Source organism: Mesoplodon mirus (assembly GCF_964341445.2).
Source record: "Mesoplodon mirus genome assembly, chromosome: 18".
Lineage (NCBI taxonomy): Eukaryota > Metazoa > Chordata > Mammalia > Artiodactyla > Ziphiidae > Mesoplodon > Mesoplodon mirus.
The window spans coordinates 22306318-22378406 of NC_138994.1; positions in this window are offsets into that span (position 1 = coordinate 22306318).

The following is a 72089-nucleotide window of genomic DNA, read 5'->3' on the forward strand; positions in this document are numbered from 1 at the left end:
GTAACGTCTTTGTCTAGTTGTGATATCAAGGTAATTTTGCCCTCATTCAATGAGTTGGAAAGTACTTCTTCATCTTCTATTTTCTGAAAGAGGTTGTAAAGAATTGTGCTAACTCTTCTTTAATTGTTTGAGAGATCTCTAAATATGGGACTGACCTGGATCTGGGTCACAGAGCCTTGATTCCTTTCTACCTACATTCTGCTCTTAGGAAATTTAATTTTTGTTCCTTTTAAAATACCTTTCACCTGCCAAAAAATCCCAAATTTATATCTCCGACTCAAGATTGCGCTACTGAGCTCCAAACTTATATACAATTGCCCTTCAGTATTGGTGGAGGATTGGCTCCAGAAGCCTCCACAGATACCAATATCCATGATGCTCAAGTTCATTATGTAAAATGGAGTAGTATTTACATATAATTTATGCACCTCTTCCCGTATACTTTTTTTTTTTTTTTTTTTGTGGTACACAGGCCTCTCACTGTTGTGGCCTCTCCCATAGTGGAGCACAGGCTCCGGACGCGCAGGCTCAGCGGCCATGGCTCACGGGCCCAGCCACTCCGCAGCTATGTGGGATCTTCCCGGACCGGGGCACAAACCCGTGTCCCCTGCATCGGCAGGTGGACTCTCAACCACTGCGCCACCAGGGAAGCCCTTCCCATATACTTTAAATCGTGTCTAGATAACTTAGAATACCTAATGCCATATAAAAGCTATATAAATGGTTGCTGGCATGTGGCAAATTCAAGTTTTGCTTTTTGGAATATTCTGGAATTTTTTTGCTCTGCAGTTGGTTGAATGTACAGGTGCAGTACCCGTGGATAACAGAGGGCCCACTGTATACAACTTTCCCCTTTGATATCTCTACTCCAACTAGAATAGAACTCTTAATCCCCGTCTACTCCATTCTGATAGCCTATTCCTCCCCAGATGAGAAAATAACCATCTCAGTGAAACCACCCTATTCTCATTTGACTAAGCCAAAATTGTCTGAGGGTTTCTTTCATACCACTGCACACTGTATTCAGTATACTACATAATTCTGTTGACTCTACCTTCAGAATACATCTTGAAATCTGTCCCTTTCATAACCTCTACCGTGACCAGCCTAGTCTAAGCTGCTAACATTTGTTGCCAGCCGGTCTCTCTCTTGCTACGCTCCCCAAACCAAATGATTGGTTATTCATATCGCAGCCAGAGTGACATCTTTAAAGTATAAATTAGACCACATCGACTCTCCTTTTGAATAACATTCCATTACACGTAGAATAAATCAAAACTTCTGAACCACAGGGCAACATATTTTCATAAACAGGACACTGGGCTCATTTTCAACTAGTCCCTAGGTTAGGTTCCTGTATTCATCTGCTAGAGCTCCCCTAACAAAATACCATGGACTGGGTGGCTTAAAACAACAGAAATTAATTTTCTCACAGTTTTGGAGGCTAGAAGTCGAAGATCAAAGTGTCAGCAGGTTGGTTTTCTTCCTGCCGTGCAGACTGCTACGTTCTCACTGTGTCCTCATGGAATCTTTTCTGTGTCCACATGGAGAGAGAGAGATCTCTGGTGTCATTTCTCTTCTTAGAAGGACAGTCCTATCAGATTAGGGACCCACCCTCATGACCTCAGTTAACTTTAATTTCCTCTTGAAAAGTACTGTCTCCAAATACAGTCACATTGAGGGTTAGGGCTTCAACGTATGACATTTTTTTTTAGTTGGGGAGTGGGACGGAAGTACGTAACTCCGTCCATAGCGGTACCTAATCTCACTCTCTAGAATCTAGATATACAGGCTCTCTTCTACACGTAAAGGACACCAAGCTCATGTCTGTCTTAAGGCCGTTACTGCAATTCCCTTCGTCTGGAATGGTCTTCCCCTAAGTCCAAATGTTTGGATGATTCTTATCTTTTATGTCTCAACTCAAATGTGACCTCCTCAGAGAGTCATGTCTTGATAACCCAATCTAAAATCTCCTCTACACCCTGGCCATCACTTTCCATCCCATTTCTCTTTAATTTTCTTTATAGAACTTATCACTATCTAAATCATCTTTTTCTATTTACTGGTTTATCTTCTCACAGCCTCTCTCCCCTTACCTGACACTAGAATAGAAGCTCCATGAGGGCAGAGAACTGTTTCTATGGTTTGCTGCTATATTTTTGGTTCTCAGGACACTTCCCAGTACATAGCAAATGACTAAAAATATTTGTTGGCTGTTTTCTTAAATTAAATTTTATTGGAGTATAGTTGCTTTACAATGTTGTGTTAGTTTCAGGTGTACAGAAAAGTGAATCACTTACACATATACATATATCCACTCTTTTTTAGATTCTATTCCCATATAGGTCATTACAGAGTATTGAATAGAGTTCCCTGTGCTATAGAGTAGGTTCTTGTTAGTTATCTGTTTTATATACAGTAGTGTGTATATGTCAATCCCAATCTCCCAGTTTATCCCTCCCCCCACCTTTCCCCCTTTGGTAACCATAAGTTTGTTTTCTACATCTGTGACTCTATTTTCCTCCTTTACAAATAGGTCCAATTGTACCATTTTTAAAAATTCCACATACAAGCAATATCATATTTGTTTACTGTTGAGGGAATCAATTTGGTTTAGCCAGTGCTGGCAGATTGCATGGGACCTATTCAATGGTGGAGTCCTAGTGTGCCTGGTGGTTTTTTAAAGTTTCAAGAGATAAACCGTAGGTAAGAAGCTCTGTCTTTTTCTCATATTTTCAAAAGAACTGGCCACAATCACCTCATAATTTGATGATGATGAAGGAGACACTTAAGGACTTGGATTCTTATGCCCTACAATCCAGGGTAAAAAGACAGCAATACTAACCACCAAAGTCCCCTCTAGTCTCTCAGATCAGCTATGAGTGTAAATGAGACAAAGGTTTGTTTCTTTGTTTCTAACTTATCACCCAGGAAGTGGCCAATGGATGTTGGTGTCCATGTATACAATCTATATGGTACCAGTGAAAGAAGAAAAGAAGGGAAATATAAGCATGCACCCTAGATTTTCAAAAAGAAATAGCATTTCTTACCTACACACAGTTTCTCCTACTGTGAATTTTATGGTTAGTAACCACACATTTCAACATACTTGGCCTTGTTAGTGCTCTTCTAACATTTGTCTTCCCTTTGCAGACAGTATAGTTATTAACGAATGAAATTAGCTCCAAGTTACAGTGATGGGTGTTCAATTTTGTTCAATTAGAGGTTCATACGGAATTTACACGTGCACATTTCAAAGTTATCAAATATTCAGGGGCTTGTAAAGAGCACAGAATTCCGTTTAGGTTGACGTCAAGAAATAGTCTTAGGTCTATGACAGAGTTATTTTTCTCACTTGCCATGATGGAGCCTAGCTTTTAAGAGACCACCTGGGGCTTCCCTGGTGGCGCAGTGGTTGAGAGTCCGCCTGCCAATGCAGGGGATGCGGGTTCGTGCCCCGGTCCAGGAAGATCTCACATGCCGTGGAGCGGCTGGGCCTGTGAGCCATGGCCACTGAGTCTGCATATCCGGAGCCTGTGCTCCGTAACAGGAGAGGCCACAGCAGTGAGAGGCCCGCGTACCGCAAAAAAAAAAAAAAAAAAGAGAGACCACCTACATAAGCACTTTGGTACAAATTTCAATGCTTTCTTGAAAATATGTGATCAGAGACATGGAGGTTAGGTGTAATAACTTTATTGGATGGTTATTTTCAGGTTATCAGACTCCTGAATCATGCAAGTCTAAAAGGAATTTCAATTTGTGGAGATTTCAGTGAAGAGATAACATTCAGAAACATCTGCTTCAGTAAGTCAATTCTCCCGAATTTAGAAAACCCAAATAATTAATCTGAGGGCTGAATTCTATCTTCACGTATTTTTTATTGCAAATGTAAATTAAATATACCACTTGAGAGATTACAAAGAAGGCAACTTGGCCCAAAGAAAGGTGCTGCGTTAAGTCAACATTCTTTCTCAGATTGAAACTTGGTCCGTGTTCCTGAGTAAAACGCCGAGGACAACACACGTCATTGTGAGATTTCCTAAAATCAGGAGACTTTTGCATGATACCTTCCCCCAAAGGGAATAATGGTTGGCCTCAGAGCCAGATTTTTCGAGGACGACTTTTTCCCACACATCATAAAAATGCAACCCCATCTTCTTACTTACCTTGACTACCTTTCTGGTCGGATTCACAGCTTTGTTTTCAATACACTGCTTTCTTGACTACTTCTTTGAGCGAGCTACACCGTATACCATGGTACAATATACCACGCTATTGATATATTGATCAGAATCAATATACCGATAGCACGGAAGGGAAGAAGAAATGTTGGGAGAGCAAAGATGGAAAACCTAGTCCAAGGGGGCACTTGTCGGGTAGCTCTTGGGGACAGCTGCACATAAGACTGTACCACCAGCAAGTATCTTTGAAAGCAGCGATGTGACCACTCATGAAGCTATAGCCCAGGAGCATGCTCTTCCCATGTAAGATCTGAGAGTGATGGGCAGGAGACAACCCATACATTAAAATCACTTTCCAAAACACACATGTCCTGCATATTGCAAGAGTTTTAAGACACAGAAGAATATCATTTTTAAGCTTATCCTGTTTCTTTTAAAAGATCAAAGGGTGTAGAAAACTGTACATAAAGACAAAACTTTTTGTTATATAGATAGATGTATAAGGCTAAATATATATGTGTTTATACTCATTATATAGATATGCATATACATAAGACTAAAGTAATAGAGTGTGTACTCTGTATATATACAGTATACATTTATCTACAGTTATCTTTATCTTTCAATCTATCTATCAATCTATCTATCTAATATCCTAGATAACATCTTAAGTCCTGGAAGTATTAAAGTTGTTTTATTTTTATTTTTTAAGATTTACAGCAGTGGTTCTCAACCAAGGGCAATTTGGCAATGTCTGGAAACATTTTTGGTTGCTATAATTAGCAGGGAGGGGGCTACTGGTATCTAGTGGGTAGAGGCCAAAGATGCTACTAAACACCCCACAATGTATAGGACACTCCCTCTCCCAGGAAAGAATTATCTGACCCCAAATATCAACAGAGCCAAGGTTCAGAAAACCTGGTAGAACCTATAAATTGGGCAGGCATACCAATGAACTCTTAAGATGTCTTAGGTGACTGAGTTTATTTGGAGGAAAATATCAGATACCAGCAGCTTAAAAAAGGACATTCTTCCCACCTCACTTTTCTAAGGAATCAGTCAATATACTCCAGTGTTTTCATTGCCACATAAAAGATATGCTTGTATATTTCATTTCCTGGATGAGTGAAAACGAGCAAGTTGCCATCTGCCTCAATAATTTCCAGAGGATCTCAGTAACTAGGACATTATACCCTGAGTCTGAGGAAAAATCGGCAAACGTTTCAGGAAATTTCCCTTTTTTGGCAAAACTGAAAGGCCACAAACAAATTCACTTTCAAATGGATATTTAAGGGCATTTTATGAGTCTTTTCAATGTCTCTCCAAGTCTTGCTGGAGTTGCTGTGTTGAAAAGCTGTAAATTGTAGTTGCAATAAAATAGACATTACTTTTAATTGTTTCCTCTCAGCATTATCACATATATGTAGACTTTTTTTTTTAAAAAAAGCAGCTTGGAAAATCAGCATTTACAGTTCCAAACAGGATTCATACTGTCATCAGTCTATATTCTAAGGTGTTTCTGCATTGAAAGAAGATACATTAGTGGAGAAATATGAGGAAAGAAAAACTAAAAACTACCAGATGTTCTTGAAACCTTGGAACAGATCATTTGTATCCTTTGTAGCTTCACTGCTTCCAGGTATGATTATCCATGTGGAAGATCACACCAGAAGAGCCAGTCTCCAGCACTGAAGGTCAGCGTTAACCTCACCACCTCCAGGATAACTGAACACTGAGGCGCCGTAAAGAACAGTTCTAGGAACTCATGCAATTTGATTTGCTTCTCCAAAATTAAAATTTGGATAATTAAAAAATATATAAACAGAATGTACCAATCCCTATAAATTAGCATTAAAAAATTGAAAACTGGGGCTACTTGACTCTACCTGGGGACGTTGAACTTTTCATCATAAGCCAAATACGGTTGCGTATGATGCTTTGTAAATGGATAGCCCTCTGGCTGGGCTGATTCTTTCTGACAGTTCTCTTGGTTCCTTTTGGTACTCTACCCATCCGTGGTACATGTGAATTTGTACTTGATGCTAATGATCTCACTGCACTTTTTATTTGATTGGCTCTGTACCAACAGAAACAGTATGAATGCTCCATCATCAGCCACTACAGTCACAAGAGCAGTGTTGAAATAAGAATTCAATTATAAATATGAGACAAGAAATTTCGTTGCCAAAAGGGGCTGGAAACTGGAGGAATGCAAGGATCCAAAACTAGGAGACCTGGTATCATGTCTTCTCTGCTTCATTAAACAAGCAAACAAACTGCTGGAAGGAAATGTCATGAAATAAACAAACATCATACACAAATAATTGCTTATTTCTTTGGCATCCTCACTTCTTTCTTTAGCTATGTTTTTTGTTTGTTTGTTTGTTTTGTGGTACGCGGGCCTCTCACTGTTGTGGCCTCTCCCGTCACGGAGCACAGGCTCCAGACGCGCAGGCTCAGCGGCCATGGCTCACAGACCCAGCCGCTCCGCGGCATGTGGGATCTTCCCGGACTGGGGCACGAACCCGTGTCCCCTGCATCGGCAGGCGGACTCTCAACCACTGCCCCACCAGGGAAGCCCTTTACCTATGTTTTATGATTAAAAGGGATACTTTGTTTCTTATTTTGATCCTAAGCAATGTAGGTACAGATAATACAGTACTTTAAAATATGTGAAAAGTGCTTTACAATGAATGGTTTCCTTTTATGCAGATTTCAAAACAGGGCACCAAACCAGATCCTTTCGAGATTCAGGGCAAAGCCAGATTTACCATTAAAGGATAATAAAAAATTTTTCATTACAGAAACATGAAGGAATATGAAAGTGAGTCTTCATGTTGGAATTTTCAAAACAGAAAGATAATATTCACAGTTGTTAATTGATTTCTATGGGACCTTTCCTATACAATTTGTATCTTTGTTACTAGTTTAAAACCAACTGAAAAATAACTAATAGAATAAATTTTGCAAACCACCCATTAAGAACCCTTTATATCAGAGGCAAACAATCTAATAATGACTTTCTAACATGAACTCCACTCAAAGATATGTCTACTTGACCACTTATTCCACATGTGACCTAAAACATCTGCCTCAAAAAGTGTGTCTTTGGTTTCAAAGTACCAGATTCAATGTACGTGAATGGTTTATCCAAAACGCGTTTTCACTCATGGAAATGCAATCAAAATCACATATCATGAGCTATTTGGGGACCTGCCATTATTTCTGTATAAGCAAAATTGCATATTAATCTGACTTTGAAACATAGGACACTAATAAAGTCCTTTTCTGCAGGAACATGCTAAATAGAGGACAACAGATCAGGACTTAAACGTAGCAAACTGGAAAGAAAAATAAAACTTGTTGGGACCCAACTGATTGTAGCAAAGACACTGGACAGAAGAATCCACCCACTTACTGGGTTGTAAGCAGATAATCAGTGAAGCTACTTACAACAAGCCAGACTGAGAAAAAATAATTAACGCAATATCAATATATATTAGGCAAGTGAAAATGAAAACAGAGGGAAGAACACAGGTGTGCCAAAGGCTGAGGTGTCTGTGCTCACGCTACTCTAAAAAGTGTATCAGGAGGGCAAGCGGCCTTCATGTTCATTCAGCGATCATCCATTTTATTATATTTTCCATAATGGACTTCTATTAAGCATCTACTTTGTTTTAGACACTTTTGAATAATTTGCCTCACTAAACTGTCATATCCTCCCTGCCAAGTAGTCAACTGTTTCATCACACAAGCGAGGAAGCTAAGGACCAGGTAAAGGTAACAAGTTAAGTCTGGGGTGAGAAGTGCATGATTTTCTTCCTTCCACTGTTCCACAGCTACTCTCAAACAGGTTAACGTGTACCCTGACAAGTCCTTTGTATGACTCCTGGAGGATAACAGTAGTTATTGAACGTATGAGCGCATGGAGAAAACTGTGACCCACAAATGAGTACCTCCTGGTGACTGACATTAACAAGTTAACTATAAACCCAACCCACACAGATACCAAATGTCAAGTGCAAGACGACCCTGGGGACCCCACCAGATACTTTGGTTCCCAACATCTCTTTTATTTCTGTTAAAAATGTATTAATAGAAATTTTTCAGAAATTAAGAAATGAGAAAACAGATGTTAGGAGAGATTCAGAAATCTCTGGAAGATGAAGCTGTTAATGATTTGTACCCAGGTTTGCTTTATTCCAAAGTCTTTTCTCTTCTTTCTACATCACAACCTCTGCCTCGTAAAACTGTAAGGGGAACACACTAACTCCTGGATGCACTGTTCTGGCAAAGGCACCCGCTTGCATTCACAGAGCATCCAATTATTTGGCCGTCTCCTTGGATTTTAGAAGCCTGCTCTTCCTTTGTCCACTCCACAGTATTTGTGTCTGCACCATTAAAATATTACAAAATGTTCTCCCTTTTGTGGAAATTTTGAGCATTTCAACACCTAAACTTTATCTAATTGTAGATGGGTTGACAGCATAGGATTGCAAAATATTAAGAAGAAAATGAATTTCTTTGGGTTTACTCATTATTTTTCTGTAGAATTGCTCTGTTAGGAAAAGAAATCTAGTTAAAAAAAAAAAACCTGGTCATTCTTTGAGAGCTCCCCATTATACATTTGGTGCTTGTTCTTTACCAAGAAATATCCATTAGGGCAATATAAATGGGACTAAATGTCCTCTATGAAAAGATTCTGGAGACAATATCACTGCTTCCTCAGGTTCATATCTTTAAAGACAATAACTTATGCCATTTGAAGCAAAACTGTCGTGAAAATTTTTCATTTTGTTGTCTTCCAAATGCTCAAGAGGTAAAGATGATCATCAAAAACAAAGTTTAGCCCATCAATGCATACAGCTATGGCTTAAAATTCTAACAAAAACAAATTATATCACATTGGATAAGCTAGTATTAATCTCATAAATATTCTTGATCGAAATCTAAATAAAAATAAAAAGGCTTCTAGAAAAAAATCCACCCAGCATTAATAGCTCTTCTAAAACATTGTTAATTTTTTCCATCTGGTCACTTCCAAGAAAAACTATTCAGTACTTCCAAGTAATGAAGAATCAAACTAGGTAAGTCCCACTCACATAATTTCAGAAAGACTACCAGAGGGAATAAAAAATGCTCTTAAATTTCAAAGACACAAGTTTTTCTCCACCAGCTCTGGCACATTTCATGACCTTATTCTGAGGTCATACAAGTAGATGGTCCACCAGAAAGCATAAGCACAATGGCTATGCAATGTCTCTAGCTTTTCATGACAAAATTGGCCAAAGTCAGCCTAACGTCAGTAAAAGACTAGTATTTTTGTATGGTTATTTGTCAATCATATCTACACTCTGTCACCTCGACAAGAACCAATGCCCAAGCAGTAAATTATTTCCCTTCTCATCCATATGTTTTAGAGAATTAAAGGCATTGATTTTACAAGGAGAAAAAAATGCTTCTCGTTGATTCTCTATGGGGAATAAACAAGCAAGAAGAAATGCTCTTCTGAATGCATAATGGAATTTCCTATCTCTGAAACTGTCTCTCACTCCCCTCCACCCATACATGCAACCGATGTCACATCTAGCAGGGTATCCGGTGGAGGTGAAGCCAAAGGACTCTTTCCTCTACAGCCAGGGGAATCACCATAATTTCCAGTCTAGTACAGTTTCCAGTTTAGCTACAATTACTAAGGGTGAAGATTACTCCTGGGGTTTCATAGGAAGGTAGATAACTGTGGGGTTCAAGGCAGTCATCCCAGGGGTTACTAAGCTCACCCCTTTCTCTGACTCTTTTCTAACGCCTTGTTTTTAGTAACTTTCATCAGGTCAAATTCATAGGCTGTACTTTGGCCTTCCAGGGAACATAGGCCATCTGAAAACATAGCTAAAGGATTGTAATCCCCTTACTTGGGTATGTTCCCAGAGTAAAGTAAAATATTAGACTTACCTTTGTCGATCCATATCGCATGCTATGGTCCCACATTCCCAGGTCTCCACATTGTCCTTTTCTTCGTGCAGACGCATCACTCTCCCACATCTTGGTTGGGAGAAGAAGTAGAAATCTGACAATCCCTAGGAGAAATTCACAGTGCAGGAAGGAATAAAACAGGTAGTCAAATGTCCCAAATGGCTGATTCCCATTGCTCTTCAAAGGCATCGATAAAGGAACAAATTTGTCACAGAAACACCCGTGACCCCGAACAATCTGTTTCTGAGGCATGAAGGGGCCAACTGACCAACTGAATCCAACCTAGGGAAGCTACTGAAATGGTGCTAGGCTATTATAAACTAATTTAAAAGGGTCCCAGGAACTGACGCATGCATACCTGGTACCCAAACCCAAAGATTCAATCTAGGATCAGAGGATCTGGAATGAAAAAAATCCGGTGTGGGCTTCGGATTTGTCACCCTGTGTACCCTCTTACTTCTGTCCCTCTGATTATTAAACTTGTCCTTGGTGGACTCTTCCAAGAGTCACCTAAATTTGGTCAGGAACAGAGCCACAGGGATAACAGTCAAAACTAAATGCTCAGTATATACTGACTTCAGTGTGACTATTTTGGCTAAAAGATTTTCTCCCAAGTGGTATTTTTAAAAAAGATAATAGACTTTATTTTTTACAGTAGTTCTAGATTCTCAGTAAAATTGAGAGGAAAGTGCAGAAAGTTCCCACACCCCCTCTCCTCACACAGAGGCACAGCTGCCCTACTATGACTATCCCCCGCCAGAGCAGAATATTTGTTACAGTTAATGAACCTATGTTGACACATCATTATCACTTGAAGTCTATAATTTACATTAGGGTTCACTCTTAGTGTTGTACATTTTATTAGTTTTGACAAATGTGTAGTGACATGTATCCACCATTGTAGTATCATACAGAGTACATTCCATGTCCTACTATCTTGGTTAAATTTTTATTGATTCATTCAGTTAGTCATTTTTATTCGAGTCTCCTTCCTCTATGCATTAAATCCTGTGCTAGACCCTGGGAATCTTCAAAACAATCATTAAAACAAATGAACAGCCTTTTCTTTAGCCTATCTCTCCCTTCTTGCATCTTACTGAAAGCAGAAAGAAGAAACCAAGTGGCACTCTCAAAACCCGGGCTAGAAACATTCTTGGCTAGATCATCCAGAAACTGAGATCATGAGTGTTTGTTTTTTTAGGATGCTAAGTTTTGTAGTAATTTATCATGGAGCAATATATAACTAACACATATATTAATATCAAGAGTGGAACATTGCCAAAATATGAACCCAAAATTTGGGGGTGGCTTTGGAACTAGGCAGTAGGCTTTGAGAAAAGTGTTAGGAACAGCCTGAGTGCCTGGAAGAAATTGTCGATAGAAGCCTGTGGTCATTCATCAAGCTCCAGGTGAAGGCTGGCAGGCAAATGAGGTAAACGTCATTGGAAGCTGGAAGAAGAGGGATCTTTGTTATGTTGTGGCAGAAAGTTGAGTTAACATCACTGAGTGCAAAGTAGAAAGCATATGTATCAATGAACTGGGTGATCCATAAAGATGTATATATTATACACACCCCTATTCCTTTAAGTAAAAAGTAGACATATTAATTGTCATTGTTGTTACATTGTGGAAGGAATCTTTAAGTCTAATAGGAAGACAAAAGGACAGCTTCTGTGGTGTATCTTCTTATTCTTCAAAATACTTACTAGCCGACATTCAGGTGTCTGTCTTGGAAGAACAGGTTTTCATCTTCATCCTACTGTACTCTGACGTGGATATGTGGCTTGCTTTAGCCAATAAAATGAGTGGAAGCGGCATGGATCACTCCCAAGCAGAAGTTTTAAGAGCTAGTGCATGCTACATTTTTATTTATCCTATGGTGAAATGTCTTTTTTTTTTTTTTTTTTTTTTTTGCAGTACACGGGCCTCTCACTGTTGTGGCCTCTCCCGTTGTGGAGCACAGGCTCCGGACGCACAGGCTCAGCGGCCATGGCTCACGGGCCCAGCCGCTCCGCGGCATGTGGGATCCTCCCAGACCGGGGCACGAACCCGCGTCCCCCGCATCGGCAGGCGGACTCTCAACCACTGCGCCACCAGGGAGGTCCAAAATGTCTCATTTTATAAGAGCTACTCTATCAGACTGAATTCTGGAAGGAAGTGATCCAAAGCCAGCCAGCAATGAACATATATTTGAACAAGAAAAGCAAGCTTTGTGGTTAGAAGCCACTGCCATTTGTTACTGCTCTATACATTATCCTTGCCTGACTGGTACAGCTTCAGACAAGTGCTGGAGTTGAAGGATGACAAGGATTCTGACCCATGGACCAGGGGAAGAGGGTAGATGCTAGGGCAGGTGCAGGGGCCTGGAGTGTGCGAGAGATCGTAGGAAGAGGATGCATGTCTAAAACGTAATATGGAAATTGGTTCAGGAAAGGGATGAGGAGAAAGGAACAAATGAGATGGACAGGGTCATTTATTCTACATTAAGAAAGCCTGCCCCCTGTCAGGATAGAGAGTTCATTGAATTATAAGGGGAGGAATAATATGTCCAAATTTTATGTTAAAAAGTTAACAATGACAGTCTTGTAGAAGGTACAGGTAAGGTGCCTGAAACACAGGGAGGGAATCCCCTGTAACAGTTTAAGGAAAGTATGCTTAACACACATAACCAAGCAATGGAGAACACTGGAAAGGTATGAGAAGCGCTAAAGAGAAAAAAAGTGAGAGAATTTAGCAATGAGGTTGATGTGTTTATGGCATCGTTATAGGAACATGAAGCACAATATATGTATTGCTTGTGTTAGATTAGATTGTTAGGCAGGGACAGTCCGTCTCTTCTTCCCCACTTTCTGTGGGAGGAGTATGTTTCTCCAACACATGAACTTGTAACTTACAATGACGGGGGGCATGGAAAGGATAGTGTGCAAGTTCCAAGTCTGGGCCTTGAGAAGTATCGTTTGCTTTTCTTCATCCTCTTTGGGATCATCCCTCCCCCTTCATGAGCACATTCCCCATCTAGTCTCCTGGTTCCTGGTCCCTGAGGACAAACCTGCAACAAGCCTGATCTGAATCAGCCCAAGTGCAGCTGATCCCAGCCAAGACCAGAGAAGTCCTGCCCCCCTTCTGCCAGGCAGACACATAAGTGAGACGTAAATGCTTGCAGTTGTGTGCCACTGAGTTCTTATTGTCGTTTTCTAGCCAAAGTTGATTGATACACCACTGGACTCAAATTTCAGTGAGCTACTATCCTCAACTCCACATTCCTTTTATGACTTTTAAAAAACTTTTCGCTGCACTGGGTCTTTGTTGCCGTGCACGGGGTTTTCTCTAGTTGCAGCGAGGGGGGGCTACTCTTGGTTGTGGTGCACTGGCTTCTCATTGCGGTGGCTTCTCTTGTTACGAAGCATGGGCTCTGGGTGCGTGGGCTTCGGTAGTTGTGACTCGCGGGCTCTAGAGCACAGGCTCAGTAGTTGTGGTACACGGGCTTAGTTGCTCTGCAGCATGTGGGACCTTCCTGGACCAGGGCTCGAACCCGTGTCCCCTGCATTGGCAGGTGGATTCTTAACCACTGCGCCACCAGGGAAGTCCCCCAGTTCCTTTTAAAAATAATTGATTACAAGGTTCCAGCCAAACTTTACCATCTTTTCTTAAATAATAAAAGATAAATGGAAAATAATTCTTTTTTTTTCTTTTTTTTCTTTTTTTTTGCAGTACGCGGGCCTCTCACTGTTGTGGCCTCTCCTGTTGCGGAGCACAGGCTCTGGACGCGCAGGCTCGGCAGCCATGGCTCACGGGCCCAGCCACTCCGCGGCATGTGGGATCTTCCTGGACCAGGGCACGAACCCGTGTCTCCTGCATCCGCAGGCGGACTCTCAACCATTGCGCCACCACGGAAGCCCAAAGGAATATAATTCTTAAATGTTCTGTTGGATATGTTTTTATTGGGGGATTTATTTTTAATCATTTATCCCGGTATAACCATGAAGTGGGACATGTAGTTGTAATTATTTAAATTTCCCCTCAAGTATGAGAATATAGATTTTTTATTACTGATTGCACAAGTTGACTAGTTCTCACTAGAAGCAACAGCATAAAGCCAAGTAAAAAGTAAATATGCAAAAGTTAATTTTACTTAGACTTGAGAGATTAGTTTAGGTTAATCAGATGTTTCTGGGAAACGGTCAGGGTCCTAGTCGGAAATCCACTCAACAAAGACCTTTAAAATTTTCAACCTTTTCATCCTTTTTAAATGCTATGGTTGGCTCTCTTCTTAGTCTGAAATAATGCATGTAATGTTTTTACAAGTGCAAATAGCAGTAAATGAAAGAGTGATAATGCATTAGGAAGGGGGTTTATTTGCAAACCTTCAAAAGTGGTTTACTTTAATACCCAAGGTATATGCATATTATAGTTCTGATAATGAGGGCATACAGTAAACTGTAATAAAAGTCATTGAAAGGTTTGCCAAGATGTATTCTCTTGTTTGAATTAAACCTACTCTAGGAGACTGTAATTTTCCCTCTTTCATCAAAAAATATTAGCCTTGGTTTATTTCTGAAATATTTTATTTGGGTTGTATCATGTGACATCAGTGGACTGGGAAGAAGCAAGGTGAGCCACTGTAGCATATATCTGAAGTCTAAGGGAGTGATACCCAGGGGATGCAAAGATGGCTAGAGAACACCAATAACTGGGATGTGTTTTTTTAGACTGTTTCACACAATCTGTTGGGAAACAGATTTGTCCATGAAATGTGAGGAAGCCTCAGTCTGGTGCAGCCCCCCGTTTAGGAGCCGTCCTCCGACTCTGTGGGCTGTGGCGTCACCAGGATAGTGGCCTCCTGATGCTCGGTTTCTTTGAGTCTGTTTTTAATTATGGAAGTAATATAACATTGTTAAAGGAAGATTATAAATAAGGTAAAAGAAATATTATTATTTTAACCTCATTCCTATTTTTCATTTTTGTATGTCTTTCCCAAGCTTTTTGAGTAATTACTAAGTTCCCAGTAAGACTTTCTCTGCCTCAGCTCACGTAAGTCTCATGACAACAATAGCGAGTATGATCCTTCTTTTAGAGAGAAGAGCTGGAGGTTTTAAATAACTTCCCCAAGGCTATCAAACTACCAAGTCACAGAGGAGTGAGGAGGAAACTAACTGTTTGACTTCCTAGCCCAAGCTTCTTAATAAGTGTCTTACATAGTTGTAAACGTAGTGTGAAGACAGTTTTGTATCTTGCTTTTCCCACTTAATGTTGAACTGTATTTTCTCACATGAGAGCACAGTCTGTTACCATTATTTTAGTAGCATGGTCTCCCTTAATAGAGATATGTCCTAACTTCCTTAGCCATTCTCCTATCATAGGACTCTGGATTACTTCCAAATTACCATTTTGGAATTTTACAGTTTTATAATTAATACTACAATAACTATCTTAATGCATAATATGCTCTTACATAATTCATGGGGTCCCCACCCCCATAGTCTACAACGTTTAGAAAATTTTGAAGATTTTTTTTATATGTGTAAAGTCTAAATGGGATTTTTTCCATTGTTTCAATTTTGGCTGGGATTTCAAAGCTGAAAAGTTATGTGACAAATGCCCCTGCCTCCTAGAGAGAGATGCCTGGTCGTTTATATGTGACCCACAAAGGAGGCTGTCAAAACCAGGCTCAGCTCCTCTTAGCCTAACACCTACCTTCTATTATATAACAAAAGCTAAGAATGCATTAGGAAGACAGATAAATAATGTTTTGGAACAACTGTCAGTAAATCCCACACTTTTCTTCCCCTCCACTACGCTTTGTTAACCAACCTCAGGTCCAGTGAGAAAACTTTGATCTTGACATGTGAGGAATTTGGAAAACAAAGAGGCTGGCTCTCGCCTGAAAAACTTTGAAGGCAAGAGGTTGGATGGAAGGAATCCGGATGGCTGAACACAGAAAAAAAAACTGGATCAGGGTGGACCCTACAGAGGGCAGGGAGGCAGGCGCCACCTGGAGAGGATCTCATCATGTGGTTTGCCTACAAGGGCTGAGAGCCCGCAAGAGTAAAAAGTTATGCGAACATCACCACCAGAAGCAGAAGTTCAGATGGATGTCATGCACAGGCACGCAGCTGGGTCACTGCTCAGGTCAGTGAACAGCATCAGGGGTAAGTCTTTGAAGAATCCAGAGATACCCTGAGGCAGACAGACAGCATTTAAGTACCTGTCTCCATCATCGGACTCTGGACCCAGATTACACATTGCACCAACTGATAGATAATTTTTGAGCCCTGATTTCTCCTCTTGGACTCCTTATCACAAAGGGGGAGCCAAGAAGCAACAGAGTAAGGGAGGAGGAATGGAAGAACAAGGTGGAAAAACGGTGGAGTATACACCTTCCCACTATAGGGTTACCAGTTCCAAGCTAGGAGTCCAGAGAAGAAGCCTGAAACTGCATTATACAATGAAGGATTGGTGTTGTGTTTTGTTTCTTAGTCTCAAACTGGACTTTTGTATACCTGAGAATGAGTTTACCAGAGGATTTTGTCCAAAGGCAAAGAAGGAAGATCCAACACAAAATTTGGACAGGCTACTGTGGAAGAAAAAATAGAAATATTTCACAATTTCACACCTCTGAACCCAGCTCATTCAATCAACAAGTATGTGAAATTTCAAGTTGCATTCCAAACATTTTTACCAGTTTACAAACATCGTCAGGGATGAAGGAAAATCAGTTCCATGATGTTTTGCTCCCTTTAAAAATTCTGTTTTGGGGCTTCCCTGGTGGCACAGTGGTTGAGAGTCCGCCTGCCGATGCAGGGGACACGGGTTCGTGCCCCGGTCCGGGAAGATCCCACATGCCATGGAGCAGCTGGGCCCGTGAGCCATGGCCGCTGAGCCTGCGCGTCTGGAGCCTGTGCTCCGCAATGGGAAAGGCCACAACAGTGAGAGGCCCGCGTACCGCAAAAAAAAAAAAAAAAAAAAAAAAAAAATCTGCTTTGATGTTTATTATAATTTAATAGGTGAAATATAATCTCAATTTAATGATAATTTTTAAACTAGCATAGGTAAACATTTTTATTTGCATATCTATTATTTATATTTGCTCACTTATAAATTAGCTATAACACTGGACAGTATATCTATTAGTTAATTATTTTGTTATCAATTTGCATGTGGCATTAAGGAGAGAGACGAGCTCTTTCCCCTGTTCTGTACTCTGCAGTTTGCCTTTCAATATAAAATATTTTTTTTAAGTACGAAATTTTAAAAATGTAGTGAAACTCCAACTGTCAACGTTTTCCTTTCAATTTCTCCTCTTTGGAAATTTGGGGAAAAAAACATCTATCTTTTCTTTATTCTTTGTTGCGGGATTTCTAATGTTTAAATGTTTGACTGTTTCTCCCATCTGGAGCTCATTTGTATACGGCTCAGAATCTGATAAGCGTGAGTTAAGTATAACAAGTTGGCTGGGAAAAACATGTTGTTTGTATGGATATATCACTTTCAGCAATATTCGTATTCCAGTTTAAAGCACAACAAATGTTCTCACTCTCCAGTAAAGGCTGAAGAGACTTTTATCATAAATTTTCCTTACAAAAAGAATCCAGAGTCTCCCCCTTTATAAACAGCAAGCTGCCTGAGCTCAGCTCTCTTTTTTCTCTGCCACAGCTCCCTCCCTATCAGAATTTACACACCATCCTCTGTCAAGGATGCAAACTGTTCTACAGTTTGTTAATATCCAAGAAAGGCCATCACCTCTGAATCATTTTTTCCCCAAACACAAATCCTTGGGCCAACAAAGAAAAGTGGTATTTTTCCATCTCCATAATTCCTGTTATTTTAAGTCTATCCTTTAACCAAAGTGGCTTTGTATTTCTTTTTCCTTGATAACTCATAGGTTCAAATGTAAAAAATTATTATTACAAGGAACAATTATGAGGTTCAAAGCATACCGTGTGCATTCCATGCTTCTAGTTTCTGGTACTGATATACGGAACGGAATACTTGTGGTTGTCTATTCGCATGAAGTGGATGGGTTCCAACCACTGGTGGTGAGAGGCTTAATGAAAGTCTGCCTTCATCAGACCCAACAGGGACCTACCATCATGGGAGGTGGCCCAAGTGCCCTACTGGAGGCATCTCAACAACAAACTTTCGACCATTAACTTATTCAGTCCAAATGGCAGCCACGAAAGGTGGGGAGGGGCGGGAATGGCTTTGCTGATTTTCTTAGTTTGAACATTATTCTAGATTTTAAGATTTCAATATCTCTTTCCTAAACACTGAACCAGAAAAACCACTGACCTTTTAAAATACTTTTCATTTTTACTTTTTCAGTTTGGCGTGTTTGGTATTTTGATAACCCCCTCCTCACAATCTTTCTTATTTAATGAGACAGTACACTTACACAGCAAAGCCAAAAACAAAAACAGGACATCATCAATTACTGTTGACTTTTTTCTCACCGTCCCTATCTACTTCTCTATAAGACCAGGATGTAATAGTTCCTTTTTTTGTGCTTCTATAGCACATACATAGTTTTTTTAAACCATTTTTTATTGAAGTATATAGTTAATTTACAATGTTGTGCTGGTTTCAGGTGTACAGCAAAGTGATCCAGCTATAGAGAGACAGATAGACTCTTTTTTAGATTCTTCTCCATTACAGGTTTTTACAAGATATTGAATATAGTGCCCTGAGCTATATAGTAGGTCCTTGTTGTTTATCCATTTTATATATACTAGTGTGTATACATTAACCCCAAACATATATAGTTTTATTATAGAAAAAAACGAGTTGTATTTTAGTCAGTTGTGTACATGTTTGCCTCCTCTGGAATACTGAGAGCTTTTTGAGGACAAGAATGTATCCTCTTGATCTCCATTAGTCTAGCACTTAACACGATGTCTGATTACCAGATATCGTTGAAAATGTATCAATAATACATATAATAACATAATAATATATTTGTGTAAATAAATGACTTCTGATCTACAATGCTTTGAACACCTCAAGATTTCAAAATGACTTGCAGATGAATATTATTCTATCAACAGCGCTTTTGCCACTAAATATTCAATAACTATCAACGATAGTTCATAGGACCCTGACTAACACGGTATAACAAAGTGCAGCTGGCTTTTGGTGCACAGTATACTCAATTCTGCATCCTCTGGTGTGACAGAGACTGCACATATGCACCAAATTCCATTACCTTTTCCCACTGGAAACACACAGTGACAATACGCATCCTATCATCACCCTTTGCAACTAGATGTAGCCATATGACTTAATTCTGGACAACAGAATGTGGGCAAAAGTGATGTCCACTTCTGACTCAGTTTGTAACAAAATTGTACAAGTGATCCTTGCTCTATCTGTTCCTGAAAGGAGAAGGATCTGTGAACCTATAATAAGACAGAACTACAAATATGGAAGGAACTTGAGTCCTTGAATGACCACATATAAAGCTGCTTGATCAGAATTAGCCTCTATGGACCATGATATGAGCTAGAAATAAATCATCAGAATGCTAAAGCTCTGAGATTACAGGGCTTGTCTCTTATAATACCTTAACTTATTTAGAAATTGGTATTTGGAAGCTGGGTGCTAACACATCACAAACTTAAAATTTGTGGCACTGGCTTATTAGTCAGCAAGTAGTAGAAAAACTGACATAGGAGGCTAGAAAGATGAAGGTCTAGTCCATGGTTTTCCACATCAAAATATATAACAGAACTGTTGAGTACGGTAAATAGGAAGCCAGCCTAGACCTCATGTAACAATTAAGCCTGTAGCTCTTACACAAGATGTTGATAAGAATGAGATTAATAGTGTCTATTTGCTACTGCTGGCTACTCTTAGCCATATATATAACAAGAGATGAACACAGATAAAACCCAGCTTGTTTTGAAGCAGAAATCAAGGTGTATATAGCATCCAGAGATCAGTAACTTTTAGGCTTCGAAAATCTCCTTTGGAACCCCAGGTAATAGAGATGAATTGAAAAAGGCTCTGAATGGCAAAATATAGTAAGATTCTTAGCAAAACTCAAAGCAAAACAAAAGCACACAACCATAAGATAAAGATCAGATGAAAGGTCTGGTCTTCAAACATATAGTTTCTGAGGGCTTTGAGGAGGATGAGATTGGCCTGAAGGAAGCAAATTAAACAATCAGACTTGAGAAATATTGCTATGAAAAAAACTTCAAACGCAGTTAGTGGCACATGGAACTACCTAGGAATACAAAGATTATAAAGCATATGCTAATTTTGGAGACAGTTATATCATTAAGGATACAATGAGCTTGGTCTGAAAAGACTGACTTGATAAGCTTTACGGTCACTGCTGGGTCCCCTGACTTCACCAGGGCCAAGTACAGTCCCCAGCACCCACTTTATTAAGGCCATGGTGAGCAGTGGACAAAGAAGGACCTCCCAGAGGCCTGAGGCCAGAGCCACGGAGAACACTAGAGAGGGAGGTCCTAGAGAGCGTCCTTCAAGATGAAATGAAAAACTCTCCCTACCCAAAGAGTAGGGTCCTCCGTAACATCTGTCTAGAAGAATTTCAAAATTGTGGTGAAGCAGTAACAGCTGTGTGTCTTTCATTCTTTCCTTTTCCAAACAAGAGTTTAAAAGCATATTTTCCTATCTATATATCACCATTGGACACCGTGTGTGCATGTGTGTGTGTACATAGGGTTCGCAGGTTCAAGGAACCTTCTTCAGTCCTGATTTAGAGGTCTGAACAGCACTCAAAGATCTGGGATTTGAACTTGAGGCAATGACTGGGGGGTTGACCTTGGGTTTTCTACCTTCTGGAAGGACAGATGTGTTCCAGGTGTAGTAGGAGGATGAAACAGATGTTTGGGGGCTAGGAACAGACCGGGCAGAGGCTGACTAGCTCTTCATCGAGTGCATTTCCTTCCTTTCCCAAGCACACGGATAGGCTCCATTTCCCGACTTCCACTGTTCTTAGGTGTGGCTACTACCAACCGGGGTTCTTGGCCTCCTTAATCAATAGAAATTGATCAGAGGACAGTCCAGAAATTCAGGCAAGGCTTTATGGGGGCCCCTGCTGCAGCAGTGGGGAGAGAAAACAAGTAACAGGTCCCCCTGCTCGCTCCCCAAAGTGGGGGCAAGGGTTCCTTGCATGGGGTGAGGGTAGGCGCGGGTCCAGGGTTCGGGTGGGAGTGGTGGCTGAAGTGGGCTGCCCACCCCTTGGGTGGTGTTGAGTGCAGGGGGCCTGTGCAGGACCCTGCTGTTGCCCTGCTGCTGCTCCCGACACCCTGCTTTTGCTCTGAGCTCTTCAGAAGTGGCAGTTGGGTTTTTGGTCTTTTTGTATCTTATTGTTCATAATTTGCCCCAATTGTGCATGTGTGCAGCTATTTTTAGTCCCTCATAGTTTCTTTGTATTTTATTGCGCAAAGAGACGTTTGTCCAGGTGCAAGCACTGTGGCAAAGGGTCCCAGGTCCCAGGTCCCAGGCTGTCTCATAGCCACATAATTGAGTGCTGCCCAGGGAAAATGGGAGGAAATAACCTTCACTATTTCCAGGCCTGATCCATAAAATGACACATACAAGAGCCTTCCCCTCTTTCTGCACATGGTAACTGAATGGAGAAAACTGTGAAGCCCTGTTGGAAGGCGGACCCAGAAGCTGGAAGGAGCGTCCCAGGAAGGCTGTCCCAGCAAAGACACCCGATGAGGGTCAGGAATAAACTTTTATTTAGGTAAGCCTTTGAGATTAGCTTTGTTTTATTTTGTTTGTTATAGCCTTGGTAGGCAGAATGATGATGCTTTCCAAAGATACCCGCCCCCTAACTCTCTGGAACCTGTGAATAGCTTAGAGTATGTGGCGGAGGGAAATCAAGGTTGCAGATGGAATTGAGGTTGCTTGTCAGCCGACCTTAAATAAGGAGATGGTCCTGGATTACATGGGTGGGCCCTTAAGTCAGGGTGATCCAATGCTAGGACTTGACTCACTATTGCTGGCTTTGAAGATGGAGGAAGAGGATACAAACCAAGGTGTGCAGACAGTCCCTGGAATCTGGAAAAGACAAGAAAGTGGATTCTCCCCGAGAACCTCTAGAAGGGGATGCAGCCCAGCTGACATCTTGATTTTAGCCCAGTGAAACCCACTCCAGACTTCTAGCCTACAGACTACAAGATAATAAACTTGTATTATTTAATACACCATGTTTGTGGCAGTTGGCTACAGTGGCAGTGGTAAACTAATACACACTCATAACATCACATCACATTTACCTTAAATGGCATTTAAGAAATTCCTCATTACTCCGCCTCCTCTCACTCTATCCAAACCTCCCGCAGACTCTTCATTCATTCTGTGTATCAGAGCCTAAACAGTGTAAAATGGATAGCTCCCAGAAAGACTTGAACTTTAGAGGTGAACAAATACTACAGTTACTGTACAAACCTCTCCCAGATGGAACTTCAGTCTGATCTAGACAGTAGGAGAAATATTCTGGCCAGCAGAACGACAAGATATAGTTATTTCAGCTTCCCTTCCAATGTTCCAGAACCTTCCTTGTTCTGATTTCAGACAACCATTTGTCAAAGACCAAGGAAGCTACCAAAATGGAGAATTGAGCTCTAGGATATCTGAGCTACCCCAGAGACTAGTTATCTGACTCAAAAAAATTACTCCACTGCTCTAGCTTGGTTTTTTTCCTCCAAAATGAGAGAAACTAGCTTTAGACTAATTAATCCTTCCTATCCCTCTTTGTTCTAAGCTGCTATAAATCAAATATGTCTATATTTTTCTAATGGTTTTCATGCAACTTAGTTCATTAGTAAATATAGTTTTTTGCACGCTTGAATTTTCCCCGTTGTAGCTGTTCCTATGATTAATTAGCAACTAAGAAGAAATGTGAAAAAAAGTGGGTTATGTCAGAATAACAACTTGGGTATTAAAAGGCTTTCTTCACTTAATTCTTACGTGGTTAGAAGTGGGATAACTTCCTCTTGTGACTCAGGAAGAAATGGACTAGAGGACCTTAAATATTCGAAGTTTCAGCAACAGACATCAGATTTAGTTGGAATCACATGTATGGTGGCAATCGTCAAAGGGGATGCAGAAAGGGTAAGGGTTCTAAAAAGGAAGTAGAACACAAGAATCTCCACCACCAGAGAGAGGGGAAGAGACTCTCTGCTTTTAGTCGACTGTTACAACATTCTGAATAGGAATTCTGTTTCACAGGTGTTGAAAGAGAATTGACATACAACTGTGACCAACCACTGAGAAGCAGCTGTTCGTTCTCCATGTCAATTATACAGGAGGAATTGGCTTGGCAGTACCGCAAAAGGGGCTTAATTGAAAGAAAAAATGCCAGAGCAGGGAAGCAATAGATGGTGGAAAGGAAACTAAGAGATCACAGAATCTACTTTCCTGAGAGCTGAAAATTGGTTAAGATTCTCTCTGCCTGGTGTACCATCTGAAGGCAGGAAAGGGTCCCAGTTCATCTCTTACAGACTCTTGTGGGGAATATTCTGATGCCAGCTTCATTTTTTTGTGTTTCTTCTCCCAGTAGATCCACAAATGTATTGTGTGCATAACTGAGACTTTTTTTTTAAACCTCCCTTTAGAAGTAACTTTCCCATTCTGCTGACAGAAAACTAGAGGGAAACCAGAGGGAAGTCAGGGTGGGTCCTAAAAGTTCTGCCCAAGGTGAGATCTCTCCATGAAAGGCAAAAACCCAAAACAGGCAACTTTTCCAAGTTTACAAAGGCTTCTCTTTTATCATAATTCCTGGTTAAAACCCACTGACCAAGAATACTGTTAGACGGTTCTGTAGCACTCGACAGTATATCTGAACTCTAGGCTACTACATGGAAGGGAATTTCCACCAACGGCCGTGAGCAAACATGTCTCCTAGGAAGAGCTGGTTACTCGGAAGAGCCGAGTGGTCATGGGGAATTTGTTGCCTGTGCTCAGCTAGCAGCTGCTTCAGCTTCGTAGGACCTGCTTGCTTGCTTTTACCAAAGGAGAGTATTTTGATTCTGTCCCAATTCAGAAACCAAACCCCAAAATTCACAGGTTAAAGAAAACAGCCCTGTAAACCGATGGGACAGACACATGAATACCCTGGAGACATGTTACTTAAATTCAGACTCGTTAAACAGGATGCCCTTTTGTCACTGACCAAATTGTTAAACTGGTGTCTTGGCAGGAGCCTTTTATACTTCTCTGAAGATTCCCTGGATCCAAACCTCTGTGGTATTAAAACAAACAGAGTAAATATTTTCCTTGCAGTTTACATCCCGGATCTAAATATTTCCAAGCATGTCAAACTCACTTTTCTCAACCACTCCCTGCAAGGTCCGTGTAGACTTCGGCTGCCAAAGAACCCAGCTGAACTTGCCTTGGGAGGGCCCCATCCCCGAGGACAGGCAAAGCTCGGGGCAGCCGGCCAGAAGCAGGGTGTCCTGCAGCTGTGCCGCTGGGCTGCACAGAGGCGGCCGTGCAGTAGCAGGTGTGCGATCTGCTGATCCCTCTCGACAGGGAGGGGGGGACTCCCTGAGCCTGAAGATCTGCCATTTCCCTGTTACCTGTTCGCAGAGAAGCACCAAGCACTCGCCGTGGAGACCTGCATTTCCTTCCACTAGCTCTTCCCATCCAAGTCATTCTGTTTGCTTCCTAACTTTAGCCAGTTGCATCTGCAGAAGGTGTTTCCTCTGAAGAAGCCAGCAAACAGTACCAGCAGCCTGTTTCTCTCCATCTCCCGTGGTTTTTTTTTCCTTTTTTTAAACTTTTTATTTTATGTTGGGGTATAGTTGGTTAACAATGTTGTGTTAGTTTCAGGTGTACAACAAAGTGATTCAGTTATACATATACATGTATCTATTCCTTTTCAAATTCTTTTCACATTTAGGTTGTTACATAATATTGAGCAGAGTTCCCTGTGCTATATAGTAGGTCCTTGTTGGTTATCCATTTTAAATATAGCAGTATGTACATGTACATGTCAATCCCAAACTTGTGTTTTCAGTCCAGAATGTAGTTGTATTTCTCTTAAAAAGAGGAAACAAAGAATCGCAATTGTGCATAAGTGCCATTTCAGTCAGTATTTCTTTTTTTTTTTTTTTTTTCTTTTGCTGTACGCAGGCCTCTCACTGTTGCGACCTCTCCCATTGCGGAGCACAGGCTCCGGATGCACAGGCTCAGCGGCCATGGCTCACGGACCCAGCCGCTCCGTGGCATGTGGGATCCTCCCGGACCGGGGCACGAACCCGTGTCCCCTGCATTGGCAGGCGGACTCTCAACCACTGCGCCACCAGGGAAGCCCTCAGTCAGTATTTCTTTAGGCCACATAGCATCACCTTGGGGACTTAGTCTGAAAGTGTCCCGACACAGTGGCGAAGGCAGTGCTTGACTTTTTAAAAAACTGTTTCTTTTCTAGGTGCTGACAGCAAATTCGCAAACCACCAGAACAAATGCAACTTGAACTCAATCAGGAAATAATGAACATAGCGGTGGGCACTGATACCCTTGTCTTTGGGCTCAGAGAAGTACTCCAAAGTAGAGTATACAGATAACTCCTGCCTTTAAAGAAAGACTTCCATTTATCTGGAGTTACCTAGCATGAGTGGGCACCAGGGTGCACTGTCCAGATCTCCCTTCACTGAAGAACTGCTGCTCTTTGGCTGCTAAGAGAGCTGTCAGCCCCTTCAAGGATTGCAAATAGCTGTCTCCCTCACGGCCCCATCCCTTCGCAGGTGGCCCACATCCAGTTAACTGACCAATGAGGAAGTAAGGTCCTGTCCACATCAACCCAACTTGAGACAACTCTGAAGGGCCATTCTAGCTCCAGGGCCCCCCAGGGCTGTTGTCGGGCCCCCAGGGCAGCTCGATGTCTTGCTCTTCCTTGTCTGCTTCTTTCTTCCCCCTCCCCAGGTATTGATCCCAAGAGTGCATCTTAATCAATATCCTGAGCTCTAATTTCCATCTCAGTTTCTGCTTGCCGGGGAACCCAACCTTGGCCCCATAGGCTCAGAAATGGCCCATTTGCAGGGACCATTTCTGTGCTGTTGCCAGAGGACAGTCTACCAAGTATTTGATAAACAGGCCAACTAGATTAAGCAGCATCCATAAGAAAGTCAGAGGAGAATACTATCTGCCCTCATCTTGGCAAGAGCTTATAGTCTAGCAGGGGAGAGAGCATAAATACATGAAAAGATCATCTGTAATATTACATAATAATTGACAACAGTCAGAGGACGTTGGGACATGACACTGGGATTTAGGAGAAGGGAAAATTGGTTTTAGGACAAAATAGTTGCTGGCTGTTTGGGCCTCATTGGGGTTATGGTAATCCACCATTACCTGCAGGCTATTTTTCTTCTTGGAAAGTGGATTTCTCAGTATTTAGAGTCCTCAGCCTGCAAATGAGCTGGCCTCCAAGTCGTCTTTCTGCTTCTTCATGCCTCCTGATGAAGCTACCAAACAATTCACAACAGCAACAGGTAAAAAACATATTTTCATAAATACTTTTGCTGTGAGGTTTGCTCTACTTGGCCCCCTTCTTCCTGGTTGCTTAGGTTCTCAAAGCTTCTCAGCTTTTCCCATCCAAGCTCCAAGGCATTGGCATAAAATCAAAGGTGCCCTGCCCTTCTCCTTGCCGGGCGGGTTTGTGGGCTCCGTCTTGCCAATTCAAAGCACCAAAGATAGGTCTTGCTCTTATCCGGATCTGCCTTATTTTTGAGGATATTTCCTCAGGTGACCTTGCTTTTCCTGGCATTCCCATTGCCTCCATTTCTAATTCTCACCTCCATTTTGCTTCTGTAGATTTTCTCACCCTCTGTGAACTCGCAGCTTCTATCCAGAACTAACAGGATTTGCTCTGTCTTTATACCAAACCACAGTCCAAGAGTAAGGCTAAGGACACCATGACTTATTAGCTGTGTGACCTCGGGCAAATCATTTAATAGCTATTGTTTACTAGTAGTCTTATTTATAAAATGAGGATACTAAATTCCCACTTTTCATAGATGCTAATGATTTATGAACTGGCTAGGACGCAAGAGTCCCCAAGAAGTAAAAACAAAGCACATCTCTAATGATTAGTGATGTTGAGCATCCCTTCATGTGTTTGTTGGCAATCTGTATATCTTCTTTGGAGAAATGTCTATTTAAGTCTTCTGCCCATTTTTGGATTGGGATGTTTGTTTGTTTAATATTGAGCTGCATAAGCTGCTTGTATATTTTGGAGATCAATCCTTTGTCAGTTGCTCTGTTTGCAAATATTTTCTCCCATTCTGAGGGTTGTCTTTTCGTTTGCTTATGGTTTCCTTTGCTGTGCAGAAGCCTTTAAGTTTCATTAGGTCCCATTTGTTTATTTTTGTTTTTATTTCCATTCCTCTAGGAGGTGGGTCAAAAAGGATCTTGCTGTGGTTTATGTCATAGAGTGTTCTGCCTATGTTTTCCTCTAAGAGTTTTATAGTGTCTGGTCTTACATTTAGGTCTTGAATCCATTTTGAGTTTATTTTTATGTATGGCGTTAGGGAGTGTTCTAATTTCATTCTTTTACATGTAGCGGTCCAGTTTTCCCAGTACCACTTACTGAAGAGGCTGTCTTTTCTCCATTGTATATTCTTGCCTCCTTTATCAAAGATAAGGTGACCATATGTGTGTGGGTTTATCTCTGGGCTTTCTATCCTGTTCCATTGATCTCTATTTCTGTTTTTGTGCCAGTACCATACTGTCTTGATTACTGTAGCTTTGTAGTATAGTCTGAAGTCAGGGAACCTGATTCCTCCAGCTCTGTTTTTCTTTCTCAAGATTGCTTTGGTTATTTGGGGTCTTTTGTGTTTCCATACAAATTGTGAAATTTTTTGTTCTAGTTCTGTGAAAAATGCCATTGGTAGTTTGGTAGGGATTGCACTGAATCTGCAGATTGCTTTGGGTAGTATAGTCATTTTCACAGTGTTGATTCTTCCAATGCAAGAACATGGTATATCTCTCCATCTGTTTGTTTCATCTTTAATTTCTTTAATCAATGTCTTATAGTTTTCTGCATATAGGTCTTTTGTCTCCTTAGGTAGGTTTATTCCTAGGTATTTTATTCTTTTTGTTGCAATGGTAAATGGGAGTGTTTCCTTAATTTCTCTTTCAGATTTTTCATCATTAGTGTATAGGAATGCAAGAGATTTCTGTGCATTAATTTTGTATCCTGCTACTTTACCAAATTAATTGATTAGCTCTAGTAGTTTTCTGGTGGCATCTTTAGGATTCTCTATGTATAGTATCATGTCATTTGCAAACAGTGACAGTTTTAATTCTTCTTTTCTAATTTAGATTCGTTTTATTTCTTTTACTTCTCTGATTGCTATGGCTAAAACTTCCAAATGTATGTTGAGTAACAGTGGTGAGAGTAGGCAACCTTGTCTTGTTCCTGATCTTAGTGAAAATGGTTTCAGTTTTCCACCATTGAGAACAATGTTGGCTGTGGGTTTGTCATATATGGCCTTTATGATGTGGAGGTAAATTCCCTCTATGCCTACTTTCTGGAGGGTTTTTATCATAAATGGGTGTCGAATTTTGTCAAAAGCTTTTTCTGCATCTATTGAGATGATCATATGGTTTTTCTCCTTCAGTTTGTTAATATGATGTATCATATTGATTGATTTGCGTATACTGAAGAATCCTTGCATTCCTGGGATAAACCCCACTTGATCATGGTGTATGATCCTTTTAATGTGCTGTTGGATTCTGTTTGCTAGTATTTTGTTGAGGATTTTTGCATCTATGTTCATCAGTGATATTGGCCTGTAGTTTTCTTTTTCTGTGACATCTTTGTCTGGTTTTGGTATCCGGGTGATGGTGGCCTCATAGAATGAGTTTGGGTGTGTTCCTCCCTCAGCTATATTTTGAAAGAGTTTGAGAAGGATAGGTGTTAGCTCTTCTCTAAATGTTTGATAGAATTCACCTGTGAAGCCATCTCATGGGCTTTTGTTTGTTGGAAGAGTTTTAATCACAGTTTCAATTTCAGTGCTTGTGACTGATCTGTTTATATTTTCTATTTCTTTCTAGTTCAGTCTCAGAAGGTTGTGCTTTTCGAAGAATTCGTCCATTTCTTCCAGGTTGTCCATTTTATTGGCATAGAGGTGCTTGTAGTAATTTCTCATGATCCTTTGTATTTCTGCAGTGTCAGTTGTTACTTGTCTTTTTTCATTTCTAATTCTATTGATTTGAGTCTTCTCCCTTTTTCTCTTGATGAGTCTGGCTAATGGTTTATCAATTTTGTATATCTTCTGAAAGAACCAGCTTTTAGTTTTGTTGATCTTTGCTATCGTTTCCTTCATTTCTTTTTCATTTATTTCTGATCTGATCTTTATGATTTCTTTCCTTCTGTTAACTTTGGGGTTTTTTTTGTTCTTCTTTCTCTATTTGCTTTAGGTGCAAGGTTAGGTTGTTTATTCAAGATGTTTCCTGTTTCTTAAGGTAGGATTATATTGCTATAAACTTCCCTCTTAGAACTGCTTTTGCTGCATCCCATAGGTTTTGGGGCGTCGTGTCTCCATTGTCATTTGTTTCTAGGTAGTTTTTGATTTCCTCTTTGATTTCTTCAGTGATCACTTCGTTATTAAGTAGTGTATTGTTTAGCCTCCATGTGTTTGTATTTTTTACAGATCTTTTCCTGTAATTGATATCTAGTCTCATAGCGTTGTGGTCGGAAAAGATACTTAATACAATTTCAATTTTCTTAAATTTACCAAGGCTTGATTTGTGACCCAAGATATGACCTATCCTGGAGAATGTTCCATGAGCACTTGAGAAAAATGTGTATTCTGTTGTTTTTGGATGGAATGTCCTATAAATATCAATTAAGCCCATCTTGTTTAATGTATCATTTAAAGCTTGTGTTTCCTTATTTATTTTCATTTTGGATGATCTGTCCATTGGTGAAAGTGGGGTGTTAAATTCCCCTACTATGAATGTGTTGCTGTCGATTTCCCCTTTTATGGCAGTTAGTATTTGCCTTATGTATTGAGGTGCTCCTATGTTGGGTGCATAAATATTCACAATTGTTATATCTTCTTCTTGGATGGATCCCTTGATCATTATATAGTGTTCTTCTTTGTCTCTTGTAATAGTCTTTATTTTAAAGTCTATTTTGTCTGATATGAGAATTGCTACTCCAGCTTCCTTTTGGTTTCCATTTGCATGGAATATCTTTTTCCATCCCCTCACTTTCAGCCTGTATGTGTCCCTAGGTCTGAAGTGGGTCTCTTGTATACAGCATATATTTGGGTCTTGTTTTTGTATCCATTCAGCCAGTCTACGTCTTTTGGTTGGAGCATTTAATTTACTTATATTTAAGGTAGTTATCGATATGTATGTTCCTATTACCATTTTCTTAATTGTTCTGGGTTTGTTATTGCAGGTCTTTTCCTTCTCTTGTGTTTCCTGCATAGAGAAGTTCCTTTAGCATTTGTTGTAAAGCTGGTTTGGTGGTGCTGAATTGTCTTATCTTTTGCTTGTCTGTAAAGGTTTTAATTTCTCTATCAAATCTGAATGAGACCCTTGCTGAGTAGAGTAATCTTGGTGGTAGGTTTTTCCCTTTCATCACTTTAAACATGTCTTGCCACACCTTTCTGGCTTGCAGAGTTTCTACTGAGAAATCAGCTGTTAACCTTATGGGGATTCCCTTGTATGTTATTTCTTGCTTTTCCCTTGCTGCTTTTAATATGTTTTCTCTGTATTTAATTTTTGATAGTTTGATTAATATGTGTCTTGGCGTGTTTCTCCTTGGATATATCCTGTATGGGACTCTCTGCACTTCCTGGACGTGATTGACTATTTCCTTTCCCATGTTAGGGAAGTTTGCAACTATAATCTCTGCAAATATTTTCTCAGCCCCTTTCTTTCTCTCTTCTTCTTCTGGGACCCCTATAATTCGAATGTTGCTGTGTTTAATGTCCCAGAGGTCTCTGAGACTGTCCTCAGTTCTTTTCATACTTTTTTCTTTATTCTGCTCTGTGGTAGTTATTTCCACTATTTTATCTTCCAGGTCACTTATCTGTTCTTCTGCCTCAGTTATTCTGCTATTGATTCCTTCTAGAGAATTTTTAATTTAATTTATTGTGCTGTTCATCATTGTTTGTTTGCTCTTTAGTTCTTCTAGGTCCTTGTTAAACATTTCTTGTATTTTCTCCATTCTATTTCCAAGATTTTGGATCATCTTTACTATCATTACTCTGAATTTTTTTCAGGTAGACTGCCTATTTCCTCTTCATTTGTTTGGTCTGATGGGTTTTTACCTTGCTCCTTCATCTACCGTGTGTTTCTCTGTCTTCTCATTTTGCTTAACTTACTGTGTTTGGGGTCTCCTTTTCACAGGCTGCAGGTTCGTAGTTCCCACTGTTTTTGGTGTCTGTCCCCAGTGGGTAAGGTTGGTTCAGTGGGTTGTGTAGGCTTCTTGGTGGAGGGAACTGGTGCCTGTGTTCTGGTGGATGAGGCTGGATCTTGTCTTTCTGGTGGGCAGGACCACATCCGGTGGTGTGTTTTGGGGTGTCTGAGAACTTATTATGATTTTAGGCAGCCTCTCTGCTAATGGGTGGGGTTGTGTTCCTGTCTTGCTGGTTGTTTGGCATAGGGTGTCCAGCACTGTAGCTTGCTGGTCATTGAGTGGAGCTGGGTCTTAGAGTTCAGCTGGAGATCTCTGGGAGAGCTTTCGCTGTTTGATATTACATGGAGCCAGGAGGTCTCTGGTGGACCAATGTCCTGAACTCAACTCTCCCACCTAAGAGGCTCAGGCCTGACACCGGGCCGGAGCACCAAGATCCTGTCAGCCACACGGCTCAGAAGAAAAGGGAGAAAAAAGAAAGAAAGAAAATAAATAAATAAAATAAAATAAAGTTATTAAAATAAAAAATAAATATTATTAAAAATTAAAAAGTAATTAAAAATATGAAAGAAAGAGGGCTTCCCTGGTGGCGCAGTGGCTGGGAGTCCGCCTGCCGATGCAGGGGACATGGGTTTGTGCCCTGGTCCGGGAAGATCCCACATGCCGTGGAGTGGCTGGGCCCATGAGCCATGGCCGCTGAGCCTGCGCGTCCGGAGCCTGTGTTCCGCAACGGGAGAGGCCACAACAGTTGAGAGGCCCGTGTACCGCAAAAAAAAAAAAAAAAGAAAGAAAGAAGGGAGGAAGCAAACCAATAAACAAATCCACCAATGATAACAAGCACTAAAAACTACACTAAAAAAAAAAAAAAAGGACAGACAGAACCATAGGATAAATGGGTTAAAAAAGCAAAGTTATACAGACAAAATCACACAGAGAAGCATACACATACACACTCACAAAAAGAGAAAAAGAAAAAATGTATATATATATAAAAAAGGGAAGAGAGCAACCAAATCCATAAACAAATCTACCAATGGTACTAAATACTAAACTATTAAGTTTAGTATCTAAATACTAAACTAAGATAAACATAAAACCAGAAACAAATTAGATGCAGAAAGCAAACCCCAAGACTACAGTTGCTCCCTAAGTCTACCACCTCAATTTTGGGATGATTTGTTGTCTGTTCAGGTATTCCACAGATGCAGGAACATCAAGTTGATTGTGGAGATTTAATCCACTGCTCCCGAGGCTGCTGGGAGAGATTTCCCTTTCTCTTCTTTGTTTGCACAGCTCCCGGGGTTCAGCTTTGGATTTGGCCCCACCTCTGCATGTAGGTCGCCGGAGGGCATCTGTTCTTCGCTCAGACAGGACGGGGTTAAAGGAGCAGCTGACTCGGGGGCTCTGGCTCACTCAGGCCGGGGGGGAGGGAGGGGCACGCAGAGTGGGGCGGGCCTGCGGCGGCAGAGGCCGGCGTGACGTTGCACCAGCACGAGGCGCGCCGTGTGTTCACCCGGGGAAGTTGTCCCTGGATCACGGGACACTGGCAGTGGTGGGCTCCACAGGCTCCCGGGAGGGGAGGTGTGGATAGTGACCTGTGCTTGCTCTGAATCCCCTCCCCTTGCGCACCCTGAAGCAGTGGTCTCCTGCCTCTTAGTATATATACTTTTTCATATTCTTTTCTATTATGGTTTACTACAAGATATTGAATATGGTTCCCTATGCTGTATAGTCAGACCTTGTTGTTTCTGAATATTGGTTTTAAATAAAACAAATGAAGACCATTTGCCCAGTTAAGTTAGATTATTTTTTTTTTTTTTTTTTTTTCGGTACGTGGGCCTCTCACTGCCGTGGCCCCCCCCCCCCCCCGCGGAGCACAGGCTCCGGACACGCAGGCTCAGCGGCCATGGCTCACGGGCCCAGCCGCTCCACGGCATGTGGGATCCTCCCGGACCGGGGCATGAACCCATGTCCCCCGCACCGGCAGGCGGACTCCCAACCACTGCGCCACCAGGGAAGCCCAAGTTAGATTATTATCCTATTGAGATTTAGATGTTGATTGATCTTTCAAATAAAGAATTTGGATTCAATAATTTCTCCCTTCTTGGCAAACGATTACCTTCAAATGGCCAGTCTTATCCCCTCATGTGAAAATGATAATAAATCACCACAGTGATTATTTCTGTGCGTACAGGGAAATTCACTTATAACTTTCATCTTTCCCAACACAGTTCACCAGTTAGCCTGCCTTTCCAGCCAATTCTCTTTGAAAGTGGGAAATCCACTCAAACAGGCTTCTTTCTTTTGACCTACATCTTAAAGTTTCATTAATTAATTCATTGTGCAAACATTTTATGATAGTCCTATCATGTGTGAGGTACGGTATTATACAAAAATTATACACTAAGGCCTCTCTCTTCAGGTATCTTATGGTTTAGTAATGGATAAAGATAACTAAACATAAGTTAAAAAGATGCATGCACAAAAGAGGTTTAGAGAAGGTGTCTGAATTCAGAGAATAGTAAGATACTTAGAAGACTGGTTAAAAGTATTCTTGCTTGTTTTTTGGGGCTTCCCTGGTGGCGCAGTGGTTGAGAGTCCGCCTGCCGATGCAGGGGACACGGATTCATGCCCCACCCGGGAAGCTCCCACGTGCCACGGAGCGGCTGGGCCCGTGTACCATGGCCGCTGAGCCTGCGTTTCCGGAGCCTGTGCTCCACAACGGAAGAGGCCACAACAGTGAGAGGCCCACGTACTGCAAAAAAAAAAAAAAAAAAAAAAAAAAGTATTCTTGCTTGTTTTTATCTGATGGCCCTTATAAATATCAGACCTGGTCATTTTTCCCTTTCTGTTCTATCTAAACGATGGTCAGAACCAATTTTTGTGGTCCACAATTTCACCTACAGTATAAATTCGATACGTCTATGGAACCTCTGAGTTTTTCTCATTTCACCACTTTTATTTTCCCTTCAGCTCCTCTTATTTTTTAATTTTATTTTTAGTCTAGTTTTGTTTTATGTATTTTTTTAAGCCATGCATAAATATATTTTAAATGAAGCAGGACATAAGTAATGATGTTAAAAATAATTCTGGGAAAGGCATAGTAAAGAGAACTGTAGAATTTCTTGCACCTGTTCACTCAGAGCAACTGTATTTTTTAAGTGTCATCATATCATTTAGCTAAAAATTGCAAAGGATGTTAATTAGAGAGGAGATATTTACATATTTTTATTCATAGCATACTGACTCCCACACTCTAATTTGAATCATTTGGTGGGATTACAGAGATTCATGTAAAGGAAAAGCAAAACAACTCATTATAGGACTTGAAAACAGTAAATATGTGGTCTATGTTCCCTTTACCACTCAGACCCTAATCTGTAGAGTTAAATTAATCTACATAAAGGTAAAGGTAATCTGCATAAAGGAAAAGGCAATCTACAGAGAGGTAACCTACATTCATGTTGGTTGAGTCAATGAATCAATAAGCAAATGATATTTTCTGAGCTGAAGTGCACTGGCTATAGATGTTTTGCATGTTGTCTTGAATTTGGTCCTCACATCAGTCCTAAAGGCTTTTTTTTTTTCCTTTGGCCTCACCGCACAGCATGCGGGATCTTAGTTCCCTGACCAGGGATGGAACCCACGCCCCCTGCACTGGAAGCGTGGAGTCTTAACCACTGGACCGCCAGGGAAGTCCCCCCAAAGGCTTATACCATTCTCCCCATCTCACTGAGAACAGACAGAGGCAGAAGGCACAAAGCTAATTAATAATAATACGAGCACTCGTCTCAGTGCTTTTCATGCACTGACTCATGAGCCCTCCCACAAAACTGATGCAGTGGGGTCTGCTGATTTTTGTCATCATTTTATAATTGAAGAAATAAGGGACAGAGAAGGTACATAAATTTCCCCAGGTTATACAATTAGTGACGGGGTTGGGATTCAGACCCAAGCGATCTGACTCTAGACTTTGTACCCTTAGCCACTAAACTAAGTAATTTCCCCAAATTTATCCTGCTAAACAAATGACAGGCATTCAAGTCCTACACCAAAGCCTATGCTCTTTAATTTACACCATGCTGCCTTAGGATTCAGGCCCAACTACACCTACTGTGTGCACCTTTTTTGTCAGATTCAGAAGAATTAGATATTCCTTCCCCTGGGTCTCCCTAGCACTCTCTAACTCTCTCTCTCTCTCTCTCTCTGTGTGTGTGTGTATATATATATATATATATATATATATATATATATATATATATATGATATATGATATATATATGTAAATAAATAGTAATTTTAATCTTTTAATAATCTTTTAATATGTACATTTACCTTTAAAATACAATTTCCTTAAATGAAGGGATTATCTAATAATGAAGTAACTTTCCTTTGATTAAATATATCTTGAAAATATAAATGAATCAATGAATGAACAAATGAAAAACCCCACAATATACACCTTTGGCCTATTAAAATTTCTTCAGTGTAAAGAAATCCACACTTAGTGATTCATCTCTTGAAGAGATCCTGGAAAGAGTTGATGTGTTAATTCGTATCTGTCTTTTATGTTTTAATATGCATAGATTCATCAGACCCTTTCCAGGAGAACAGTTTTGATGGAGCAAAGTACAGATAGAACAACAAGATACTAATTTCTTGATAAAGTCGCCTGGGATAACCTCTGAAGAAAGTTAAGGACAGCTGAGGCAGATACTAGAAAACTAATTTTATAGATTTTGGAACTTTCTTTTTTGGACTGGTCTCTATTAATATTCTCAAACCGCATCTAAAATATAATTTACAAATAAAATCTGTCCTTGACTAAAGGAAGTGGAGGGTGATAAATTGGGGATGGTTAAGTAGATTAAAGTTAACGGGTGCGTAAGATTTCAAGTTGTTGCAACCTGCGATGCCCAAACCTGGTGGGGCAACAGAATCTCCTGGGGGCATTGAAAACTTTTCTTACCTGTGCCCCAACCCTAGTAAATCACCTGAATTCTCTACAGATTAAAAACATAAAAGCAAAAACTCTCCCCATGTGATTCTAACATAAGAAGCTTGGCAAGAGAGAGTAAATCTGCTTTAACAAACTAATGTTTTAGGTCATGCATCACCATACTCAACATGAGCTGGGGGCGGTCTAGCTCTTAAAATGTCTCTCCACTTTTTCATATCAACTTCAAGCCATAACTATGCCGGGTAGGGGCACTGCTGGTGGTATGCGTGGCACCAGGGCCGACTTCACGGGCATGACACCTGTACGGTCACGTAAGGCCCACAGTCAGAAGGGCTCTGGGTTTGATTTAATGCTCTGCTGTCACTGTCTTGAAACTCTTGAGAATTGTTTAAAAAAGGGATCTCCTTTTTTAGTTTGTACTGGCCCAGCAAATGATGTAGCTGGTCTGGGGTGGCATGCATTGAACGGCAGGGAGTTTTATGGAACGTGGGTGGAGAACAGTCATTGGCTAGTTTTTAGATCCAGTTAACTAGATGAAAATGAACTAGTGAGGGAGGGTGTCACTCCATATCCAGAGGAGTCTCGAACAAGCCCGTCCTCTTGGTAGGCTTTATCCTGATCTTTAAAAAAGGACAGGGAAGATGGAGTAGGTGGTCCCTAGCATCACATCTAGTTCTAGCACGTGGCAAAAGCTTCTCTGTGTTCAGCAAAACCTACTTCCTGTTCATACTTCACACACAGCAAGACTTCAAGTGCAAACGTCTCTCACAAATGGGTGTGGCCATGCATATGAGTTTGCTCAGGCTGCCATAACCAAGGACCGCAGACCAGGCAGCTTAGCCAACAGAAATCTCTTTTCTCACCATTCTGGAGGCTAGAAATCTGAGATCAAGGTGTCGACAGAGCTGGTTTCTTCTGAGGCCTGTCTTTTTGGCTTGTACCTGTCCATCCTCTCCCTGTACCTGGTCTTCCCTCTGTATGTATCTGTGTCCAAACTTCCCCTTCTTTTAAGAACACCAGTCATACCGGATTAGAGCTCGCTCTAATGACCTCATTTGAACTTAATCGCCTCTTTAAAGACACTATCTCCAAGTACAGTCACATTCTGAGTACTAGGGGTTAAGACTTCTACATATACATTTGGGGGGAACACAGCTCAGCCCATAACACCAAGTGAAGGAGTGTTGACTAATAAAATACGGACAGCATGTAGAGATGCCACCTCAGGTCAATGCTATAGACACCCTGCATACACAGCTCCCTATTCCTTTGTCCCCTTCCACCTGGCTGGATAGAGACCACCCTCTGGGCAACCTTGAAAGCCACATGTCGAAAACCAATGATCCACAAGGTGGAAGGAGCCCGGGTCCCTAAGTCAGCAATTAAAGAAGAGCCACTCCACCAGAAATGCTCCCACAGAAATGCGATGTGAATAAGAAACAAGCTGTTATGGTGTCAGGCTCTGCGATTTCAGGGTTCACCTGTTATAGCAGCCGGTGCTATCATAGCTAAAATAAGCATCCCATGAAGATTCAGAGAAATGGAGAGATCACGTCTGCTTTGCTTCGGTTAAGCAACTGCCAGTTATTAAGCCCCTACTGGGGGCTTAGATTCACGCCAGGTGCTGTAGGGCACAAAAGAAATAAAAAGCACAGTGCCCGCCCTCCACATTGCGGGGAAGGCACTAGATCGTAAGAACACCATTAAATGCTGAAGTGTAGAGAAATACCACCAAGTTAAAGTTTAAAAGAGTGGTTTATCCATGGAGGCTGGTGGCGTCAGAAAGGCTTCATTTGATGAGTTGGACGTTGACCTTGGCTTGAAGCCCAGGAGGAATTCAGATCAGTGTAGGGTATCCCAGGAAGGAGGATACTCATGCAGGAAACCAAGTGTGAGAAGAAGCCACGCATAAGTGAGGAATGGTGAGAATTCCGCCCAACAGCAGCAGAGAATCCTGCTGGGGAGTGCTGCTAACAGAGAAGAGCGCTACACCCAAGCCAGACTCAGACAAGCCTAGGGAGCTGGGTGATTATCTTAAGCTGGTTTAGTTCAATACAGCAGTCCCAACTCAAACTTGACTGGGAAAACTCTTCAGAAAATTCTCCCTTGTGCCTTTCCCATTGAATCACCACCTCTGACTTGTCTCCTCTCTTGAGCACGTATTTCTGGAGCTTGTGAACAGATACTAAGATAGAACTCTAAAGCACAGCCCCACCCCTGTGGCTCATGATTTCACTTTTATTTTGTTTTCATTCTACCATCATATGTAAGTCTTATTTCTTTTTTGGTTTTTTTTCGGTACGCGGGCCTCTCACTGTTGTGGCCTCTCCCGTTGTGGAGCACACGCTCCGGACGCGCAGGCTCAGCGGCCACGGCTCACGGGCCCAGCTGCTCCGTGGCATGTGGGATCCTCCCGGACCGGGGCACAAACCCGTGTCCCCTGCATCGGCAGGCGGACTCCCAACCACTGCGCCACCAGGGAAGCCCTGTAAGTCTTATTTCTAACTCCCATTTATCTTGTGTTTTTTTTACAAAACTTCTGCTACATAGGAAAGAATTTCCTTCTTTCCTCATTTATAATGTAACGAGGACTTCATTTTGGGTTCTCCAATGAAATAGCACCATCATCATCATCCCTTTTTTAAATCCCTAGCTTCCATTTGTTACACCTTAATTTAACTATTTTGTTCGGCATCTCTCTCCATCTCTTGGCCATTTGTTACAAGACTCCAGCCAGCATTTCCTGCTGCACTCAGTAATACCACAGTAATAGTTTTTCCATTGAAAAATACCACAAGTACAATATTTCCAATGGAAATACCACAAGAACAGTGTTTCCACTGAGCGTACCACAACGAGAGTGCTTTTGTGGTACCTAAATTCTGAGTTGAACTCGTAATGTTCATCTTGGATTCATTATAACTAGAGCCCCTACTTTCTGGAAAGCACCAAAACAGGGATGGAATTTTTATTTGTAGTTAAAAAAATACAATAAAAATAAAAGTTGGATGATGCCAAGACAATTTTGTACTTGCTTTTGTGAGTAAAATATAAATAGATTAAGTAAGTGAAAGAATGAGGAAAAACTTCATAAAAATGTACAGAGAGGCTTAACAGCTGGAAAAGCAAGGATATGTGTGTGTGTGTGTGTGTGTGATAACATTTAAGGCAGCTCAGCAGCTGGGAAAGCAGCAACCTGTAAAAACACTTAACATTTATAGCCACTCAGTGGCTGGAAAACCAACTTCTCATAAAATCGATTTAACATTTTGGTCGCTGTTGAAGACATTTAATGCGTGCGTGTTTATATATCTCTGTTTACACTGTAGCCCCATGGATTTCAGTGGGTTTTAATAGTCATAACTTGGAAGAGACCACTTGAAACAGTTGAGGGTATATAATGTTTTGCACCATTTGACAATGATGATGTTTACCAACACATATAGATTGCTTTTAGACACTGGAGTAAGTGTACCTAGAGTGTGATTAATTACACTCTCTTTATTAACTTTTGCATTTGTACCATATCACTGATCTGCAGTGTCCTACTTTTGAAAGTCATTTTTTTAAACAAAATTTCCAGTTGGAATTATTCTCTTATTTTCCAGGCATTTAAGACTAAGCTTCTTAAATCCTGATCTGCCTGTAGTTTGGCAAACAAAATTATCTGTCAGGATAGCCCAGTTTTTTCCATTTCCCTTGTTATGTCTTAAATCAGTTCAGTTAAAGAGGGTAACATTTTGTTATTTTTTTCTTTCAGTTGTTTTTTTCTTTTTTCTTGGTTAGTTCCACAAAATGGACTTGATGAGCAACTTGTTAAACAGGATCCCATTTTTTAAAAATTTGGGGTGGGAGGGAGGAATGGATTTGAAAAAAGAAAGTGGAATTTTAAAAAATCATCCTTGAAACTTTTAAAGTTAGTAATACTGGAGCAAAAGTTATATTGGAAAAGGCGCTAAAACTCTAAGGCACAGCCCATCATTTTATACATGTGTTACCTTGAAGATAAAGAAGTCACAATATCTTGAAACTTCAAGTTTCTACTTGTAAAATACAGATAATTGTACTTGCTTTACCTACTTCTCCTGATATCTCTGAGGCTCAAATGATGTACAATGTGGCAATGTGTTTGGGTGATGTCAAAGCACTAGACATAAAATATTATCATAACACAATAATAAAACTATAACTCTCATGAAAACTTCAGCACCTAAAAACAAACAAACAAAAACTTCAGCACCTTAAAGGTAAAAACTTGGGACTTCTCTGGTGGCGCAGTGGTTAAGAATCCACCTGCCAATGCAGGGGACACAGGTTAGAGCCCTGGTCCGGGAAGATCCCACATGCCGCAGAACAGCTAAGCCCATGCGCCACAACTACTGTGCCTGCACTCTGGAGCCCGCGAGGCACAACTACTGAGCCTGCGTGCCGCAACTACTGAGCCCGTGTGCTGCAATGAAGACCCAACTCAGCCAAAAATTTTGAAACAGTAAAAAGTAAAAGCTTAATCAAAATTACAAGGATGTATATGTTCCTAGGCTTCCATTAAGTGGAGATTTTTATCTCTTCATAAGATGAAACTTAGAGAAACTAGAAAATCAATAGACAGGTCATACAAATGATCATGACACTGTCCACTCTGAATCTAGGAAGTTATTTTCATCTGTTTTCTCCTCTGATCATAGCCCACCTCTGGGCAGAGGCATTCAAGCGGACTAATTATTCTTAGCCTAGTTACTGTACTTAAGGTTCGAATCCTTTTTCCTGTTGGAGAAAGGCTTTATGATTACTTATATCAGAGTTTCCTGAAAGCAACGCAGGGGAGTAAGATCCTAGATTATTACAGCAACATTTCATTATAGCACAGCAAGTATGACATCGGGTTTTTTCTCCTTCTCCTCCTCTTTCTCCTTCTTCTTTTTATTCTTTATATTCCAAGGACAGAATCTACACAGAAAAACTTCCTGCAACCATCTCTTTCCTACAAGTCATGTTTATGGCTTGGAACCCAGATGATATTATTATGCTCAGCGTCATGGCCTCAGCCGAGGTCCCCCCAACCCCCCCGCCGCCAAAATGAATAAAAGCCCCTTAACAGACAAATAGAGATAAAGATTTGAAATGTCAATCCTTAATGGTTCTCTAAATTTCTAGGCCACTGATCCATCCAGATTAAAAACAAATATTCATAACTAAGAGATGTTTGAAATCTGGAACGTCTAATTCCAGCCAGGAAGGCCCAGAGGCATCCTCCCTTTTATTCATTTTATAATCGAGAATTAGCTTCAAGTGGTAGTAGAAATAAAACATGAAAAAGAAAATAACGTTGTTAAATGTTAATCATTTGAGAGAACTTTCTCCTTAGAAACCCTGCTCTCTTCTAACAGAGTGGAAATAAAAGCAAGATCTGGGGGAGGGATGTGATTGAACTCGCCTATCACTCCATGAAGATGCTTATTTTGTGCTCAGGAAGAGCATTACGTTTTGGACATTGTATTAAGAAAGGACCAAACAACAATCTGTCCAAGTGGGAAGGCATGGATATTTCAACCTCACAGAAAACCAAAGAAAAGAACTGTTTTTAAAAAAGTGTAAACTAAAGAGGCGTGAACGAATGCCACAAAAACTCTCAACTAATCCCTGGGTTCCAGGTCACCAGGCACGGTTTCCACAGGGCTCCAACCGCTGTCCTTCCTGCCCTCCCTGGAGATGTCCAAACAGTGCAGGGTAACCACAGACCCCAGTGTTGTGCAGTTATCCTTCCTGCAGGAAGTGGCAAGACTGCTGATAGTAAAGAGACTTCCAAAGTTTGAAAGTTGTAAACAAGATAAATCACGAGCTGCTACGGCAGAAGCAGCAGGAGAAAATGGGAATGGGAGTGGACAGCTGAACTGGCCCTGACTCTTCCTCATTATACTGCTACTAAAGCCAAAGAGCTTCTTCGAGACCCGTGCACACATGAGGTATTGGACTAGTACACGTAGTGAGGCTTCCTGAACATAAGCATTATAACATTGCGTAATCTTGGAGGGACCAAATTTAAAGGTAGGCGATACTGTGGAAGATGGTTGTATCCTCTTATTGATATGTCTCTGACATCAGGGAACATGAAACTCTCATTAGGAACAGGGTCTAAACAATCAATAGCTAATGAACGATAGTTAATCTGAGAGTCTCCATCTCAAACTCAGGAGATCCAAGAAAATCTGAATGGTAAGTGAAGTCTGATTGAGCAAAGCAGGTAATTTACCCACTTCATGGGTGGCACTTAATTTATAAACATTGCTCCTGCCGGCCCAAAGTTTTAAAACCAGAGATAAAAGCGAAGAGATGAAAGAAATCGGCACTGTAAGAACACATGAGGATAAGAAATAGCAAGAGGCTCCAGTGGAGATATAGTTGGATCCGGGAGGGAAAAAAAAAAAAAAAAACTAAAATGAAAGAAGAGGAGGGCACAGAGAGCAGAGGAGAAACTTCTGGAAAAAGATACTCTCTTGGCAAGATGAATGGAAAATAAAACTGCAGAATGAAAGACTGCTTAAAAGAGCAGTCCCTAATCTTCTGCCAGCACAGGCTAATTTGTATTTCTGGAACTAGCAGAAAGGATGTCAGTGGAAAGCCATGTTAGAGTCACCTTGTAACAAATATTTCACTGCACATGTGGCGTCAGGAGGGAATGGGATGAATTTAGGGTTCATGGAGTGAAGAATGGCTTCAGGAACTCCAAACATCCCATTCCTGAGCTTCAACTTCAGAACATAGGCTCTCTCATTCTAACTGCACATGGGAAATAAAGAGAACAGGGGCTGGGCTGTCCATTAAGATTTAAATTTGGCTCCATGGGAAGGGAACTAGCACCCATCCAGCTGTAAATGCTTCTTTAATGAAGTATGAAGGACCAAGCTTGACACCAAGAAAAATAGTCCAGCAGAGAGTTCGAAGCTTTGAAAGAGAGGGGAATAAGTTGTACCCGCTCCAGACTTAACATTCTCATTCTTGAATTTGCTTTGGTTAGTGTGAAGGGTAATCCGTTTATGCTGTTCTTTGTCCACATTGCTTTTCATGTCATTATGAGGACTGTTAAACTGCAGATCCCTAGAAAGTAACTCTTCCTTCAGTCTTTCCTTCCTCCTTTCCTCTCTTTCTCCTGCTTTTCCTTAATGATTTCTTGTCAATTCAGTTGAGAGTACAAAAAAAGTACAGCCTATTGAATTTTCACAAAATGAACATACCCTGTAAGCATAACTTGCATGAGATCACAAAGCAGAAAATTCCTAACATTGCAGAAGCTCTGAACATCTCCCTCAAGTTACTACCAAAGGTAAACATAGTCATGACTTATGACAACATAGATTAAATTTGCCTGTATTTGAAATTTATATTATTAGATGCATACAGTCTATTCTCCTTTGTATTTGGCTACTTCTATGTTTGTAAGAGTCATCCACAGTGTTGCATGAAGCAATAGATGATTCATGTTTATTCTCCTTGGTATGGCTAGACCACAACTTTATTTATAGACTCTTCTATTAATAGAAATTATTGTACATGAATACAATATTGTATGTGTATAGGTGTGAATATGTGTATATACCTCTTTGGGGTGTATACCCAGAGAAGTGGAATTGCTGATTTATAAGATATGATTATCTCAGCTTTAATAACCATTTGATATCCTCTTTGTCGAGTTCCTGTTCAAACCTTTTTCCCATTTTTCTATTGGTTTTCCACCTTTCCACTCTCTTAATGGTTTATTTTGAATGAACAGAAGTTCTTATTTTATTTTATTTTTATTTTTTTTTTGCGGTACGCGGGCCTCTCACTGTTGTGGCCTCTCCCGTTGCGGAGCACAGGCTCCGGACGTGCAGGCCCAGTGGCCATGGCTCATGGGCCCAGCCGCTCCGCGGCATGTGGGATCTTCCTGGACCGGGGCACGAACTCGCGTCCCCTGCATCGGCAGGTGGACTCTCAACCACTGCGCCACCAGGGAAGCCCTGAAGTTCTTATTTTAATATAGCTCAATTATCTGCTTTTTAAACCCTATATGGATAATTCGCTTTTTGTATCTTATTTAAGAAATCCTTGCCTACTTGACAATCATGAAAATATTTTCTTATGTGTTATTCTAGAAGCTTTGTTTAGTTTTACATTTAGATGGCACGTATGCCACCTGGAATCAACTTTTGTGTGTGGTGTGAGGTAGGAAGTGGAATTAGCAAAAACAGCAACCACATGGTTAATTAGCAGGACAGAGAACAGAGGCTATCTGGGACATGACAACTATTTGTTCCAGGAAAGTCCTGCAAACCAGCTTCTCCAGGCAAATCTTTTATTTATCTAGGAAAGTATGTCTCTCCTGTCAGGACAGTAGATTTCTCACCTGAGCAAGTGGTTCACTTATAAAATTGGTTTACTTAACCTCGATTCATTTTAAGGCTCTCTCTGTCTGCCAGTCCTAAACTATTATGTCACAGAATTTTCTAATCTCATTCAGTTCCCAGCCTTGAAAGAGTTTATCTTTAACCACTTTGGTCCAAATCCCAAAGCTCCACATACCTTGCTCTGACTTTTGTCAAACGTAGACCTAGCAAATTTAGTTTCCATAATCAACAGGTTTTGGGGTGGTCTTTTCAGGAGTTGACAGCAGACAGAGGAAAGGTGTGTTTGGGTCCTTAGAGATACCAAACTGACTTAGCTTCATTTACCGAAAAGAACACCTTTTCTATTGCATCTCACCTTTGTTAAAAATCAAGTAACCATACATGTGTTTTCTTTTTTTATGCTTTCTAGTCTGTTCTATTTGTCTGCTTTATGCCAATACCACACTTTCATAAATACTACAGCTTTAAAATGTCTTATTACCTAGGATTCTGCATCCCCACACTTGGTTGTCTTTTGAGCTTTTCTTGGCTAAGTTTGGCCCTTTGTATTTCCAAATAAGTTCTGGAATCAGTTTGACAGTCTCCAGAAACACTTCCAAGGATTCTATTGATCCTTGGGATAATCCATTGATCAGTTGGGATAAATGTAATCTATAAACTACTGGATCTTCTCAATGCATGTATATTTATATTTGTCTTTATTTCTCTCACTAATGCTTTACAGTTTTCTTTGTAGATATTTTGTACATCTATCACTAGATTTATTCCTAAGTATTTTACATGTTTTGATTAAATTACAAATGGTATCTTTTTGCTCTATTTTCTGTTTGTTGTATTCAGAGATCTTGCTAAAATGGCTCATTAAAGCAAATTCTTTATTTGTTATGGATCATCTACTTATGCAATCACGTCATCTGTGAATAAAGATCATTTTATTTCTTTCCAAACTGTGCATGTGTGTAAATACTTTTTACTAGCAGAGTAGCATTTTCCCTTACTGCAATATATCTGGTTTATGTGTTCTGGGTGGTCTTTTGTGGAGTTGACAGTTGACAGAAGTAAGATTTATCTAACTCCTTTGAATTCCAGTAGTTAATTAGTCCTGGGATTGGAAGCAGAAGACCTGAACTCAAGTCTGTTATAACATAATTTTCAAAAGGGTAAAATTATGACTTTCATACAAATCTACAATAAATACGTGTACATTTTTAAAATTTAAGTCATTAATTAGGAAAGTCATTAATTAGATGTTAAAATCGGTTCAAGGGCTTCCCTGGTGGCGCAGTGGTTAAGAATCTGCCCGCCAATGCAGGGGACACGGGTTTGAGCCCTGGTCTGGGAAGATCCCACACGTCATGGAGCAACAAAGTCCGTGCGCCACAACTACTGAGCCTGTGCTCTAGAGCCCACAAGCCACAACTACTGAGCCCACGAGCCACAACTACTGAGCCCACGCACCACAACTACTGAAGCCCGTGTGCCTAGAGCCTGTGCTCCGCAACAAGAGAAACCACCGCAACGAGAAGCCTGCGCATCACAATGAATGGTAGCCCCCGCTGGCTGCAACTAGAGAAAGCCCGCACACAGCAACAGAGACCTAATTCAGCCAAAAATAAATAAATTAAATAAATAAAAATTTAAAATAAATAAATAAAATAAAATCAGTTCAAAAGAAAAACCTGAACACAGATACAAATACAGGCGTTCAGGAATGCTGAAGTAAATTTGCTAATAGATGCAAAATGGGTCAGTATCCACCAGGAATAAAATGTAGTATTTGAATCATCTTTTCCATAGGGTGGAAATCAATTGCAAAATCACCAGACAACATTAGTTTGCATCCCATCAGACAAGAATCATTTATGTTCCACTCTGTCTTTTACAACGTACAGAACTGTAAAATGGCTGAATCAATAAAAGGTCCAGATTCCTTTAAAAAGAAACCCAACATTTTATTGAAAGGACACCCAATAATCAGATGTCCATTTTAACATGTTTATGTTTGTTCCCCACAAACCTATAGAATACGTGATTTAGGCATGTAAATTAACATCCTTAAATATCAACTCTTCCATTTGTAAAGTGAGAATAATAGTTCTTATCTTATGAAGTATTATGAAGATTAGGTGAATTGATGGCTATGAATACATTTGAATACTATAAAGATCTGTAAATGTAGATTTATTTAAATCTACCAGAATTATTTATAAGAAAATTCTCATTTTAAGAGGCACCAGTTCAAACTTGTTCCAGTTCTTAGCTATATTCCACATATTCCTCATTATGACTTTCTCAAGTTTACCATAATTCTCCAATCCCAGGGTCTGGGCTTGAATTTTCTGTTCAAAGTCTCTTCAAGAATCCAGGATAAATGCTTGCAATTTGCAATTTGTGTTCTCTTTGTCCACACATAAGGACCTTTGAATAATAAACTAAGCATACTGCTTAAGAAGTAAGGCATGAATTGGTGCAAACACTGTGGAGAACAGTATGAAGATTCCTTAAACAAACCAAACATAGAGTTACCATATGATACCACAATCCCACTCCTGGGCATATATCTGGAGAAAACTCTGATTCAAAAAGATACATGCACAAAACAAACAAACAAAACCAAAACAAAATAAAACAAAAGATACATGCATCCCAATCTTTATAGCAGCACTATATACAATAGCCAAGACATGGAAGCAACCTAAATGTCCATCAAAAGATGAATGGATAAAGAGTACATATATATGTATTATATATAATGGAATATATATTTATATAATGGGATAAATAATGGAATATTATTTAGCCATAAAAACGAATGGAATATTGCCATTTGCAGCTACATGGATGGACTTAGAAATTATCATACTAATTGAAGTAAGTCAGGTATTATACAACTTATATATGGAATCTAAAAAATAACATAAATGAATCTATTTACACAACAGAAGCAGACTAACAGACTTAGAAAACAAACTTATGGTTATCAAAGAGGAAAGGGGGGGTGGGTAAATTCAGAGTATGGGATTAATAGATACACACTACTATATATATAATCGATAAGCAACAAGGATTTACTGTATAGCACAGGGAACTATATTCAATATCTTGTAATAACCTACAATGGAAAATAATCTGAAAAAAAATAACACGAACATATATAACTGAATCACTTTGCTGTACACCTGGAACTAACACAATATTGTAAATCTAAATTCACAAATAAGTAAATATACTTCAATTTAAAAAAAATAAGGCACAAGTAATGGGATTAATGTATCTTAAGAAGTGACTATGACTTCTTAGTCGTTGTGCTAGGCTTCCTATACACTCTATTTAATATAATTCAACACTTACAATGGCCCTGTAAGATATTACCCTCAAGGAAAAACTAAAGATCAGAAAGTTTAAGTCCTTGTTCTAAAATAGTGAATAGTAGATTTGGGTTATAAATCCAGTCTACACAATTTCAAAGTCCATTTTATTTCTCTATACTTTGTACAAAGAAGCTAAAGGAAGGTGAGCTAGGAAACAAGGCCTGTCCCTAAATTAAACCAAACCAAATAACTTCTAATTTCTATGTCCTTAGAATAAAGACACATACTAACTGGCAGCCTATTCACTATAGGTGGACTATGACCTTAACTTGGCAAAAGGAGACCTAGTAGAAGCAGGACCTGCAGGATGTGACTTTCTTTGCCTTCTCATTGCCAGGAATGCAGCTGATTCTTAATAAACAGATCTCTCTGATGTAATTGGTAAGCTCAAAAAATATGCTTCTAATAATCACTAGCTAACACACTGACTGCCAATTTATTCTGTTGGTTTACATAAGATTTTCTTTTCTAATATATATTAGCCAGAGAAGACGGCAGTATTTTATTTGAACTCTGATCTTTTTACCAGGATATTTCCCTTGTAATTCTTTATGATAATAGTTCTGCTACTTTGGATTACAAATGTTTATATTGACACTGTAATGAATCCTGAAAAACGGTTTTATAGATAGATGTGTAGATATACATGTATATACAGATATGGATGTAGGTATACAGATATACGGGATGTCTATCTATCTCTATATGATTCATATAGATATGATTACATATTCTCTCCAGAATGCCTCCAGTTTCTTTGGTCAACTTCTGTCATTTTTTTTTTTTTTTTTTTTTTTTTGCGGTACGTGGGCCTCTCACTGTTGTGGCCTCTCCCGTTGCAGAGCACAGGTTCCGGATGCACAGGCTCAGAGGCCATGGCTCATGGGCCCAGCCGCTCCGCGGCATGTGGGATCTTCCCGGACCGGGGCACGAACCCGTGTCCCCTGCATCGGCAGGCGGACTCTCAACCACTGCACTACCAGGGAAGCCCCAACTTCTGTCATTTTTTTATGAGGATTCTAGAAGTTAAGAATTTTACTTTTATTGCCATTTTGCAGAAGAGGAAAAAAGTAAATATAAACTAACTTCTCCAAGTTGATAAATTACTTTCCAAATGAGGAATAGAAGGAAGCTGGTTGACTGACATTGTTTCCAGTATTTAATTGTGCTGAAACTTTATAATAACTGTGAAAGGGTCATAGACTACGATCCTAAAAGAAACCTTAAAAACCGTACGCATTTCTTCACAGTGAGTGTGCCTGCAGGCCACAGGAGCAACCCACAATCTGAATGTTAAGCATTTTCCAAATGACTGGATACGTCTCAGAGGGTGTAAATCTTAAATTACAAACTTCCCTCACACACACACACACACACACACACACACACACACACACACACACACGGCCAAATAACAGACGAGGCAGAGGTCTTCTAGAAGGACGAGAAGGCATGCAAAAGCTAGGTAAGGGACAACGGTTCTCAATCCCAGCTGCATGTTAGAATAACTTGGAAGAGCTTGTTAAATGACCAGCCCATTTCCAGAAATTCCAGTTCAGTTGCTCTATTACCAGTGTTAATTGTAAAAGCTCCCTGGTGACTCTAATGTGCAACCAGGACTGAGACTCACTTGCTACAGGGCTTTTAACAAAAGCCAGAAGGGATGAATAATTTTGAATGAGACACAAAATGATATCCCACAAATTATCTCCCAGTTTCCCAAGGGACCTGGTACCAGCTTTCTATAGAGAGGGCAGCTATGAGGAACTAAAAGAGTTGAGGAAAGAGCTGGGTCTCTTAGGATGTTATAAGAGAGTGAAAGGGCAAGATGATGCTACTATACAGATGTAAGCTGTTATACAGAGGATGGATAAACAACAAGGACCTACTGTACAGCAGAGAACTATAGTCAGTATTCTGTGATAAACCATAATAGAAAAGAATATGAAAAAAAATATATATATATAACTGAATCACTTCGTTGTACAGCAGAAATTAACATGACATTGTGAACCAACTATATTTCAATTAAAACAAAAAAGATGCTGTTGCTCTAGGTCCTAGGAATAGAGTAGGACACAAATAAGAAGTTCTTTTCCCAAACTTCATTGTGGTGAATCAAAGGTGACGTGCAAGAATTCAAACCAAACAGGAGTTGCAGGCACACTGATACTGGGACCAGCTTGTTGAAGGTCAAGAGCAGGATGGGATAAGTAATTTTCAGGATCTAGTGCACAATAAAAAGGGGGGGCCACTGTTTTAAAAAATGACTAAGAATTCAAGACATCAACAACAGAGCCTCAAATCAAGCATGAGGATTTTTTAAAGGGGAGAAACCGGTGACCCATGAAGCTGGTCCTGAACAGGATGACAGAGGAAGGGTTCCCTTGAGAGAATCTGGAAGATGGTCATACTTCTGGTGCACACTTGAAAGTCCTCGGAAGGGAAGAGAGGAATCTAGAGCAGTTGAGATTCCAGTCATCTTGATGTTGTGAACTTTGTTAAAGAAAATGTTTTGCACTTTTTAAGCAGCTTTAATTTTTAAAATTATATCCCAATGTCACACAGTAAAATTCATTATTTGGAGTGTACAGTTCAGCTTTCACCATCAAACATAGTATTAAGCATAATATTGGAAAGATACTTTTTCTAGGTGAAGAATTCTGGATTGACAGGTGTGCCTGTTTTTGCATGTCAGGACTTTAAAGATGTCACTTCATTATCTTCTACCTTGCATGGTTTCTGATGAGAAGTGTACTTTAATTCTTATGTTTCTTTCTCTGTAATGTCTCATTTTCTCTGAATGTCATTTTTTTCCCTTTATATTTAGTTTTCTGCAGTTTGGATATGATATGCCTAGATGTGTATATGTCTCTCTCTCTTTAAATTTATTCTGCTTGATGTTCTCTGAGTTTCATGGATCCATGTTTTGCTGCCTTTTGTTATTTTGGAAAATTCTCAGCCTTTTCATCTTCACTTATTTTTTATCCCCACTTTCTCTGTCCTTTCCTTCTGGGATTTCGATTATGTGTATTTTTCATCATTTGGTATCATTGAATGGCTCTTCCATACTCTATTCTGCTTTCTCCTATTTATTTATGTAATCTTATATAATCTATATTTTCTCTTTGTGTTTCAGCACTGAAAATTTCTACTGACCTATCTTCAGGCTCACTAATTCTTTCCTTGACTATGTCAGGTCCAATGGTTAACCTGCCTGTACTGGGTTGAATAGATGCCCCCCAACCACACAATATTCATGTCTGTCCCAGAACCTCAGATGGTAAACTTATTTGGAAATAGTTAAGATGAGGTCACACTGAAGTAAGTTGGACCTTTAATCCAGGATGACTGGTGTACTTATAAATAAGAGGTGAAGAGACAGACCCACAAAGAGAAGACAATGCCATCTGAAGACACAGGAGACACAGAGGAAGAATGCCATGTGACAACAGAGGAAGAGATTGAAGTTATCCTTCCACATGTCAAAGAACACCAGCAAACACCAGAAACTAGGAGATAGCCATGGAACAGATTTTCCCTCTGAGCCCCCTCAGAAGGGACCAATCCTGTGGACACCTTAACTTTGGACTTCTGGCCTATAAAACTAGGAAAGAATAAATTTCTGATGTTTTAAGCGCCCAATTTCTGGTATTTTGTTACAATAGCTCTACGAAACTAATACACTGTCAAAGACATTTTTCTTATATGTGGCATCTGAAATATGGCACAAATGAACCTGTCTGTGAAACAGAAACAGAATCACGTACATCGAGAACAGACTTGCGGTTGCCAAGGGGGAGTGGGGTGGGAGAGGGTTGGATTGGGAGTTTGGGGTTAGCAGATACAAACTGGTATATACAGAATGGATAAACAACAAGGTCCTACTGTAGAGCACAGGGAATTATATTCAATATTCTATAATAAACCATAGTGGAAAAGAATATAAAAAAGAATGTATATATATGCATAACTGAGTCATTCTGCTGTACAGCAGGAATTAACAGAACATTGTAATTCAACTATACTTCAATAAAAGATAAATTTTTTAAAAGACATTTTTCATTTTTGTCACTGTGTTATATCTAGTATTTCTGTTTGATTCTTTTAGTTTCCATCTCTTTGCTGCAATTATCCATCTAATCTGGCATTTATCCTCTTTTTTCATAACCTTTCATAGTTCTATTATATTGTCTTGATAAGTTTCAACATCTGTGTCATATCTGAGTCTGGTTCTGTTAATTGTGCTGTGTCTTGGCAGTGTGTTATGTGGGTTTTGTTTGTTTGTTTGTTTTTTAGTATGCCTTGTAATTTTTTCTTGAAAGCCACACATTTTGTGTAGGGCAGCAAAGACTGAGGTAAATAGATTTTTATGCGTGGAAATGGGTTCGTGTTTCCTTCTGCTGAGTCTTTAGTCTGGGGTTGGAATCAGTCTAGGCCAAGAGTCAGTCGAACTGGGTTTGGGGTTTGTTGTTGCCATGGTTACCCAGAGTGTACCACAAGCTTCAGCTTCCTCTAGTGTTTAGGGTGGTGACTGGTCTGCCAGAGGGTTTTCCTCATCCTCAATTTCTGTTCCACTCCCACCTTTAAGTCTCCTCTTTACACTGTGTGTCAGGAGGGTCTTTCTCCTGCAGTTTTCCACTGTGTTTGTTATTCAGTGCTGATGTGACTGTTTGGGGTGGGAAGCAACATCCTTGTTATTCTGGATAAACCTCAGGCTTAGACAAGCACATGTTCCTAGGCCTTGGGGATCGGGCCTGCTATGCTCCTGCCCCATCCCCAGCTCTTGTTCCCAATTTATATCCCTGTCCCTCCCGCAGGCTTAGAGGATATTTGCTGTTGTTGTTCCTGTCCCCCAGCTGTAATGAGTTTTAACCAGTGACCTAACATCTAGAAAGCTCCTTACCCATCCTGCCTCCCAGGCTGTAAGGCTCTTACTGTGTAGGTGAAATGGGGGCTCATACTTCTCCCGCAGTGACCACTACCGTCCCACCCTCCACAGCCCTGAACAGTTAGGGATGCTCTCTCAGGACGCTCACCCATCTTTTTTTGAGCATCCAGGGAAGTCCAGAGCCTGCCAGTAGGTGTAAACTATTCCCATATTGGCAGCCACCCAAGGCCTCCACACTCTCTCCAGCCCCTACCTGCCCCCTCCCAACGCACAAACAATTCTAGCTGAATTCTTTTACCTGTGTCTCTGGTTATATTTGCCCCAGGTAAGCAAGTGCCAGAACCACTTCTCTCTCTTCAGACGTCCATCTCTCCTTAGATTTTGGGCTAGCTCATTGCTCTGAAACCTCAGCTCTCTGATGAGTTTGTGACAAATCATGACCTCAGTTTGCCCAACACCTTTTGTGGTCCCAAGATTGGTACTTCCCTGGTGGCGCAGTGGTTAAGAATCTGCCTGCCAATGCAGGGGACATGGGTTCGAGCCCTGGTCTGGGAAGATCCCACATGCCAAGGAGCAACAAAGCCCATGAGCCACAACTACTGAGCCTGCGCTCTAGAGCCCGCGAGTCACAACTACTGAGCCCGCGTGCCACAACTACTGAGCCTGCGCTCTAGAGCCCATGAACCACAACTACTGAAGCCCGCGTGCCTAGAGCCCGTGCTCCACAACAAGAGGAGCCCCCGCTCACTACAACTAGAGAAAGCCCGCGTGCAGGAACAAAGACCCAAAGCAGCCAAAAATAAATAAATAAATTTATATTAAAAAAAAAAGAATGAAAAGATCATGTAGTCTTGCAACTTGCCTTTGTCTGCTCCTCATTTTAACTCTACCTGTAGCAGGTGCTCTTTTGGGTAACTCTGCCCCGAAGTTTTCTGATCACCTTTGGTGGAACAGACCCTGACTCGTGTGGCCAGGTTGCCCAACACACAAGCACTCACAGCTCAAGCTCCGAAGAACTTTAATAGCAACAATTATATAACACTGTCTGTGACCGTGCCAAAAACCCTGAAATTTCACAGCTGGAAGAATCCTCCAAGATCACCTAACACAATTATCCATTTCTCAGCTCAGGATATTCAGGAAGATGAAGTGACTTGCTTCACAAATTGGTAGCAAAACAAGAGCTTTTCCAAGATCCTTTGACGTACTTATCTCCCCTGTAATTTATCTGTATGTCTATTCATTTCTGAAAAAAAAAAATTTATTGAATGCTACTTCACGATGGGTCCTCTTCCAGCCACTCCTATGAAATGGAGAGCAAGACAGGTGTAGCCCGTGCCTTCCTGGCGGGTGCATCCTGGTGACTTCAGCAAAATGCCCAGTGTCAGTTTCTCCAGTCAGTCACGACAGAAATGCAGGGGGACCAGGAAACAGAGATGTCTTAGGGTCACTGAGACCACGGACGAGGACCCAGTCCCAGAATTGCTGCCTCTCGTTGACACGCACTGCCCCGACTGCAGAACACTTAGCTTCTAAAACTTAGCTCCTCTCTCACTTCTGAGTCCAACCTTGGATCAAATTCCCCCTTTTAACAGAGTCTCTGAAAACCATGTAAAACTGCTCAGCAGTCCTTGAACCCTCACACCCGGTTATGAACTTATTCAGGAAAAGGTCTACCTTACCCCAGGCCCAAACAGTCATGAAAACAGATAAGAGCATCTTCTCCAGCGATTGAGAAGCACCTCCATTTTCATAGTGGTTCTCAGTGGGAGCAGTTTTGCCTCCCAGGAGCCGTGTAGCCATGTCTGGAGACAACTGGGAAGGGGTGCCCCTGGCATCGAGTGAGGAGATACCGGGGGTGCTGCTCAGTCCCCTGCAGTGCACAGCACACCCTCCTCTCACACCACTAACACAAAGCCCAAAATGTCAACCCCAAACGCCAACTGTGTCCAGGCTGAGAAACCCTTACCTAGAGCTCTGGTCACCTCACACACAAGTAACCATAACCCATGAAGCTCCATGGCCCTTTAGATCCACTCAGGATAAATTAGTATAACTGCTTTAAATAGACTCAAATCCAGACCCTTGAGTGGATCCCAAATCACCTTGCTTGGTCCAGTTTCATCCCTAATGAGGAACTACAGTATGTTATTCCAGACACATAAATGCTCATATAAAATAAAGAATCTCAATCATCAATCCAGCGTGTATGCACCACCACTGGATTGCTTGGTAGTCTTCAAAACCACATGAAACTGCTATTAACATTAGCTGCATTTTCTGTTACACTTAATGATAAATAAATTATAGGTTTAAAAGCCTATCAAAATACAAGAAAGATATACTTTCCCCACAAACCTGGAAAAGACTGCACAAGAAACTAGAAATGTCAACATTGTGAAAAATACAGTAATCCCATTTTAAAATAGAATACTACCAACCCCAATTCTGAACTAAACCTATCCAAGATGTGATAGACTAAGGTATTTGCTCTAAATATCATCAGTTCACCTCTTGAACTACTCAAAACTTGTATTCCCTAGTTGACAAAAACAGAACTGTTGATGCCAAGGGAATTCAAGGAATAAAGATCAGTTCTTTTAACACAACTGCTAAGGCAGTAAATAATTATGTATCACATACACAGCTCACGCAATAAAAAAGCCTGATGTGCATAATCAAAAGTAACCTTCCTTTTTGAATTCTCATCATGTGCTTCTTCGTGGTCTTCACAACTGAGATTCACAACCTTGAAAGGCAGGTATTATTTTCTCCAGGTTAAGGTTTTTTAAAAAGGCTCCAGCAGGTAGACAACATGCCACAGGTCACACCGAAGGAAAATCGAATCCAGCTAGATTTAGACCCAAGTCCCATACCATTTCTCCCACGGCCCTTTCTGCAGGTGGTCTTAGCACCTGGCATCAGTACCTCACAGAAGGGTACCCATCTATTCACCCGCCCTCAGCTCCTCAGGTTGCTCTTCTATAGCCCATGCCCTCTGAGAGTCTGCGGGCTCAAGGAGCATAGAAAAATCAAAGTTTACCAGAGCCAGGTCCCTAATTAGTTCAGTAATATCAACTCACCTAACACGGCTTAATTTTGTTCACCTTCTTTAGAGTGGATGACACCACCAGATTGGGCACAACTAGCTGGACCAGTTCCACTTAGTCAGTGACCTAAAATTGCCTTTGATCAGAAGCAAACGTGGTTTGTGGAATGGACTGGTTTTAGATGCCAAAAAAACAAACACAGTGATTTTTTTGGAGCTAGACAAACACTGGGAACGCTTACTAGCAACCACAAAGTTAGTGTATTTGATCTTCCACGCTTGACGTCAAGACAAGGTTTTTAAATATCCTAGTATTTGGCTAGCTCTCAACTTAGCATTAGAGATGTTTAGAGATAATTGTAGTTAATAATATTGACACATAAAAGGAAAGCGGGTCACTTACAAGAAGAAAACATGCAGATTTAAATAACAAACTAGTACAAAGAGCAGTAGTGTTCAACCCTGACACACAAGAGAAGCCTTGAAAAATGCAAATGCCGAGTCCCACTCCAGACCAACTGAGTCAGAATCCTGGGGGATGGAGGGAGCAGTTGCACTGGTTTCAAACTTCCGGGGTTGGTTATTACGGATGGCAAGTGCTGAAAATGATGGCGGAGAGAGGGCTTGAGATAGGCAGTTCTGTGTGCAAACCTCAGCTCTGATATTACCAACTGCACACGCTGAGAAAACCCATAAATTCTCTGACTTTCCCTTTCCCCCCAGTGATGCGGCGTAAGCGGTCTTTACCACTTCGTGGTGCCTTAGGGATGAAGGCAAGATACATCTGTCACATAACACTGGGCCAATGTCATTATTACTCTTAAGATTCACTCTGTCCATATTCTCTTAGAAGTAAAGGATTTAGTTCTAAAATGCGTAAACAGACCAGTCCTCAGAGGCCCTGAAACTACTCATCTTTGTTTCTTTCTATGATCTGGGTTGAAATCAAGTGACTTGCTCTTGGAGCACAAAGGAGAAGGCTGCTGGTTCTGATTGCACCGAGGTGCTCTGTGGGCCAGAGGCTGCAACTCTGAGCACCCCTCGCCAGCATGATGCAGAGTTTTGCTAGGATCCTGAACAGAATGGGCTTCCGTTAGCCATAGAATCAGAAGTAGGTAACAACTGCATCAAAACATCTATTCAAAGTGACTGCTAGTATCCAGGAAGGCTGCTAAGCATTTTACAGTCCTTATTGCATTTGCACCTCACTTTGGCCCAAGATCAGAGGTATAACCTCTACTTCACCAACAAAGAAATCAAAAGAAAACAGCATGTCAAAAGTCTCCCAATTAGTAAGTGGCATTTCCTGCATCTGAAGCCATGTTTACTTGATTCAAAATCCTACTCTCTTAACCAGTGAATTTACTGTACCTGGAATGAAAAGAGAACACAACACAGAAAGGATGAAAGTGCCACCCTGAATACAGTTTGATCTACAACCTCCTAAGTTGGCTACTTCCTAGGTGAGCTAACTTATACATCTATGGCTCTAGAGAGGTATCAGTTGTCAGGTTTATGCAAAACAATCTTCTGGGATATAGACTAATATGCAGACTTCCAGGTCCTACCTGCCAGTGATTCAGAAACTGTAGGTCTGCGATGGGGCCCCGAATCTGCCTTTTTAGCATTCGTTCTAGGTTTCTCTAAGACACATTGTTTCTATTTTGCTTCCTTTGAGAATTATGTTTCTGTACATTATCTATGGCTTTTATTTTATTGCTTTAAACCTACTGCCCTAAAACCGGGGGCTTTGGGCCAAAACAAACCAGCCACCTGTTTTTGCAAATAAAGTTTTATTAGCACACAGCCACCCCTGTGCATCATCTATGTCTGCTTTCATGACTGCAGAATCGAGTATTTGCAACAGAGCCTGTATGGCCAACCAAAGCAGAAAATATTTACTGTCTGGCCCTTTACAGCTAAAGTTTGCCAACCCCTGTCCTAAAATGACTCTACTGCCAGACTTTGGCAAAAGTGTGGACCACTGATTAATTTAGAAATGCTTTTCTGTATCTAACATCGTCTGAGTTGTTCAGCTTCTGGGATTCAATGAGTGCATGAAAATGTATTTTATTCATGAAAAACATATCATTTATGATGTCTTGAGCCACACCTGCCAGACGAGTGCTTAAATAAATTACATTATCTCCTTTTCCTACCTTCTGATGAGCCGCAAATCCAACGGCAAGAGAAACAGATTCTTCTCTAGCAGATGACCAAGAAAAGCAGGTGTTCTCCATCAAATCTGCAAGACAAATGGAGAAAAATCTGAGGAATTCATTAAGAATCCTTCTTAACTTATTTACTTGAAAAAAAAAAAAGTTAGGAAAGGCACAGACCTTTCCGTGTTGCCATATACTTAAAACAATATCCAGATTGAGGGGAAGGGCCAATTGATATTGGTGGAGGTAACTTCTTCCAGTTGCTGACTGCCAGGAAAGTTAACACACCTCTTCCTCCCCAACCCATCATTATGCAAAGGAAATAGTTGCCACATTAGGTCAAGCTCCTTTGGACCAGAGAGGGAAAAGGGGACAAATCATCAAGGCAGAGAAAAGAAAAGGAGATGAGTAAGATCATAGTCAAGTGACCAGAAGGATGTAGTTTGGACCCGCAGCAGGAGGAGATGGCAAAGACGACGCAGATCAATAGGAACTCAGCGGTGACGAAAGAGGACCTTACACGGTACAGGCACGCAAGCGACGCGCAATGCTTGTGGAATGAATGTGCTTAGGAAAATAAAGCTGAACTGGGGGTTCCAAGGAGAAAAGCAATGCTAGGAGTTCAAAGAAGGGAAATAAAAACATTAGTTTTTTACACATAATCATCCCGTATTGTATGAATTATCTCTAAGTATTTTCCCACTAGGGAAAAATAAAAGCCCAAATTCCTCCCTTCAAGCTCCGTTTCCTGGAGGAGTTAAAGGCTTGACCAGGTCTAGACTACATTTTATGCTCATTCCTTTGCCAGCTCCTCTGGCATAAGTGGCGGGGTTCCAGGATCCGCTGTGGCTCTCCCCACCTTGGCTTGGTGCACCGCAGGTTTCACCATATGCTTCAACAGGAAGTATGTACTGTTTGCGGGATGCTACTTAGCTATTTTTAAGAGCTGAGCTACATGCAGGTATCTGTGACTCTAGGTCCTATTTAGGGAAACAGAATCACTGCCAGTGTGAGGGCAGTGAACGTTTTAACAACCAATGATGTGGCCTTGGGATGGAGACGGTCTGGGGGAGCGAGCGGACCAGGCTCATTCCCCAGCCCCGGGAAAGCCAGCAGCTGCTCTGGCAGGTCGTTGTGTCTGAGGCTAAGAAATGGTCATCGCTAAAGGGAATAGGGTTCTGAGCTCCTACCTGGATTGCAAGAATGGCAGGGATTCTTAAACACTATTCTTCATACCAAGGGACTCAAGGAGATTCTACTTTTGCTTCTATAGGTTAACCAGGAATCCTATAGAGTTTGTATTAGTCAGGATTCTCCAGAATGACAGAATACCCTATGGGTAGGGTATATGTATAATGTATATGTGTGTGTGTATATATATATATATTCCTATATATGTACAGGATTGTGCTTTATACACATCAATACACATCCTGTACACATGCTCTAAGTACTCTAAGCCCAATTAACAATATATATTCCAACATACATATATAGGATATATGTATCCCATGTATGTGTGTTGTACATATAAAGAGATATATTACAAGAAAAGATGAGGAATTGGCTCACACAATTATGTAGGCTGACGAGTCCAAAATCTTCAGAGCTGATGTCCCAGGTCAGCCAGGATAGACCCAGGAAGAGCTGACGTCCCAGTGCTAAGGTCATCAGGCAGGGAGAGCTATAGTTTGAAAGCCTCCAGGCAGAGAATTCTATCTCACTTGGGGGAAGGTCAGACTGCTGTTCTATTCAGGCTTTCACCTAATTGGATGAGGCCCACCCACACACCCACATAAGTAGGGCAATCTGCTTCACTTCATCCACAAATGTAAATGTTAATCTCATCCCAAAAAAATAAACCCTCCCAGAAAATACCCCAAATAACATTGGACCAAATATCTGAGCACTCTGTGGCCCAGTGAAGTTGACAGACAGAATTAACCATCACATGGTTAATTCCAACTGAGCTGCCAATTAAATATTCTAGGTCCAATGCAAAGTGTTCTCTAATGCAAATTGGTTGACCTTTGATGAAACTTTGATTTGTGTATTGTAGCCAATCTGTGTTTATGAAGCCACTCACACCATTAAACAGTCTTTCTGGATATTTAGAAAATATCAATGCTTGAAAACGAGCTAGCCCATTTACATTCCATTAGGCAGCACAGAACATTGTAAATAGACTAGATAGACATTTTCAGATTTTTTTCATCTTCTTTGTTGGTTTTCTTCTTAATCTTAGATAAAACAAAATTTGAATAATTCAGGGTTCCCCATACGCTCTCTGGGCTCTCCTACCTGTATATTTTCATTCACTCTCTCCTCGAGGCTTTGAACACATTATCCTACCAGCTCTGGATAGATTATTCATTTATTCACTCATTCAGGTTCCCTTCAAATACTCACTTCTCCATTAATATCTACTTGAACTCTCTCACTCAAAAAATCTTTGACTCATTTGAGAGGCCATATATTGTATTCCCAACTTTTGAATTCCACTTGCTTCTTTCTTTCTTTCTCTTTCTTTCTTTCTTCTTTGTTTGTTTCTTTCTTTTTCTTTTTTTCAGATGTAGTTTCAATGTTCAGATGAGTCTGTAAAGCTCCTTGAAAACAGAGATAGTACATGCTTATCTTTTTCAAGGGCTAACATGAACCTAAGTACTCAGCGAATATTGAATGAATATGAATGAATACATGTGTGAGTGAGAATATGTAGTGAAATAATGTTTCTTGCTGAGCAGCTATTTTAGTAACACATCACAGTTCCCCTTGACTTTCCTTCCGTCATCTGACTTGCATATGGTCTTGAATCCTGGCAAGTTCTGGAAGGCATGCAGCCTGCTAGAGCCGGCAACTGCCTAATCTCACCTCCCCACCCTAGCCCCCCTTGTTTTTTCCAGCCTTGAAGTCACCATCAGAGAGGCCTGTTTTAGCATTTCCATATTTCTACATAAGAGATAGCAGATTTCACATTTGGTAAAATGAGCTCATATAAAATTCAGCTGTGTCTCTTGGATTAGGTTATTTTGACCTTCAAGATGTTCAGGCAGGCCCATCTTTGAGAACTAGCTGGGTTCAGCACAGAGGAATGCAAATTATGAAATTATAAGGACACACCTATTTTTCTTTCGAGGTTTCTGGATGCATGTTAAACTTTTAATTATCTGACATTTTATTTTAAGTCTGCTCTTACTGTTTTGAAAGCAAAGAGAAGATGCAAAATACCTTAATTCTTACAGAAAACCAAGCCACCCCCTCCATTAAATTCTGTTGGGTATTCAAATTCTAACTTCACCAGGTAATGAGTGAGATTATTCTTGGAGTGAAATGCTGAAAATCAGCTCACTCAGATCTCTGTAACCTTTGAACTAAATGAGAGAACACATCTTCCAATCAGACACATATATTGGCTATAACTGCAGTTTGGGAGAAATTTTTCCAAGAACATCACAGGTTCTAGGTAGAGAGTGATGTTCATTGCAGGGGCTTTCACGCCATGCATGAAGGTAGCTCAAAACAGTGGGAAAAACATTAGCTTGACTCAGCAATCTCACATACATCTTTGTTTTAAAACACTGAGGAGCTTAACACAAAATGAATCATTAGACCTAAATGTAAAACATAGAACTATACAACTTCTGGAAGAAAACAGGGGGAAAAAAAAATCTTTGAGACTTTAGGTTACGCAAAGATTTCTTAGATACAACACCAAAAGCATGATGTATAATAGAACAAATTGGTAAAGGGACATCATTAAAAAATTTTAAGTCAGCTGTTTGAAAGACATTGTTAAGAAAACGAAAAGACAAGGCACAGACTGGGAGAAAATCCATGCAAAACATATAGGGTAATACTGACAAAATGATGACATTACTTCTCATCAGATACAAAGCTGGGCAGAAGATTAATGATACAGCAATTTTAAAGTGCTGGAGAATAAAAGAGTATTAAACAAACAAATAAACAAAAACCTCTGTCATCCTCACATAAACAAAACCTGTGAAAACTTCTCACCAGTCAACCTAACTACAAAAACACTTAAATGAGTTTCTTCAGGCTCAAGGAGGATGATACCTGTGGAAAATTGGGCACTGGAAATAGTAAATATGTGGACAAATATTAAAAAGGTATTTTTTTCTTCATTTCTTTAAAAGAAAATTGACTGTTATAAAGCAAAAATAGTAGCATACTACTGTGGGATTTATACCATGGTAAATAAAGTAAAACCATTAAGTAAATAAGAAGTGAATTAATGATGACAGTAGATCAATGCACAGAAGTGAGGTAAATGGCAATAGACAGTGAAGTGGTAATAATTCATAAGAGATCAGGATTAATTAATTATGCACATTGAGGTTCTGACACCAAACATGAAAAAAAAAAAGAAAGAAAGAAAGAGAGAGAGAGGGAGGGAGGGAGGAAGGAAGGGAGGAAGAGAGAGAAAAAAAGACAGAGAAAGAAAAAAAGAAAGGAGAGGGAAAAGGAAAAGAAAAAAAAAGGAACTACAAAATTTTAAAGCAAATGAAGTACAGCTAACAATCCAACAGAGGAGATAAAATGGAAGACCAGAAATTCGTGTTTAATCCAAACATAGACCACTAGCCCTTTTCATTTATAACTATTCTTAGAATTAGAAATATTTCATGCAACTGAAATTTATACTCGGCTCATCAAAAAATATTGACTGATTGGCAATTTGTTAGCCATGACGTCTTTAAAATCCTTTGAATATTCTGAGGTCCAAAAGACAACGTTTTACTATCTCTTTATGAAATCCAAGTTCTGAAAGATGCAAGCAGAGCTCCAACTTTATCCTTCATGTCTTAGGAAATGAAAGTGACTAGATGAACAAGCAAACCTTCAAAAGACCTATTATTGATACATCTCAGTGAAATGTATCTCATCAAGGTTTTACCCTCCTCCCATCTAGTTTTAGGGGGAAAAAGTAAGGTTTTGATTATTTCTTCTTAAGTTGCTCTTTGGGAAGTCACCAGCATCTTATTCCCAGAAAAACGAATAAAATATATCCAGCTCTTGGTATTTTTTTCTAAATAAATTGAATTGTGGCTTATTTGATTTACAAAATTTTTAAAGGAAAAAATAGACAAATATACTGTAGCTACAAAACTAGTTTTTAAAAGATTGGAGGCAAATAGCCTCAGAATAACCCTGAACATTCCTTTGATGATACATTCTCCAAGAAAATTTTTTAAAAGTAAATAATTGTGTATGTATTTGGTTAGTGCAAAAGCTGATTGTCTTTTCAGACAAGCTTCTTGATGTGGCTGGAAATTGTAACAAGTTTGGAAAGCAACTGGACATTTTATAGCTTAGATATTCCCTCCTTTGCTTTCTACTTCCAGAAATGGAATACTTCGTGATAGAGAGAACAGCCAGAGGCATGACACTCAACCGGGAAGAAATATTATAAACTACAGGTAGCCTGTACCCTTCTGAATGATATCCCTGCATATGTGTTGGGCATTTCTTTCCCTGGCTCTTCCACCCAATTTCCTTTGCAAGCCATAATAGAGCACAACCAAGAAAATGTTTCACAACATTTCTGAAGATGCCAGTGAGAAATATTCTATCTAGTTACTACTGTACTTTGATTTTTTTTTTTTTTTTTTTTTTTTTTTTGTGGTACGCGGGCCTCTAGCCACCGCGGCCCCTCCCGTTGCGGAGCACAGGCTCCGGATGCGCAGGCTCAGCGGCCATGGCTCACGGGCCCAGCTGCTCCGCAGCATGTGGGATATTCCCGGACCGGGGCATGAACCCGTGTCCCCTGCATCGGCAGGCGGACTCTCAACCACTGCGCCACCAGGGAAGCCCTGTACTTTGATATTTGACTGAACCTGGAAAATTATGTTGGGTTGTTGGTGGTTTTTCTGTTTTGGTTTGGTACAAAATTACTTCTTTCCAAACGAGGTAGGAGGAGATGAAAGAAAAGGATATCCTATTAAGGCAGTAGTATTACTGCGTTAAACAATCATCAGGAAGGAAGGTCTAAAGTGCTTGTGGGGAAGTGAAAATCGCACCCAGTGCTGCTGAGGGGTTTGCAGAAAGCTCTGCTTACTTACTGTCCCCGTTAAGCACCAAACAAGAACCCATGGAACATGTTCCACTTTGGCAAGAGGAGAATCAGTTTTGGTGACTGAATGGCCCAGGGCCTTGTCCAGTGTTTGGTACTACAACCGAAATGTACTGTGGATGTGTCTTTTTATGTCAGCAAGGCCTTTCTTTCCAGCATTAGAGCAGATGTAACTGAGCCATGAAGCTTTTCAGGATTTCTCTTTGTCTCAGTCACGTCAATTCCCTCATCGCCTCAGCGTGTGTCTGCCCTTCCATGGACCAATCAAATCCATCTCTTCCCCTCTTTTCACACCTGCCACTACCTGGGTATTTTAAAAAGAAAATAACAGAATTTGGTTATCATCCCTCCCAAAGTGCCCACAGGGAATGAGAACATATCATTATTTTAAATTGTTCCATGGAGCTAAGTCTTCATCACATTGCATTTTTTAATTACTTGGATAACGGGGGGAGGGTGGGAAATGCGGGGTTGCTCATCAACAGACATAACGTTTCAATCATGCAAGATGAATAAGTTCTAGAGACCACCAGTACAACGTCGCACCTAGAGCTAATAATGCTGTATTCTACACTTAAAATTTTGGCAAGTGTGTAGATCACATGTGTTCTTAACCACAATGGAACAAAATGGAAAAAAAAAAAAGCCTACTTGGAAAACACTAAAATAATAATATAGTAACAATAACTACCTTTTTGTGTACTACTTTATCCCAGAAAGTGAACCTACTCTACATATATTTGCTCTATTTCTCCAATACTCCCCCTAATTTAAAAAGGGTTAAACAGAGTCTTAAAGAGCTTATTAAAGCAACTGACCCAACTCTGTACACAATTTGCAAAGCCTGGACTGGCCCCTCAGTCGGTGTGATTCCAAAGCCTGCGCTGAAGCTGAAATTTAATGCAGACACTCAAATCACCTCGATGTATCCTTACTCTTTTTAGAGACTAGCAGCCTGTTTAGATTAGGACAAAGTATCAAATGTCACAAGACAGAATTTCCATTTTATCCATGAAAAATCAAAGGATTTTTTAACTTAGGGTATTTCCCATCTTAATTGCATCTGATTCTGATTGCTCCTTCATTCTGTCTCCACTTTGTGTAAATATACCCATCCTGCACTGCAATGAAATCTTATTAATTCAGACCCGGCTTGTTTGGAATTTGTGATAATTTGACTGAGACAGGCTGGGCTTACATTAACTTTTCTGTTATCTAAGAAGAGAGAATTTTTGAAGAAAGTGAACTCTATTAGAATGATTTCCTGGAGTTTAATCTACCTAAGAAAATAGAGCAATTCTCCAGAACCCAGCAGCGACAATTTGCATATAAATGATTCATTTTCAAATATCTCTCATGAAGTGATCAAAGACAGCCCACGAAACATGGCAGCCCTCAAACATTATTTCAAGTCACCCTACACGGTTCAAAGAACTTACAAAAGTAAGGGACTTCCCTGGTGGTCCAGTGGGTAAGACCCTGTGCTCCCAACCCAGGGGGCCCAAGACTGAGGCCCAGCACAGACAAAATAAATAATTAAAAAAAAAAAGGAACTTACAAAAGTAAAAATTCAAGAGACCACCTATCATAATACAAGCTGTCCATTCCCCCAGTTATTTTCAAATAACTTTACAAATTCACTTGTTTTACGTGCTGTTTCTTAAGTCATGTTTTGTGAATACCTTTGGGGTTGGTATGCATGTAGCCCTTGAAGAAGGTGTACATTGCTCTACGAATTTTACTTGCTTTCATTTGTTCTAACCTGAGCTTTGGACTGAGAGACAAAGATACTAATCAGGGCTCTGCCTTTGATACAGTTGGAGTTTGGGCAAATCATTTTGTTTCTGAACCTATTTCCAGTAAAAATAGATAAAATATCCAACTTACATGTGATAGTGAAAAAGCAGATGATGTAAAGCAAAAGGAAGCATCTAACACTGTGCCTGGCACCAGAGCAACAGCATAATAAGTGAGCGTTTACTTCCCTCCATCCTTTCCTTACACGCCTGCCACCCACTCTGGGCATCTATGTGCAGTAAAGGTGGTTTTAAAAGTGACCAAGGAGGGACTTCCCTGGCGGTCCAGTGGTAAAGACTTCCCCTTCTAGCATAGCGGGTGCGGGTTCAATCCTTGGTCGGGGAGCTAAGATCCCACATGCCTCCCGGCTACAAAACCAAAACAGAAAACAGAAGCAATACTGTAACAAATTCAATAAAGACTTTAAAAAACGGTCTACATCCAAAAATCTTAAAAAAAAAAAAAAGTGACCACAGAGATGAGCGCAAACGACACTGCCCATCTGATTCCATGCCCACCTGCTTCCCCCTTCCTCTCTGAATACCCAGCCCTCACCCCTCTCCCCATCCCAAACCAATTCTCTAGAAAAGACTTCAGAAGACTCAGAAGGGTCTTAGAGTTTTAGACATATAGCATATAAGACCAACATATAACAACTGAAAAATAATAATAAAAGCATTGAGGAGTGCCCGATAAAGCTGCCCCGCTGTTCTAAAGCTCAGGCTCCACGTACCACTGAAAAATGAAGAGGAAGAGTGAAACAAAGCCACTTCAGGAAGAGGACGATTTCCTTTGCTGCCTAGGGCTTTGCGCTATGACCAAACTGTGTCTTTCCTCTTGATCCTGGTCTGGTTATGATGTGAACAGCCAGTCAGGGGCACTCTCTGAACCAACAGATCCAAGGGCCACTTGGGCGGCAGCTGTTTTAAGCAAATACTTTCAGAATCTGGCAAGGGTTCTCAACGCCACTGTCATCAGGATGTGTTTCATAGTCACCAGAGTCATGATGAAGTTTGTGGGTAAAGATGTAAACTTACAATTGTATCTGTGCTTTGCACTGGGGGATGCACAGATCATAACATCCACTGGGATGAAACGAGAAGAGCATCTTTTCCTGTCAGTTTGCACAGAAATATGCAGCTGACGCGAACACTCTGCTCCTCCCCGGGGCAACTCCGGCCAGGAGGAAGGAGAGAAGGGCTAGTGCAACTAGCAATCTAATGCCTACAGGGTTTCACTCACAGTAACCCTTGCAGTCACCATGGTCACGCTGTGGTAAGAAGCCTCATCACCAGCATCATTCCCCCTCCTCATTACCATCATGTCATCCTTGATCTACAGACAGGATGCTGAAACACTGGAGGCGGTGAATGATTCACCTAGATCTCAGAAGCCACAGGCTCATTTCTACACACGGCGTTGTGCAAACACCCCCAGTTCAAAGAAGGCAGCTGTGGCATTGGAACCCACTTCTGCCACTTATCTGCATGTCTCTCACGACATCGTTTTTTTTCTGAAAAATAAGAGGACTGAGCGAGATAATACATGTACGAGGCATAGAGCTGTGTGTCTGCTACAAAGTCGATACCCAGAGGAAGATCCTTTCCGCTTACACTCCCTCCCACCAGCTGTCTTTTCTCTTCCAACTGACCGAAGAATCGGGAAACAAATAAGAATTGACAGCACGCCACAGTTCTACTGCCATCTCTAGAAGTTTGGGGGAACGAGTATTCCTCTTCAAAACACTTCAGGAAAAGAAACAAAAGAGACTGTATAAGCAGCTCTGATTTTCCTGACTATTGTTGCACTTCTGAACTTCACCACTAAAATAAAGCCTGCCAGCCAGCGCAGTCTGAAACGGCTTTCTGATCTCTGATCCAGTACAAACACAGGAACTAAATTATATTTCCAACCAATCAATCCAGGTCCTCTGAAAAGGAAAAGCATTTTCCTGGACTGACAGATGAACTTGAATCAGAAGAGAATGCTTTACGTTCACAGGTGGGCCAAGGAATTCACAAACCGCAAGACAGGGCAAAAGTCCCTACCCCCAGATTAACCCTGACTCTGTTCTCAAAGCAGGAAAGAAACATGGAGTGCAAGGATTTTAGAGTAATCTGAAGGCACCTTTCATAAAGGCCTGAGCACCTACAGAAACCTCTAAATAGAGCCATCAGGATCTCAAGAAACGTAATTCATCCTAGCCATTTTTATTTGTAAAAAGCCCTTTCTGGAGGTCTGCCATAAAATCAGCATATTCACGTCACTTGGGAACTATTAATCTAACAAAATATCAGCAACACAGAATGACTTGGGAAAGGTATTGGGCAGAAAATATAAATATCTCCAGACTAACGTGTGGGGTTGGGGGGTAAGGGGGAAGGAGGATTCTCGCAGAATCTTTATTAGCTCAAATATCTGGCACATATAGAATTTTCCAACTTGGTCATCTACAGAGGAACGAAATCAGTAGGACCATTAGAACAAAAAGGACATGCTGCTTAGCTCTTTTTTTCATTTTGCAATCACCAAATTGTTACGTAATGATTGCAGTAAAATCTGGAAGTATAAATATTAAAAATGAAAACAAAATAAAATAAACGAATTCCATTAACGTAGAGATGCCAACTACTCACATCTTGGTGCACGTCTTTCCAGACAGTTTTATATGCATAAATATCTAGGTTTTGTTGTTTATTGCTATAGGTCACCGTATTTGTTTTACAAAAATGGAATCATAATATAGGAACTTTGTTTCTTACACCAGCGGCCCAAGACTATTGTAGAAAAGTTAGAAAATTTAAGTAAACAAAAAGGAAAATGTTTTAAATCATCTAGTTCTCCAGTACTTGATATCTCTTTCCCCTGATACTTTAGATGCACTTTTATACACTGAACACAAATTTCTTTTATAAATGTCACGGTTGTTATCGAAGATATTCTGTTACCTGATTTCCTCACGAACCCTGAACAATTTTCATGTCAAAAAATATGGGTATGCGTCATTACTGTTACTAGTCTCCTTGTCCATCCTTATTTCTGGAAAAGAAATTTCGGGTTCAGAAGGTATATAATTTATCCACTCCAAAGCATGGCAGGAGAGCAGCCATCTTCTCATAGCCTAGCCAGTGTTGAACCTCATTGTTCATTTTTCATCATTGTCAGTTTCATGGAAGAAAAATGCTATGTTTAGTGTTTATTAAATCGAATTCACCTTGAAAAATGCCTGTGCTCATATGTTTAACTTTCAGAACTTGGCTGTGTACCAGGCACTATTATAAGTACTTAATAACTATTAATTTAATTCTCTTAACAACCTTATTAAATAGATGCTGTTACTATCACTCCCATTTCATAGATGGGAAAGCTGAGGCACGAAGAGACAAATTAACTTAGCTAGCAGCAAGAGAGCTGGCAGTGGATGCCAGAATTCAGACCAGGCAGCTGGGCTCTGGACTCCACTTCCTTATCGTGGCACTTGGGTCCTCTCCACATCCTTTCGTACGAGCAAGGTCCCCACACAAATCTTGCTTCTCTTACTGCCAGCAAAGCACTTTCTAAACACTCCCAGCAGATTTTCCCTTATATGATAACAATACCCCATGGCTGTAAGGCTGCAAGGGAGGCTTAGAAAATAAACAGGGAGCAAAAAGGATTCAGATGACTCTGATTGGCTGACAAAATAATGACTCACCCCCTGGGACTTGGCTCACCATCTGGGCGGCAGTAAAATGCAGGGTGCTGTTTGCAAACAAGCAGCAGGGGTGGCAGCGACAGCTCAAGAGGTCTGTCGCCCAGGACCACGTGCCCAGTGTCAGCAGCTACGAGTAGAGGTCTGTGACCCGGGCCACAGTGGCAGCAACCGTGGACCAACATGCCACACGTAAATGGGAGTCTCTAATCGAAGTAACAGTTCAAGAGGAACAGACCAGAGCTCTGGTTCCAGTTTCAAGACTGATGAAAGTGAGATGTGCCTATCACCATAAGCCAGTTCCCTTCTGCGTGTGTAAACGTCTCTGAGTGAAGGAACGGGATGCTCTCAGGGTGTGGAGAGCCTGGGAAAGGGCGGACCAAGAGGCACGTCACACAGGGCTACGGCAGCCCACGGGACAGGTATCACAGATGGGGCATTAAACCCACCACTCAGGAATCCGGCCTTAAATGGTATGCAAGGCTCAAGAGGTAACCAAGAACCAGAACTTAGGGAGACAGCTCATGGATGACAGTCAAAAGCCTTAAGCTGAGAAATCTAAAAACTGGCCAGAGCGCATGAGACACAGGCCAAAGTTCTGGATCTTTATTGGATAGGAGGAAAGTGAGGAAGATGATGCAGAGCAGGGACAGCATCTCAAGTTCAAATCCAGGTACACTGACACAGTAATGTACACCTGGAGCTCTGTCCTCCTGCCCCAGCCTGCCGAGGCTGCCTGCGTGGGCTCCTTTGGAGAGCAAATGGGGGCTGTGAGAACAGCCTTCTCTCTGGTGACTCTTCACAGAGAGTGGCCATTGCACATATTTACTTGCTGAGGCTTCTGTGAGTTAAAAAGCTGGGTGATTTATCCAGATGACTCAGCTTTTCAAAGCTGTGAGCTGGAAATCACTCCCGGGCTCCTTCCATCGGCATGCTCGCCAGCTCAGTCCTATATAAAACCTAATCACACAGACTTATTTGGTTATGCAAGTTGCAATTCCATGTTCAAAGGCCCCCAGCATTTTCTGCATTTTTAACTAGTATGAAGTTGGAGTCAAAGAGATAAATGGAGGTGAGGTGCTCTTGCTCCAGGCGTTAAGTTGCTAAAGCTGTGAAGACACTGAAGAAATAAGGCATGTGGCAGGATCTCTGTCCCTGAGTCAGGACTCAATGAAGACCTCAAAAAGGCCCTCACGTGCCCGCCCACCCAGATGCATACACACTTGCTAATTTAAGCCAGCAGAGAAGCTGTCTTCTGAGTATCACCCACCCTTCCATACTTTACTCCCAACTTTTAAAGGATCAGAATATGTTTCTTATTGGAAAATGTAAAATAAATAAATAAATAAATAAATCCATAGAAATGGCCCCCATGATTGAAAACAGAAGCTGGCCATTAAGACATTCTCGTTGGGGGAAAAAAAAAAACCAAACTAATGGAAAGTCAAATGAAATGGGACAGCACCAGTGCATTTTATCAACGGAATGTTGAGAAACCACACCCAACACATTTTATCAAAGGAATGACAGACACGCTAGACTGTTAATTACCTACAGGTTTCTTTTCTAAATTTATATCCCTCGTGGGATGAAGGCTGAACAAGGAATACGCTGGCAATAGCACACTGGGAAGGAAAGTGGGTTCACGGGGACTCAGAAATCCATGGACCTCCGTTTCTAAGTCACGGTTCAGCTGAGCCAGAAAACCACATGCCTACCTTGAGTGGGGCTGGTATCTTACCGGCAAGGTGACATTCCAACAATCAAAACACCTGATAGCATCTGCCCTGCACTTGTTTTTTTTTTTCATTGCTTTGTCACCAGCTTTTTAAAAGGCTGGGGAGGAAAAGAAGTCATGGAAATCCAGGTTAGTCTCATGGTAGACACACAGCTTAATTTTTACTTTAATCTGTCTCTACTGCTTGCATACTAACCTTGATTTCAGAGAATCTGACAGTAAATATTCATAAAGTCATTGATTCATTTATCCTCCTCTCTCTCTCTCTCTCTCTCCCCTAAATGCCCAGAGCTAAGCAGAATTTAAAACTCAAGACAGAACGGCAATGGAAGTTTGAGGAAATTTCTTTTTCGTTGACAGTGATATGGGACTATTTCTCACTTTCTCACTATTTCTTACTTTTGCCAGCAGGAGCTGGCTGTGAATTTGGGAAAGAGTATGGCTGAAAG